The 72,089-nt window shown below is 43.5% G+C and overlaps 2 protein-coding genes across 3 annotated transcripts; both read left to right on the top strand.

Moving 5' to 3' along the window:
- Nucleotides 1-33,775: 33,775 nt before the first annotated feature.
- LOC123394989 (ATP-dependent zinc metalloprotease FTSH 4, mitochondrial-like) lies at nucleotides 33,776-37,316 on the top strand. 2 transcript variants are annotated; one of them, XM_045089898.1, is made up of 6 exons: nucleotides 33,776-33,958; nucleotides 34,616-34,703; nucleotides 34,865-35,017; nucleotides 35,101-35,453; nucleotides 35,551-36,027; nucleotides 36,105-37,316. In XM_045089898.1, exons 3-6 carry the CDS (start codon nucleotides 34,990-34,992, stop codon nucleotides 37,029-37,031), a joined length of 1,785 nt encoding a protein of 594 aa, XP_044945833.1. In that variant the 5' UTR covers nucleotides 33,776-33,958; nucleotides 34,616-34,703; nucleotides 34,865-34,989; the 3' UTR covers nucleotides 37,032-37,316. The 2 variants fall into 2 exon arrangements, with proteins under 2 accessions (XP_044945833.1, XP_044945834.1); XM_045089899.1 differs by lacking the exon at nucleotides 33,776-33,958 and adding an exon at nucleotides 34,259-34,382 and having other exon boundaries at nucleotides 34,616-35,017; nucleotides 36,105-37,031.
- A 3,237-nt stretch (nucleotides 37,317-40,553) lies between these two features.
- On the top strand, nucleotides 40,554-43,754 carry LOC123397378 (ATP-dependent zinc metalloprotease FTSH 5, mitochondrial-like). The gene is made up of 5 exons (XM_045091945.1): nucleotides 40,554-40,637; nucleotides 41,118-41,211; nucleotides 41,600-41,919; nucleotides 42,030-42,506; nucleotides 42,577-43,754. The coding sequence occupies exons 1-5, from the start codon at nucleotides 40,554-40,556 to the stop codon at nucleotides 43,711-43,713; spliced, it is 2,112 nt and encodes a 703-aa protein (XP_044947880.1). The 3' UTR covers nucleotides 43,714-43,754.
- The last annotated feature ends 28,335 nt before the right edge of the window (nucleotides 43,755-72,089 follow it).

A 72,089-nucleotide genomic window follows, 5' to 3' on the forward strand; every position in this document is an offset into this window, starting at 1 on the left:
ACTACATAACACTTCACCATATTTGGGCCTAGAGGAAGGCATTGGGTAGTAGTAAGTAGATGATGGGTTGCTGGAGTAACAAAAGCTTAAACCCCAGTCTATGCGTTGCTTCGTGAGGGGCTGATTTGGATCCACTAGTTTAATGCTATGGTTAAACGTTGTCTTAATTCTTCTTTTGTAGTTGCGGATGCTTGTGAGAGAGGTTAATCATAAGTGGGATGCTTGTCCAAGTAAGGGCAGTACCCAAGCGCCGGTCCACCCACATATCAAACTATCAAAGCAACGAACGCGAATCATATGAACATGATGAAACTAGCATGACAGAAATTCCCGTGTGTCCTCGAGAGTGTTTTTCCTCCTATAAGACTTTGTTCAGGCTTGTCTCTTGCTACAAAAGGGATTGGGCCACTTGCTGCACCGTTGCTACTACTTGTTACTTGTTACTTTTTTCTTGCTACGTTTCACCTCGCTAGACCATCACTTGCTACGTTTCAGTGCTTGCAGTTATTACCTTGCTGAAATCCTTTTATGAGAGCCTTCTGCTCCTCGTTGGGTTCGACACTCTTACTTATCGAAAGGACTACGATTTATCCCCTATACTTGTGGGTCATCAAGACTCTTTTCTGGCGCCGTTGCCGGGGAGTGAAGCACCTTTGGTAAGTGGAAATTGGTAAGGAAGCATTATTATACTGTGCTGAAATTTATTGTCACTTGTCACTATGGAAACTGTTCCTTTGAGGAGTTTGTTCGGGGTATATTCACCACGAGCGGAAGAACGAGGAGTTGTTCCTCGACCTGAGGTACCTACTGAAAATATCTTTTATGAAATTCCTTTGGGTATGCTTGAGAAACTGCTGGCTAATCCTTTTACAGGAAATGGATCTTCACATCCAGACTTGCATGTAATCTATGTAGATGAAGTTTGTGGTTTATTTAAGCTTGCAGGTTTGCCCGAGGATGAGGTAAAGAATAAAGTCTTTCCTTTATCTTTGAAGGATAAGGCGTTGACATGGTATAGGCTATGTGATGATACTGGATCATGGGACTACAATCGGTTGAAATTGGAATTTCATCAAAAGTTTTATCCTATGCATTTAGTACATCGTGATCGGAACTTTATTTATAACTTTTGGCCTCATGATAGGGAAAGCATAAATCAGGCTTGGGGGAGGCATAAACCAATGCTATATTCATGCCCCAATCATGAGCTCTCGAGAGAAATCATCACTCAAAACTTTTATGCTCGGCTTTCTCATGAAGATCGCACCATGCTTGACACTTCTTGTACCGGTTCTTTTATGAAGAAGGATATTGATCACAAGTGGAATTTATTGGAAAGAATCAAACGCAACTCTGAAGATTGGGAGCTGGAGGAAGGTAAGGAGTCAGGTATGAATTTCCAGTTTGATTGCGTTAAATCTTTCGTTGAGACAAACACTTTTAGAGATTTTAGCGCTAAGTATGGACTTGACTCTAAGATAGTAGCTTCTCTATGTGAATATTTTGCTGGTCATGTTGATCTTCCCAAAGAGAAGTGGTTTAAATATCATCCTCCTGTAGAAAGCAACATAGCCAAAACCAATCTAGTTGAGGAGAAAGTCATTGCTTTTAGTGATCCTGTTGTTCCTTGTGCTTACACTGAGAAACCACCATACCCTGCTAGGATAAAGGATTGTTCTAAAGCTCCAACTGTGATACGTAGGGGTTACATTAGACCACTTGCACCCCCTGAGGAGATTAGAGTTGAACCTAGTGTTGCTATTATCAAAGATCTCTTAGCCGAAGACATAGATGGGCATGTTATCAAATTCTGTGAGGACTCTGCTAGAATTGCTAAACCTCACGTGAAAGACAAATACGGACCTGTAGTTGGCCTGCCCGTTGTTTCTGTCAAGATAGGAGATCACTGCTACCATGGTTTATGTGATATGGGAGCTAGTGTTAGTGCAATACCCTGTTCTCTATATGATGAAATCAAAGATGAGATTGCACCTGCTGAGTTAGAACCCATTGATGCCACTATTACGCTAGCTAATAGAGACACTATCTGCCCTCTGGGAATTGTGAGAGACGTAGAAGTCCTGTGTGGTAAGACGAAGTATCCTACTGACTTCCTCGTCCTTGGTACTGCACAAGATAGCTTTTGTCCCATCATATTTGGTAGACCCTTTCTCAACAATGTTAATGCTCACATTGATTGCATTAAGCAGACCGTCATCGTTAGTTTCGAGGGTGTGTCTCATGAATTTAACTTCTCGAAGTTTGGAAGACAACCCCATGAAAGAGAGTCGTCTGGTAGTGATGAAATTATTGCTCTTGCCTCTATTGCCGTACCTCCTACGGATCCTTTAGAGCAGTATCTCCTCGAGCATGAAAATGATATGCATATGGAGGAGATAGATGAGATAGATAAAGTTGTCTTAGAACAATATCCTATTCTCTAGAATAATTTGCCTGTTGAACTGCTTGGGGATATTCCCCTATCAAAGGGTGATCCTGTGTTCGAGCTTAAACAGTTGCCTGATACTCTTAAGTATGCCTATCTTGATGAGAAGGAGATATATCGTGTTATTATTAGTGCTCTCCTCTTAGAGAACGAAGAGAAAAAGTTATTAAAAACTCTGAGGAAGCACCGTGCTGCTATTGGATATACTCTTGATGATCTTAAGGGTATTAGTCCCACTCTATGTCAGCACAAGATTAAAACTGATCCTGAATTCAAACCAGTTGCTGATCATCAAAGGAGATTAAATCCTAAGATGAAAGAGGTCGTTAGAAAAGAAATATTAAAGCTTCTGGAAGCAGGAATCATTTATCATGTTGCTCATAGTGATTGGGTAAGTCCAGTACATTGCGTACCTAAGAAGGGAGGTATCACCGTCGTTCCTAATGATAAGGATGAACTAATCCCACAAAGGATTATTACCGGCTATAGGATGGTGATAGACTTCCGGAAACTGAACAAGGCAACCAGGAAAGATCATTATCCTTAGTCGTTTATAGACCAAATGCTGGAAAGGCTATCAAAACACACACACTTCTGCTTTCTAGACGGTTATTCAGGTTTCTCGCAAATACCCGTTGCACAATCTAATCAAGAGAAAACCACTTTCACCTGCCCCTTTGGTACCTTTGCATATAGACGTATGCCTTTTGGCCTATGCAATGCACCTGCCACCTTTCAAAGATGTATGATGGCTATATTCTCTGACTTCTGTGAAAAGATTGTTGGGGTTTTCATGGATGCTTGTCCATTTACGGGTCTTCCTTTGATGATTGCCTCAGCAACCTTGATCGAGTCTTACAGAGATGCGAAGATACCAACCTCGTCTTGAACTGGGAGAAGTGCCACTTTATGGTTAATGAAGGCATCGTCTTAGGACACAAAATTTCTGAAAGAGGCATTGAAGTTGATAAGGCTAAGGTTGATGCAATTGAGAAAATGCCTTGCCCCACAGATATCAGAGGTATACGAAGTTTCCTAGGTCATGCTGGTTTCTATAGAAGGTTCATTAAAGACTTCTCTAAGATTTCTAGACCCCTTACCAACCTCTTGCAGAAGGATGTTCCTTTTGTTTTTGATGAGGATTGTGAGTAAGCTTTCAAAATACTTAAGAAGGGCTTGATAACCGCACCTATTGTTCAACCACCTGATTGGAACTTGCCCTTTGAAATCATGTGCGATGTTAGTGATTATGCTGTTGGTGCTGTTCTAGGACAAAGAGTTGATAAGAAGTTGAATGTTGTTCACTACGCTAGTAAAACTCTAGACAGTGCCCAAAGAAACTATGCCACTACGGAAAAGGAGTTTTTAAGAGTCGTGTTTGCATGTGAAAAGTTCAAATCTATAGTTGACTCCAAAGTCACTATTCACTCTGATCATGCTGCTATTAAGTACCTCATGGAGAAGAAGGACGCTAAGCCTAGGCTGATCAGATGGGTTCTCCTGCTATAGGAATTTGATTTGCATGTTGTTGACCGAAAGGGTGCTGATAACCCTGTAGCAGATAACTTGTCTAGGCTAGAGAATGTCCTTGATGACCCACTACCTATTGATGACAGCTTTCCTGATGAGCAACTGAATGTCATCCGCACTTCACATAGTGCATCGTGGTATGCCGATTATGCAAACTATATCATAGCCAAATACATACCACCCAGATTCATCTATCAGCAAAAGAAGAAATTCTTATTTGATTTGAGACACTACTTTTGGGATGATCCTCACCTTTATAAGGAAGGAGTAGATGGTGTTATTAGACATTGTGTGCCTGAACATGAACAGGGACAGATCGTGCAGAAGTGTCATTCTGAAGCCTACGGAGGACACCACGCTGGAGACAGAACTGCCCACAAGGTATTGTAATCAGGTTTCTATTGGCCCACTCTCTTCAAGGATACCCGTAAGTTTGTCTTGTCTTGTGACGAATGTCAAAGAATAGGGAACATCAGTAAGCGTCAGGAAATGCCTATGAACTATTCACTTGTCATTGAACCATTTGATGTCTGGGCTTTGATTATATGGGACCCTTCCCGAGTTCCAATGGGTAGACTCACATCTTAGTTGCTGTGGATTACGTTACTAAGTGGGTAGAAGCTATCCCCACTAAAAATGCTGATCACCACACCTCTATTAAGATGCTTAAAGAAGTCATTTACCCAAGATTTGGAGTCCCTAGATATTTAATGACCGATGGCGGATCACACTTCATTCATGGTGTTTTCCGCAAGATGCTCGCTAAGTATGATGTCAACCATAGAGTTGCATCTCCTTATCATCCTCAGTCTAGTGGTCAAGTGGAGTTGAGTAATAGGGAGATCAAATTGATCCTACAAAAGACCGTCAATAGATCTCGAAAGAATTGGTCTAGCAAACTTGACGATGCACTATGGGCTTATAGGACTGCCTATAAGAATCCCATGGGCATGTCACCGTATAAAATGGTTTAGGAAAGGCCTGCCATTTTCCTCTTGAGCTGGAACACAAAGCTTATTGGGCAATCAAAGAACTCAACTTTGATTTCAAACTTGCCGGTGAGAAGCGGTTGTTTGATATTAGCTCGTTAGATGAATGGAGGGTCCAGGCATATGAGAATGCCAAGTTGTTCAAGGAAAAGGTTAAGAGATGGCACGACAAACGAATACAGAAACGAGAGTTCAATGTAGGTGATTATGTCTTGCTATACAATTCTCGTTTGAGATCCTTTGCATGCAAGCTTCTCTCTAAATGGAAGGTCCTTATGTTATCGAGGAAGTATATCGTTCCAGTGCCATCAAAATCAATAACACGGAAGGAAATTTTCCTAGAGTGGTAAATGGGCAAAGAATCAAGCATTACATCTCTGGTACTCCCATAAATGTTGAGACCAATATCATCAATGTCATAACTCCAGAGGAATACATAAGGGATGTTTATCAGCCTGTTTCAAACCCTGAAAACGAAGAGGTGTCTGTTTCGGTAAGAAATTGGAATCCGATGCTTTTCCAATAGGAAATTTCCTCCGTTTTGGAATTTTTGGAAAATTAGAAAAATAAAAAGCAGTCCGGAGAGCGCACGAGGCGGCCACAAGCTTGGCCACCGCCACCCCCTGGTGGCGGAGAGAGGGCTTGTGGGCACCTCGTGTGCCTCCCGGACTCCGTTTTCTTGCGGAGCACTCCTTCTGGTCCAGAAAAAATCAATATATATTCGCCCGAAGGTTTTGATCTCCGTTTCTCGCAGTTTTCCTCTGTTTTCGTTTCGAGCTTGTTGTCTGCCGCAGATTTAGAGCAAAGATGTCTCAGGAATCTGTTGGGGAGAATGATCTTCACCAAGTCCATGAAGAAGTAGATGCTGATCTGAAAAGAGTAGAAGTCACGGAACCAAGGGACCATGCTAAGGAGAAAACCCAAGCTAGGGAGGAAGTTCAACCTATGTTCAACATTGAAGACGTTGAAGGAGTAGATTTTCTCCAACCCTTCCTCCACGTGATGTCTCCATCCTTGATTGAACTCTTGAGGTTTTGCGAAACAACTCGTGCTCGTGATATTTCCCTTTCTCGTGAAGTTGTTTTGCTGGAAAACCATGTTACAGATCTCAAAGGTATAAATCAAAGATTGATAGCTCTCTTGGAATCAAAGGCAACAACTCCACCACCATCACCACCAACGGAAGACAACTAAGCATTGGTATGGGCAATCCCCTTGGCTTCTGCCAAGCTTGGGGGAGTTGCCCTGGTATCGTATCACCTTTATATCTTTTGCTTTTACCTTTGTTTTAGTTATTTCCTTTTCAGTTTTTATTTCTTCTCTTAGAGGAATAAGTCTTTAGTGTTTAGTTTGAGTCTTTTGCTTTGTATCTCCCCCGATGTATTCGAGCTTGTGAGTTATATAATAAAGAGTATCTTAGTCAAAGGCTTTGCTTTGTGCCATGATCAAAGTATGAAAAGAACGATAGCATGAAAGATCATGAGACGATCTTATGGAAAGTGATAGCTTCACATATGACACGTATGATGATTGAAACTTGTTGAGAATAAATCAACATAGACCTCAGTCATTGTTGCAATTAATAAAAAGTAATAAGGAAAGAGAGGTTCACATATAAATATATCATCTTAGACACTTTTTACAATTGTGAGCACTCACCAAACTATTACATGCTTAGGAGTAGATGTTGGACAAGGAAGACAACATAATGAATTGTGTTTGCTTGGTTCCAAACAATATTATATGTTTAGAGATCCCTTAGCATGTGACGATTGCTTCCACCTCATATTAGCCAAAACTCCCGCACCAAGTAGAGATACTACTTGTGCATCCATAAACCTTCAACCCGGTTTTGCCATGAGAGTCCACCATACCTACCTATGGATTGAATAAGATCCTTCAAGTAAGTTGTCATCGGTGCAAACAATAAAAATTGCTCTCTAATATGTATGACCTATTAGTGTGTGGAAAATAAGCTTTGTACGAACCTGTGATGAGGAAGACATAAAAGCGACAGACTGCATAATAAAGTTCTTTATCAGAGGAGGCAATATAAAGTGACGTTCCTCTGCACTAAGAGGATACACATTCAAACCTCAAAGCGCATGACAACCTCTGCTTCCCTCTGCGAAGGGCCTATCTTGTACCTTTACTTTTTACCCTTGTAAGAGTCATGGTGATCTTCACCAATTCCCTATTTTTGCCTTTGTCTTTGCTACCGTCACACGCTTGGGAAAGATCTATATTCATATATCAACTTGGAGTTGAGTACTTGCTTTATTATTGTTGACTTTACCCTTGAGGTAAATTGTTGGGAGGCAAAACTATAAGCCCCTATCATCCTCTGTGTCCAGCTGAAACTTTGACACCATGAGTACCACGTGAGTTGTAACAATTGTAGAAAACAAAAGAGATGATTGAGTATGTGGGTTTGCCTTACAAGCTCTTATTTGACTCTTTCTAATGTTGTGATAAATAGCAATTGCTTCAATGACTATGGACTATTGTTGGTTACTTCTCGGTAAGGTTTTTGCTTCATGCTTTGCTTTGTGAAGGAATTGTTACTTTCCCATAAGAATCTTTATGATGTATTGTTGTTCTATGTGTGATCATGATGCCCTCATGTCCGTATTATGTTTTATCGACACCTTCGTCCCTCAACATGTGGACATGTTTATGGAACTTGGTTTTCGCTTGAGGACAAGCGAGGTCTAAGCTTGAGGGAGTTGATACGTCCATTTTGCATCATGCTTTCATGTTGATATTTATTGCTTTATGGGCTGTTATATTACTTTGTGGTACCATATTTATGCCTTTTCTCTCTTATTTTGCAAGGTTTATTTGAAGAGGGAGAATTCAGGCAGCTGGACTTCTGGACTGGAAAAGGAGCAAATCCTACTCCACTATTATTCACATCTCCAAATGCCCTGAAAAGTTACGCGAATTTTTTTGGGATTATATAAAAAATACTAGGTGAAAGAAGTACTGGAGGGGGGCCACGAGGGCGCCACAAGCCCTGCCACCGCCCCCTACCCCCCTGGTGGCGGAGGGCAAGCTTGTGGGCTCCCTGACGGCCCACTAGCTCCCCTCTTTTGCTATATGAAGGGTTTCGTTCCAGAAAAAAATCAATCGGGAGCTTTTTCGTGGTTTCTCCACCGCCACGAGGCGGAACTTGAGCATATCCAATCTAGAGCTCCGGCAGGACGATCCTACCGGGGAAACTTCCCTCCTGAAGGGGGGAATCGTCGCCATCATCATCACCAACACTCCTCTCGTCGGAGGGGAGGCATCTTCATGAACATCTTCATCATCACCATCTCCTCTCCAATCCCTAGTTCATCTCTTGTAACCAATCTTCGTCTCGCGACTCCGATTGGTACTTGTAAGGTTACTAGTAGTGTTGATTACTCTTTGTAGTTGATGTAGTTGGATTACTTGATGGAAGAGTTTATGTTCAGATCCTTGATGCTATTCATTACACCTCTGATCATGATTATGATTATGCTTTGTGAGTAGTTACTTTTGTTCCTGAGGACATGGGATAAGTCATGCTGATAATAGTCATGTGAATGTGATGTTCGTTCGGTATTTTGATATGTTGTATGTTGTTTTTTCCTCTAGTGGTGTTATATGAACGTCGACTACATAACACTTCACCATATTTGGGCCTAGAGGAAGGCATTGGGGAGTAGTAAGTAGATGATGGGTTGCTGGAGTTACACAAGCTAAACCCCAGTCTATGCGTTGCTTCGTGAGGGGCTGATTTGGATCCACTAGTTTAATGCTATGGTTAGACGTTGTCTTAATTCTTCTTTTGTAGTTGCGGATGCTTGCGAGAGAGGTTAATCATAAGTGGGATGCTTGTCCAAGTAAGGGCAGTACCCAAGCGCCGGTCCACCCACATATCAAACTATCAAAGTAACCAACGCGAATCTTATGAACATGATGAAACTAGCATGACAGAAATTCCCGTGTGTCCTCGGGAGCGTTTTTCCTTTTATAAGACTTTGTTCAGGCTTGTAACTTGCTACAAAAGGGATTGGGACACTTGCTGCACCGTTGCTACTACTTGTTACTTGTTAGTTTTTGCTTGCTATGTTTCACCTCGCTACACCATCACTTGTTACCTCTACTTTCAGTGCTTGCAGTTATTACCTTACTGAAATCCATTTATCAGAGCCTTCTGCTCCTCGTTGGGTTCGACACTCTTACTTATCGAAGGGACTACGATTGATCCCCTATACTTGTGGGTCATCAGGGGGGCAGAGGCCTCAGGACTGCTTCCGGTGTGGATCGTTGGAGCATTTCTTCCACCAGTGTTGCGCACCATAGGAGGTGGTTGATGCGTACAAGGCTCAGAAGGCGCATGAGACGTACCTCGCCTTGGTTCAGGAGGAATCACCACTGGAGCCCCCAGCGGCACCCGTGATGATCCCTATGCCTCCTCCCGTGCCCATAATGGCGACTTCAGATGTGCCCATAGCGGCAGCCTTAGCCGTCTCTAAAGACTCCGACGTTGCCATGGAGGTTGAGAACATGGTCGTCCCTACGGTGCCGCCACTGGATGTTGATGCTGATACCAAGATGATGTCTATCGAGGATGGGATCACTTGTTTGGTGATTTAGGCTAAAGTCAGTGGCTACTTTGCCGAGTCTGCTTAGCCTACCTCGTTAGTTATCATGATTCCATGATTTGATACATGCATTCGGATAAATTTGATTTGGTTGTAAGCTCTATGAGAGCACAAACTTATTTTTTATTTTGTGACGCTTGGATGACATTTATATCATTCATTTATTTCATTATTTATACATGATAGTATGTTATGTTCTGAAATGTGTGCATTTATTATTAATATATCTTCTTCCTCATTTTATTAATTAGATGTCATATTTTAGAACGCGTGTGGCGCCCGAATGAAGGAAACGTGCCTTGACCATAGCGTCACCACTTATACCATTTTACGAGAAACTAAGTACTTTGGGTCTATTAAAAAAATCTCCGGGAAGTATTATGACAATCGCTGGATCCGGTTCGAACATAGTTGGCTCCGGACAAGCTACTAGCATACTTCCTATGGGAACAACTTTGATCATTCACGATTCGTTGTTGTACTCGGAGTCGACTCGTACTCTTTTGAGCTTTAAAGACATCTGTACTAATGGTTTCCATATTGAGACCGATGATGACAACGGAGAGGAGTGCCTCCTCATCACAAAGTGGGATGCAAATGGTAAACATGTTATCGAAAGGCTTCCTTCGTTTGACACACGGCTATACTACACCAAGATAGTAGCACCGCAAGTGTACACTACCCTTAAGACTGTTATTAGAAGCTCTGAACGTTTTTGCCTCTGGCATGATAGGTTAGGCTACCCCAGACTTAGGATGATGAGAAATATTATTAACAACTCGCATGGTCATAATAAGGTGAAAAACTTCTCGAATCCCGATGATTTCGTATGCTCCGCATGCACAATGGGTAAGTTAGTCATTAGGCCATCGCCTCTCAAGGTAAGGGACGAAATCCCCACGTTCTTGGAACGTATCCAAGGGGACATATGCAGTCCAATTCAGCCCCTCACGGGGCCATTTGGGTACTTCATGGTGCTCATTGATGCTTCCTCTAAATGGTCCAATGTTTGCCCGCTGTCAACACAGAACCATGCGTTTGCAAGGTTGATCTCTTAGATCGTAAAAATGAGGAATAATTTCCCAAATCATCTTATAATGTCTATTCAAATGGATAACGTCGAAGAATTGACTTCAAAGGCGTTCAATGATTATTGCATGGCAATGGGAATCAAAGTTGAGCATTCGGTACCGCATGTTCATACAGAAAATGGACTTTCTTACGCATTGATTAAAAGAATTAGATTCATTTCCCGACCGCTCCTTCAGGGTTGTAATTTACCAACTACATGTTGGGGCCACGTAGTGTTACACACGGCCAATCTCATCAACTTCAGACCGTCGGCCTACAACATCCACTCTCCTTTTCAGCTTGCTCAAGGGTCGGCACCGAAAATTTCCCACCTTCGTAGGTTCGGTTGCCAGGTATATGTACCAATACCACCACCCCAGCGATTAGAAATGGGCTCGCTCCGTAAGTCGGGGATATACGTTGGTTATGAGATTGTGTCCATAATCACGTATCTAGACCCATGACAGGTGACTGTCACACGACTCGTTTTGCCGATTGCATTTTTGACGAGGATTTTTTTGCCAACTTTTGGGGGAGAGAATCAACCCCTTGATGCTAAAAGTCGAGAAATCACGTGGCATGGCACGGGAATCCATGCTCATGACCCACACACTCCTGAGACTAAGAGAGAAGTTCAAAAGATAATAGATTTGCATTCATTAGCAAATGAACTGCCTAACCACTTTAGTGACTTAAAGACTCTGAAAAAATCGAATGTGCATGCACGCAATGCACCGGAAAGGGTCCAAATACCAAAGAAAAATGACAGTATACCCGCTCCCATCCAAAGGCCTAAAAGGACGAGAGATCCGGCTTCTCAAATCCCAAGTACTCGGGGACGCGTGACGAAAAAGGATAAGAGAGATTTATTACTGTCTGTCACCAAAATGCCCAAAGTGAAAAGGGGAGCCATTTGAGACCTGGCACAAGTACGTAAAATTCAATGCATGAAATTTCGGACTTAAACTTTCCCATAGGGGAAACACCCAATAGAGATGTGTGCACACACATCAGCCTGGGAAATCTAGAGAAACTTGCTCCGAGAATGGGAAATGTGGTAGAGTAAGTGTTAGTGCGAGATGCGCTCCATGACGAAATGGCCATAGATTATATTTATACGGGGGAGTCTCTGAACCGAGCAACGTTGATTGTTGATACATCTCCAACGTATCTATAATTTTTGATGGTTTCATAATATTATGTTGTCAAACTTTAGATGTTTTGCATGCCTTTTATTTATTTTTTAGGACTAACTTATTAATCCAGTGCCAAGTGCCAGTTCTTGTTTTTTTCCATGTTTTTGACCCCTTTCAGAGGAGATTTTTTTTCTGGAACGGAAGAAGATCGGAGAGCTTGGGGGCCAAGCCAGAAGAGCCCCAGGGGCCCCACAAACCCCCACCCCGCGGCCAAGGAGGCCGCGCCATGCAGGCTTGTGGGCCCCTTGGAGGTCCCCTGACCTAGATCTTGCGCCTATAAATTCTCAAATATTCCCAAAAAAATCAGGGGAGCATCGTAATCACTTTTCCGCCGCCGCAAGCTTCTGTCTCCGCAAGATCCCATATGGGGCACGTCCTAGTGCCCTGCCGGAGGGGGGATTCAGACACGGAAAGCTTCTCCATCAACACCATGACCTCTCCGATGATGCATGAGTAGTTCACCATAGACCTACAGGTCCATAGCTAGTAACTAGATGGCTTCTTCTCTCTGTTGGATCTTCAATACAAAGTTCTCCATGATCTTCATGGAGATCTATCCGATGTAATCTTCTTTTGCGGTGTGTTTGTCGAGATCCGATGAATTGTGGATTTATGATCAGATTATCCATGAATCTTATTTGAGTTTCTTGTGATCTCTCTTATGCATGATTTCATATCCTTGTAATTATCTTCGAGTTGTGGGTTTTGTTTGGCCAACTAGATCTATCATTCTTGCAATGGGAGAAGTGCTTGGTTTTGGGTTCATACCGTGCGGTGACCTCACCCAGTGACAGAAGGGATAGCGAGGCACGTATCGTGTTGTTGCCATCAAGGGTAAAAAGATGGGGTTTTCATCATTGGTTTGAGATTATCCCTCTACATCATGTCATCTTGCTTAAAGCGTTACTCTGTTCGTCATGAACTCAATACACTAGATGCATGCTGGATATCGGTCGATGTGTGGAGTAATAGTAGTAGATGCAGAAAGTATCGGTCTACTTGTCTTGGACGTGATGCTTATATGCTAGATCATTGCCTTAGATATCGTCATGACTTTGCGTGGTTCAATCAATTGCTCGACAGTAATTTGTTCACCCACCGTAATACTTGCTATTTTGAGAGAAGCCTCTAGTGAACACTATGGCCCCCAGGGTCTACTCCAGACCATATTTTCAGCCTTACACTTTTTACTTCGTTGCACTTTCCGCCTTCAGATCTCACTTTGCAAACAATCTTGAAGGGATTGACAACCCCTTTGAAGCGTTGGGTGCAAGCTTGTTTGTGTTTGCGCAGGTACTCTGGACTTGACGAGACCCTCCTTCTGGATCGGTACCTTGGTTCTCAAACTGAGGGAAATACTTACTGCTCCTATGCTGCATCACCGTTTCCTCTTCAAGGGAAAAACCAACGCAAGCCTAATCTCCGTCAACGTGTCAATTTCTGGCGATGTTGTTTGAGAAGTAGCAGAAGGATTTCTGGCGCCGTTGCCGGGGAGGAAGATAAAGTCAAGAACTCATCCAAGTAAGTGTCGCAAACTCATCTCTTGCATTTACTTTGTTTGCCAGTTGCCTCTCGTTTTCCTCACCCCCACTTCACCAATTTGCCTTTTTTGTTCGCCTTTTCGTTCGCCCTTTTTCTCGCCCGCTTTTTGTTTGCTTGTGTGCTTGCTTGCTTGCTGAAGTCACCATGAACGAAAACACCAAACTTTGTGACTTCTCGAATACTAATAATAATGATTTTATTAGTACTCCGATTGCTCCCACCACTAGTGCAGAGTCATACGAAATCAATGCCGCTTTGCTGAATCTTGTTATGAAAGAGCAATTCTCTGGCCTTCCTAGTGAAGATGCCGCATCCCATCTCAATACCTTCATTGAGCTTTGTGATATGCAAAAGAAAAAATATGTGGATGTTGACGTGATTAAATTGAAGCTTTTTTCCTTTCTCGTTGCAAGATCGCGCAAAAACTTGGTTTTCTTCTTTGCCCAAAAATAGTATCGATTCTTGGGATAAGTGCAAAGATGCTTATATATCCAAGTATTTTCCGCCGGCTAAAATCATCTCTCTCCGTAATGATATCATGAATTTCAAGCAACATGATCATGAGCATGTTGCACAAGCTTGGGAGAGAATGAAATTAATGATTAGAAATTGTCCCGTTCATGGCTTGAGCCTTTGGATGATTATTCAAATCTTTTACGCTGGCTTGAATTTCGCTTCTAGAAATATTTTGGACTTCACCTCAGGTGGAACGTTCATGGAAATCACCTTAGGAGAAGCGACAAAGCTCTTAGACAACATCATGACAAACTATTCTCAATGGCACACTGCAAGGTCACCTACTAGTAAGAAGGTACACGCTATAGAAGAAATTAACTCGTTGAGTGCTAAGATGGATGAGTTAATGAATTTGGTTGCTCGTAGAAGTGCTCCTTTGGATCCTAATGATATGCCTTTGTCTTCTTTGATTGAGAGTAGCAACGCTAGCTTGGACGTTAATTTTGTTGGTACGAATAACTTTGGCAACAACAATGCTTTTAGAGGAAAAAACTATGTTCCTAGGCCTTTTCCTAGTAACTCCTCTAATAATTTTGGCAACTCCTACAACATTACTCATGGAAATTACAATAGATTACCCTCTAATCTAGAGAGTAATATCAAAGAGTTCATCAACTCTCAAAAGATTTTCAATGCGTCCATAGAGGAAAAACTACTCAAAATTGACGATTTGGCTAAGAGCGTTGATAGGATTTCTTGTGATGTTGATGCTTTGAAACTTAGATGTGCTCCTCCCAAAATCAACATGGATGAAACTTTGAAAGCTATGCGTGTTTCCATGATTGAGAGCCAAGAAAGAACCGCCCAAATTCGTGCTAGACATGAGGGCTTAAAAAGGCGTGTTCTCGTGATGAGAATCACGAAGATCTTAAAGTGCTTGGTGTGACTCCCATTGAATCTTTGTTTTCTTGTGTCAAACCTAATGATTATGGGGCTGAATATGAATCCACTTTGGTTGAAAAGTGCCCCAATGATTCGGAGTCCATCTATCTTGATGCTAAAAGCTTTAAAAGTGGAGTAGAAGACATTAAAACTTTGAGTAGTAATGAAATTACTACCATGGATTTCAAGGAATTCAATTATGATAGTTGCTACTTGATTGAATGCATTTCTTTGATGCAATCCATGTTGAACTCTCCACACGCTTATAGCCAAAACAAAGCCTTTACCGATCATATCGTCGAAGCTATGATAAAAGCTCTCGTGATCGAAGAGAAACTTGAATTGGAAGTCTCTATTCCTAGAAAGCTTCATGATGAGTGGGAACCTGCCATCAAAATCAAAATCAAAAACTATGAGTGCAATGCTTTGTGTGATTTGGGTGCTAGTGTTTCTACGATTCCAAAGTCTTTATGTGATGTTCTGGGTTTTAATGAGATTGAAGAGTGTTCTCTTAATTCACATCTTGCTGATTCTACTGTCAAGAAACCCATGGGAATGATCAATGATCTTCTTATTATTGCAAATAGGAACTATGTACCCGTGGATTTCATTGTGCTTGACATTGATTGCAATCCTACATGCCCTATTATTCTTGGTAGACCTTTCCTAAGGACTATTGGTGCCATCATCGATATGAAGGAAGTGAATATTAGATTTCAATTTCCTTTAAGGGTATGGAACACTTTCCTAGAAAGAAAATAAGATTGACTTTTGAATCCATGATGAGGGCCACTTATGGTTTGAGCACCAAAGACGACGATACGTGATTCTATCGCTTCTATCCCTAGCTTAGGGCGTTAAACAATAGCGCTTGTTGGGAGGCAACCCAATGAATTTATCTTTTTCTTTCTGTTTTGTTGCGTCCACACTTTCATAATTCTGTTGTGATTTTGTTTTTTTGTGTTTCTTTTTGTGTTTGAGCCAAGCAAAGCCTTTATGACCAGTCTTGGTAATGGTCGTTTGATCCTGCTGGAGAAAGACAGAAAATTTTCATTCACGAGGTGATTTTTCATTTTTATGCAGAAAGAGATTTTGAGTTGATTCTTTTTGCTGCTGATTGATATGCATTTTCCCCAGACCGTCATAATTTTTCAGATTTTTTGAGGTACCAGAAGTATACGAAGTATACAGATTGCTACAGACTAGTCTGTTTTTGTCAGATTCTGTTTTTGTTGGGTTGGTTGCTTGTTTTGATGAAACTATGTTTAGTATCGGGGGGGGGGGGGGTACTAGCCATGGAAAAGTTAGAATACAGTAGCCCATCATAAATATAGATGGAATTCAAGTTTGCTACAGTACCAAAAGAAGTGGTAGTTTGTTTTCTTGTACTAATGTTATCACAAGTTTGTGTTTAAGTTTTGTGTTGTGACGTTTTCAAGTTTTGGGTGATGTTTTCATGGACAAAGAGATAAGGAGTGAAAAGAGCTCAAGCTTGGGGATGCCCAAGGCACCCCAAGCCAAATTCAAGGACACCCAAAAGCTTAAGCTTGGGGATGCCCGGGAAGGCATCCCCTCTTTCGTCTTCAATCCATCGGTAACATTACTTGGAGCTATATTTTTATTCACCACATGATATGTGTTTTGCTTGGAGCGTCTTGTATCATAGGAGTCTTTTCTTTTTGTTGTGTCACAATCATCCTTGCTGCACACCTTTTTGAGAGAGAGAGACATTCACTCATCGTGATTTTGCTAGAATGCTCATAGTGCTTCACTTATATCTTTTGAGCTAGATACTTTTGCTCTAGTGCTTCACTTATATATTTTGAGCTAGATACTTTTGCTCTTGTGCTTCACTTATATCTTTAGAGCACGGCGGTGTGTGATTTGGTAATTGGCTTATGCTATGAAAGTAGTCCCATGTGCTAGGTACCCAAAGTGGATGCAAAAACCTCCACCTTCATGTGCATTGAGTAGAAAGAAAAGTTTCGATTCCTCTCAATTAGTTTTGAGACATGGATTCGGGAATATTAAAAGCTATGTTAGTAGGATGTTGTGAATCTAGAAATACTTTGTTTCGATTACTAAAAAAAACTTTCGCAACAAGTATGTGAGTTCTTTATGACTAATGTTGAGTCCATGGTATAGATGCACTTTCACCTTCCACCATTGCTAGCCTCTCTAGTGCCGCGCAATTCTCGCCGGTGCACAAACCCACCAAATTCCTTCCTCAAAACAGCCACCATACCTACCTACTATGGCATTTTCATAGCCATTCCGAGATATATTGCCATGCAACTACCACCGTTCTGTCTCATGACTTGTGCCGTCACTCTCATATTGCCATTGCATGATCATACTAGATCGTTGCACATCCCGGTACACTGCCGGAGGCATTTCCTATGGAGTCATCATCATTGTGATATTTGAGCTTTGAGTAACTAAAAGTGCGATGATCATCATTATTAGAGCATTGTCCCATGTGAGGAAATAAAAAAAGAGGCCAAAGAGCCCAAAAACAAAAAAAAGAAAAGAAAAAAAAGGCCTAAGAGCCCAAATAAAAAATAAAAAGAGAGAGAAGGGACAATGCTACTATCTTTTTCCACACTTGTGCTTCATGTTAGCACCATGTTCTTCATTATTGAGAGCTTCTTGTTTTGTCACTACCATATGCTAGTGGGAATATTTTATATAACTTGGCTTGTATATTCCAATGATGGGCTTCCTCAAAATTGCCCTAGGTCTTCGTGAGCAAGCAAGTTGGATGCACACCCACTAGTTTTCCTTTTTAGCTTTCACATACTTATAGCTCTAGTGCATTTCTTGTATGGAAATCCCTACTCATTCACATTGATATCTATTAATGGGCATCTTCATAGCCTATTGATATGCCGAGTCAATGTGACCATCTCCTCCTTTTTTGTCGCACAACCACCACCACACTCTATTCCACCTATAGTGCTATATACATGGCTCGCGCTCATGTATTGCGTGATAGTTATAAAAAGTTTGAGAAAGTAAGAGTGCGAAAACAATTACTTGGCTAATTCCGGGGTTGTGCATGATTTACATTAGTTGTGTGAGGATGATGGAGCATAGACAGACTATATGATTTCGTAGGGATAACTTTCTCTGGCCTTGTTATTTTGAAAGTTCATGATTACTTTGCTAGTTTGCTTGAAGTATTACTATTTTCATGTCAATAGCAAACTATTGTTTTGAATCATACGGATCTGAACATTCATGCCACGTGAAAGAAGTTGCAAAGGACAACTATGCTAGGTAGCATTCCACATCAAAAATTCGTTCTTTATCACTTCCCTACTCGAGGACGAGCAGGAGTTAAGCTTGGGGATGCTTGATACGTCTCCAACGTATCTATAATTTTTGATGGTTTCATGCTATTATCTTGTCAAACTTTGGATGTTTTGCATGCCTTTTATTTATTTTTTGGGACTAACTTATTAATCCAGTGCCAAGTGGCAGTTCCTGTTTTTTCATGTTTTTTACCCCTTTCACAGGAGATTTTGAAAAGGAGTCCAAAAAGGAAGAAAATCCCCGAAAATATTTTTTCTGGAACGGAAGAAGATTGGAGAGCTTGGGGGCCAAGCCAGAAGAGCCCCAGCGGCCCCATAGGCCCCCACCCCGCGGCCAGGGGGCGTGCCATGCAGGCTTGTGGGCCCCCTGGAGGTCCCCTAACCTAGATCTTGCGCCTATAAATTCCAAAATATTCCCAAAAAAATCAGGGGAGCATCGTAATCACTTTTCCGCCGTTGCAAGCTTCTGTCTCCGCAAGATCCCATCTGAGGCACATCCTGGTGCCCTGTCGGAGGGGGGATTCAGACACGGAAGGCTTCTCCATCAACACCATGACCTCTCCGATGATGCGTGACTAGTTCACCATAGACCTACGGGTCCATAGCTAGTAACTAGATGGCTTCTTCTCTCTCTTGGATCTTCAATACAAAGTTCTCCATGATCTTCATGGAGGTCTATCCGATGTAATCTTCTTTTGCCGTGTGTTTGTCGAGATCCGATGAATTGTGGATTTATGATCAGATTATCTATGAATCTTATTTGAGCTTCTTCTGATCTCTCTTATGCATGATTTCATATCCTTGTAATTCTCTTCGAGTTGTGGTTTTTGTTTGGCCAACTAGATCTATGATTCTTGCAATGGGAGAAGTGCTTGGTTTTGGGTTCATACTGTGCGGTGACCTCACCCAGTGACAGAAGGGGTAGCGTGGCACGTATCGTGTTGTTGCCATCAAGGGTAAAAAGATGGGGTTTTCATCATTGGTTTGAGATTATCCCTCTACATCATGCCATCTTGCTTAAAGCGTTACTCTGTTCATCATGAACTCAGATACACTAGATGCATGCTGGATAGCGGTCGATGTGTGGAGTAATAGTAGTAGATGCAGAAAGTATCGGTCTACTTGTCTCGGACGTGATGCCTATATGCTAGATCATTGCCTTAGATATCGTCATGACTTTGCGCGGTTCTATCAATTGCTCGACAGTAATTTGTTCACCGACCATAATACTTGCTATTTTGAGAGAAGTCTCTAGTGAACACTATGGCCCCCAGGGTCTACTCCACACCATATTTTCAGCCTTACACTTTTTACTTCATTGCACTTTCCGCCTTCAGATCTCACTTTGCAAACAATCTTGAAGGGATTGACAACCCCTTTGAAGCGTTGGGTGCAAGCTTGTTTGTGTTTGCGCAGGTACTCTGGACTTGATGAGACCCTCCTTCTGGATCGATACCTTGGTTCTCAAACTGAGGGAAATAATTACTGCTCGTGTGCTGCATCACCCTTTCCTCTTCAAGGGAAAAACCAACGCAAGCCTAATCTCCGTCAACGTGTCAATTTCTGGTGTTGTTGTTTGAGAAGTAGCAATTGTCGACATTAACTTTGCTACGTAAATTACGTCAATCATAGATCTTGACGCTGAGCCTAATATGCTCGTTGATTGCAAGAAAAGGTCAGGTTGGAAAGATTGGTAGAAGGCAATTACTGCCGAATTATTACCTCTCAACAAAAGGAAGGTGTTTGGACTAGTCTGTCGAACTCCTCCCCACATTCGCCCTGTTGGCCATGGGTGGGTTTTTGTTCGAAAGAGAGATGAAAATAATAAGGTAGTATGGTACAAAGCAAGGCTCGTTGCTCAAGGGTTCACGCAACGACCTGGTGTCGATTTTGAAGAGACCTATTCCCCGGTCATGGATGGAGTTACCTTTAGATACTTCATCTCAATGGCAGCAAACATGGGCTTGAAAATGAAATTAATGGATGTTATCACTGCTTACCTATATGGTGACTTGGATTCGAACATATACATGAAGGTTCCTGAAGGTATCCCTGTTCCGAACCATGACAGAGCAAACATGAGTCTATACAGTGTTCAACTTCAAAAGGCATTGTACGGACTTAGACAGTCTGGTAGAATGTGGTATAATTGCCTAAGCGATTTCCTATCATGAGCATCCAGTTGCGGTTCTCGAGGCGACTGGGCGCAAGACCCGCAACAAATCAATCAAATTTCTCAAGGTGCAGTGGTCACATCATTTCGATAATGAGGCAACTTGGGAATGCGAGGATCACCTCCGTTCCGAATTCCCAGAGTTCTTTCAGTCCTAGATCTCGGGGCGAGATCTTTTTGTAGTGTGGGAGAGTTTGTAATGCCCCAGAGTGTAACTTGCCATATTTGGAACCTTCATGTATGTGGGTCCATCATGTCATTGCCATGTGAGATATATGCATGTGTTATTTCATGTGATATTACTTTGTCTCCCCTTTGCATTCATGCATCCATTCCATTCATGCCTTCTTGTGTTTGTTGTAGTTGTGGTTCCATGGATGTGATATGTGATGTGATGTGCATGTGATGTTGAAGTGGTGCATTTGTAAGTGGGGTTTCATCCATGCTAGTTTTCAAATAGGTTTCAAAACCCCCCTTTTCTATTTCTCAAAGCTCAAGTTTTACTTGCTCTATCCCTGATTCAAAAATGTTTATGTTTTAGAGTGAATTGTGGTGGATGTGGTGCTAGGTTTAATGTGATTTTAAACTATGTTGGAGTGGGGTGTATATTCACAAAACAAATTATTTAAATTCTGTTTTGTAAATATTTAAATGCTCCAAAAATTCCCTTTCCATTTTATTTTAATAGGTCATAATTCCCTTATGACCAAGGGCATTTTTGTTTTATTTTAGGGTCAACAGTGTTGCATGTGTAATTATTTTTGTCTCTGTTTTGTTTTAAATAGAAAAACCCCAGTGGGTTTTTCTTTTCTTACCAAGCGCCTTCGAGTGGGCATCCTTCCCTCGCTGGCCCAACTAACTCCTCGCGCGGCAACCCTCTCCTGTAGACGCTGTCTCCCTCCTCCCACCTTTCACTCAGTTTCGTCAGAGAGAGAGCGGGGCAGAGGTCGACGCCGTTGCTCACGGACGTCGAGGCGGCCTCCCTCGCCCCCCTATTTAACCCTTGGCGTCCAGGCAGTGGGCTAGGGTTCCTCCAAGCGCCGCCACTCCTTTCCTCTTCCTCCTCCCTCTCCCTAGATCAACAGTAGGCGGGACAAGCTCCTCCTCCGCCATGGCCTATCCGTGAAGAGCTCGTCGCCGTCGTTGTCGTGCACCTCGTTCCTCTCCAAGCGTTCTAGGAGCACGCGGGACCTCAAGGGAGTCCATTCCCGCAGCTAGCCGTCGACGATCGCCCATGCTTCCCCTACTTCGACGACGGCCTTCTTCCGCTCTGACGACCACCTCTGCATCGGCTACTTCCACGACTTCCTCTTCTTCCTCTCTGACAGGCACGGTCTCCGCGACCAGTGGGTGAGCACAAGCTCCCTTCCCCCCTTCCCCTGTCGGCAAATTGCGTGTAGGGCGTAACATCGCCGCCGTACATCTCTCTGTCGCCGGCGCCGCCGCGTGCTCGTGGAGCAGTAGATGTAGGGCTTCTCTCGTCGAGTTTAGTGTAGAAATGGAATCGTGGGAGGTCCTTCTCCCTTCCAGTAACGAGCCGTTGGCCAATTCATAGCGTAGCGCCGCCGGTGAGCCTCCCCTGTTCCGACCACCGTCGGGCAGTAGTAGATCCAGAGAGGGTTTCTCAAAAGAGCAGAGCCCCCCCCTCTGTTAACATCTGAACGCGCAGTGCAGCGGTAGCAGAGGGTTTTGCAGATCGCCAGGTTGTGGGTTCGAAACCCCGTGGCGCCCCCTTTTTGTTGATTTGTTTCGGGCACAGTAGCAGCAGAGGCAAGCTTACCCTGTTCCCTTCCTTAGTTCTGTCGAGCCGAGGCCAGTAGTGCAGTGGTTTGCTGTTGTGTGTTAAACCAGCAGCTTGATGGTTTGACCCCCCAAGCCACCCTTTTATTTTCTTGTTATTTTGTTTTGCTGTTTTGTTTTGTTTGTTAGTTGTGTTGCTTGGGCAGCAAAATGTTTTGTTGCCTAAGTTATCTAAACCAGTAGGTTTCACCTTGGTTTAGTTAGTATGTGTGTGTAGGAGTTAGTGATGTATGTGTATGTGTGTAGGAGGGTGGTGATGCTAAGTTATCTAAACCAGTAGGTTTCACCTTGGTTTAGTTAGTATGTGTGTGTAGGAGTTAGTGATGTATGTGTATGTGTGTAGGAGGGTGGTGATGCTAATGTATGTGTTTGTTTGGAGACTAGCATGTGTAGGTGTGTGTGGATGAGCACTTGTGTATGCTTGATGTATGTGTATGTGTGGTGGTGTGCTAAAGCACATGAACATGAGGTCTACCCCTCATGTGCACCATTGGAGTGGTGAGTGTGTGCAAGTTCATGTGTAGGTGATGAACTAGTGAGTGACACATGTGATATGGCACTATTTGCATCTCTGTGATTCCATGTTGTTTTTCCTTTCAACTTTGTGCCTAGTTGTTCTATGCAAGTACCTAGGTATTATATATGTTTTTGGGGTAGAATCTTCCTAGGAATCCATTGGTGAAATCAGATTTCCATTTTGGACACTTTCTGGAAATGTCATTTTTCTGTTTTGAACTATGTTTAGAGCTTGGTGCCATGTGATGTGATGAGCCTAAGAGGATGATTCCTTGATGTGGCAGTAGTGGGTGAACCCCTCTACAGCATGGTGGTTTTGTTTTATGCTTAGGAGTTTGTATGTGCAAGTTGTTTCTTGTCAAAGTAGGCATGTGGCTGAAATTGTCAGTTTAGTGAAAATCTGTGATTTTCACTAAGTCTGAGAAACCGGTGTTATTTTCTTCCCTTGTAGCTGTGGTTGCAAAAGTTCATATGTTGGGAATCAGCCCTTGCAATCAACTAGAGAGTTTTAGCTTTTGTGTTTGTCTATCTTTCGGTTAAATTTCATTCATTTTCACTTCCTGTAGATATTGTTTTGGAGGTTGTCAAAATGCTTCGGAGCATAAACAGCTGGTGAGAATCTGAGATTTTCACTAAGTCCCTGAAATCTGTTATTTTTGTCCAAGTTAGCACCTGTAGATCTTTCTGTGTGTAACTCCTTTTGTATTATATTCTTGCTCACCCTTGTAGAGCTTTTGAATAGCTTTTGCCACATATCTTGTTTGGCACATTTAGGTGGCTGTAGGTGCTTTGCATGTTGCTCTCAAACTGCTATGTTGTTGTTTAGGACAGATTGCATAGTTTTGTTGTTTTGATGCTTGTGAGTGCATAGTTGGTGGTGTGGTGAGTTTCTTTGCACCACCCCACCTATATTTGTTTGTTTGATAATGTGGAAACCTGGGAATACCAGAAGTATTCCATTGAAGAGTGCTTGTGGTAGATTTGATCCGTAGGACTCCATTTCTTGTTTCGTAGTTTCCGGTTGATCCGTAGCTCCGTTCTCAACGTTCTTTATATGTTTTTGCATCGTTTTCTCGTGATGCATCTGTACATGTCATATTCATGCATGTCAAGATAGCTTAGAGAGAAGTTATGTCCAGAAGTTGTCTTTTCTTCTCACGTGTATGCAAGTGACTAGAATAGAGATGCATGCTACATTCTCATCTCATGCATCATGTGTTTGTTGCATCATGTTGTGTTGTTGTTCATTGGCTGTTGTTTTTATATTGGGTAGAACCGGGATCAGAGAGCGAGTACGTGGATTCGGGAGAGTACGTGTAGGACGAACAAGAGCAGTTCCAAGCTGAAGACATCAAGGGCAAGATGACCATGACCTTGATACCGTCTCTAGCTTTGTTATGCCTAGATTCACGTTTCCTTCGTCATATGCTCGCTGCCTACCACTTGATATAAATGCCTTCTGATATTGCCATGAAACCCAAACACTTTCCCCTCCTAGCTAATATTGACTGGCTAAGTAGGCTTGCTCAGCTTCTAATGATAGCGTTGCTATTTGCAGGTGCCAATTGTATCATGTGATAACATGAGTTTTGATATCATTATGTTAAATTCTACTATTTAATTAATGCACCTATATACTTGGTAAATGATGGAAGGCCTAGCTTTTGCCGGGTGATTTATTCTGTTATTGCCGCCTTAGTTTCCGGCTACAGGTGTTTGACTCCATAACTGATCGCTCCTAACACGTTCAGGGTTGTTATGGGGACCCCCTTGATAAATCGTGTAGTGTTAAGACTTGTCCGGTAGGACCCAACATTGGTTTTAATCTACTAATCACCTAATAATAATTTGCATAGGAAATAGCTACCCCGAGGATTTAATCAACAACCCGGGCCAGTGCTCGTCATGAGTGTTGGTCCAACCTAGAGCAGCTTATTACGCTCCCCGGGGCAACTCCGTGTTTTGGCGTGGTAACCATCGCTCATCCGTCGTGTCCTGAGACTGAGATACGCGGCTCTTATCGGGGTCGTCGACACGACGGGAGGTCATGCTAGTCTTGTCTTACCTTAGCGATATACCTTGCGTATAGGAATCCCGGTGAAGCTTTGGTTCTCCCTAGAGTTGAGGTTTTCCTCTAAGGAATCCGACGAGATCACGAGATTCGTGATAGAGGATTACTTTGCGGCCCGTGACCGTTTGTGATGGACTAGTTCGAGCACCCCTGCAGGGTTTAATCTTTCCGAAAGCCGTGCCCGCGGTTATGTGGCAACTTGGAATATTTGTTAACATCCGGTTATAGATAACTCGAACTTAATTTAATAAAATTGCCAACCGTGTGCGTAACAGTGACTGTCCCCTTCGAAGACCTCTCTTCGATCGGGAACACGGTGGGGTTATGTTTGACGTAGGTAGGTGATCAGGATCACTTAGTGATCATCTAGTCTTCAACCGCTCACGTAGACCACCACATCTATATCTTTGTTCTTCGTAAGTTAGCCACCATAAATGCTTAGAATGCTGCAACCTAAACACTGAACCTTCCTCACCTAATAACTTGACTAGTTTCGGTACTGAGGTCATAGATTGCTGAGTCCCTGTGGCTCACATATTACTTCAACACCCAACAGGTACATGTACGCCCAACACAGGTGATCCCGATGGCACGCAGCTGGCGTAGCAGTACGATGAGGAGAACGACCTCCTGTACGTGAACTATCCAGAAGACTGAGGCCGTGGTCGTGATCGTGGGCAAGCATACGGGATAACATAGCCGTTTCTTATGTTATGTAGCGGAACTACCTTGTCTGAATAAATGTGTGGATGTAACTCTGATATTATCTATGGAGATGGCAAACGATTCCCTATTTGTCATTCTTAAATTATGTATGTGCTATGTTTATCTTGCTTGCGAAATGCTTAGATGCGCTTCTTTCCATTTTGGGGCCTCGTTCCCTAAATCGGAAAGGACCACATCTTAGTCTGTACATGAACCTACCAAGAGACATTGTAAAGGTATCAAGGTCGTCTTCCGTTACCTCAGGGGACCAAAGATCTTGGCCTATTTTATAAAAGGAATCAAGGCCTATTTCTTATAGGCTATGCCGATGCTAGGTATCTGTCGGACCCGCATGATTTCAAATCACAGACTGGATATGTTTTCCTTTGTGGTGGAACTGCATTCTCCTGGAGATCAACCAAGCAAACACTTGTGTCGACCTCTACGAACCACTTGGAAATCATGAAACTATTTCAAGCGTCAAAGGAATGTGTATCGCTTCCGCGGATGATCAGCCACATTCAGCACACGTGTGGGTTGAATACCGTACAAACCCCTATCATTATCTATGAAGATAATGTTGCTTGTGTTGCACAAGTTCAAATGAGTTATTGTGAAGATTACCCTCACCAAAGCATATTAGTCCCAAGTTTTTCTATGCACAAGAACTGCAACAATTGAACGAGGTGAGAATTTTGCATACTAAGTAGTGTGACAATCTTGCTGATATGTTCACTAAATCATTACCAACATCATCCTTTGAGAGGTGTGCGCATGGAAACGGTATGGTGAGACTTAGAGAGATGCAAGGTTCAGGGGGGAAACTTCACAAACTCATCGCTAAAATCTCGATCCCGATGATTGAGTACTCAACCGGGTGGTTGAGTGGATTGTACTCTTTTTCACTGAGTGAGTTCTTTTGATGCTTCTCACCTAAGGTTTTTGACGAGACAACTCGTGCAATACAACAACGTATACTATGTGCTCTTTCTCCAAAAAAATTCTGCTTGGTTTTTTGAAGTTTTGAGACATGGATATACGGATAATTATCCAAGAGGGAGTGTTGGGAAACCTGGGCCCAGCCCATCGGCGTGGTAGAGACGGATGGCTTCCGTACGAGGCACGAAGCGAGTCCCTATCGTTTCCCCTCTTCTCATTAAGTGGGTTCTTATCCCTTTACCCCCTACCACTATGTAGAAAGAGGAGGAGCAACAATTATAACAAAGACCATCATTAATAAAGATTGTTTCCTGTCTACTTCCTGTGTTCTTCTACTTCTTGTCAGGACCGGTCCTGAGAATTGGGGGGCTGGGGCAAAACAAGAACATGGGGCCCTGTGGAAACGTGATTCAATACACATATTATATATGAATTATCCCTTGTTTGTTATTAAGATTACCCTAATTTCTTGGTTCATAAATACAGGTAGTAAAAACAAGTTTCTTGTCTATATTACATTATGTAGGAGATGAGTTAAATATGAGATCATTGTGACTCGCATTATTATCAATTTCTTGGTTCATAAATACCCGTAGTAAAAACAAGTTTCTCGTCTATATTACATTATGTAGGAGATGAGTTAAATATGAGATCATTGTGACTCGCATTATTATCAATTGTGTTGATGTCAACATTGTCTTATGTAGGATTCTCCTATCATGGATTGATTAGTTTGTTCCTTCATAGCGACTATCACCGATCCATCGTGGATGAGGTGATTGTTCTCATAAGACTAATCGATGGATTCTTTCTCAAAATCTATCAACTCATCTACTCCCTGCATTTCTAAATATAAGTCTTTTTTACAGATTTCACTATGGAACTACATACAGAGAAAAATAAATGAGTCTACACTCTAAAGTATGTCTATATACATCCGTATGTAGTCCAATAATGAAATCTCTAAAATGACACATATTTAGGAGCGGAGGGTGTATATGTTTTCTCTTATCAGCATCAACCGCCCTTTTCTAGTTGGCATGGTAGTGCTGAAAAAACATTCAGGTAATTGGATACGAGCACAAAGTTACTAGATCAATCCAATAAAATTTCTATCAAATATCCCTAAAACATTACTTCCTCAGATAATACCACGTCACTTGTTATGGATTGGAACTTTGGAAGGAGTATTGATTCGCAAAATCGTACCTTAACTGAAATCGGCATCTCGCTTCTTGACGTTGCCGCTGCGTAAGAATCAACGATTGGGCATGTCCGCCTCTCCGGCTGGAGTTGCAGGCGGCGGCGATCAGGCATCACACGAATCCATCAGCTACCTAGGTAATGCAGCCGCGTTAGATCCAAATCGCGAAATTACGAGAAGATTTTTCAGTTTTATTTTTCTACTTGGTGTGACCGTGCCTCCGGTCCTGATCAAACCATCATTCTTCTCTTCGGCCATAATAATGCCTCCAACGGTCCAGCCTCCTCCCTTGTTAATTTTTCTAGGGCCGATGCCTACATACGCGAGGCACTGACCTTTATTTTCATGTGAACCTGAGCAAGGCAATGCGAGTTTCTTTTTAGTACCTGCAACACGCTGAACTAATTAAGTACGTGGTGGGGGCCCTAGTCGAACTGGGGGCCGGGGCGACCCCCCCCCCCCCTTACGGTCGGTCCTCCTTTTTGTGTGATTGTCTACGACGTTGTTCCGCTCCGTAATCTTGGACCGGATTCGCCGGCAAGAGTTGCGGAACAACCACCATCCTTGTGTTCCTTCCGTCATCGTGTGCAGCCGTGCATGCCTGCAATGCCTCCATTCAGTGCATTAGACATCTAAGAAGGTGCAACGCAACCTAGGGGCTTAAAGATTGGGCTATGAGGATAATTGAATAATGGAAGAAGCCAATCACATCATTCCTTTCTGAACTAAAGACGTGCTATTAATTGGAAAGGTTAAAGTCTTGGTGTTTAGCTGCCACATGTAGCCAATGACATCCTCAAATCTCAATCAGTCGTGCCTCGCAAATTGCATGCATTGGTATCTCTAATTAATAGATGACGTCTAATTAATATGCATACAACTATTTCGTGTCTTAGGATTTTGAGATTATTTGTTTTTTATTAGATGCCTAATGCATCGGAACGGAGGAGTATAATGATTTGCATTTGTTTGAGGGCATGTGCATCTTGATCTCTTTTGGATTCAACAAGAAATTAAAGAAAAAATATATTGACATCCAACCGTCTAGGATCGTCAGTTTATGTGATGTAAGATTGCTTATTCTAAGTGGCTGCTCACCATATCTTTTACATTACTGATTCTCGAATCACCGGGCCAGGTAATCCAAGTTTATTGTGATACCTTTTTCATTAACATTAATGTCTCAGTTGATGTGAATAAAAGATATTCACTTTGGAGTTATTGGGGAGAAGTATGCAACAAACATGTTCTTTTCTCACGGTCGCACAATCTGTATCCAAAAGCTATTGCATCAAGCCTAGTTTCTATATCTGACAAAAGATAGTACACCATCATATACCTCGAATAAATAATTACACTTAAGCAACTAGTAACTTCTGACTGATCCCTGTTTTCATCTTCTCGTCTGTAAAAGTACACATGTTTCGTTCATCACAATTTTTGCAATTGAATAACAGCGTGTCAGCTACTTTGTTAAAGATTGTCGTCAAAACATATTATTTTGCTTCGAAATGTCGTTTTTCTCAACATTACATATTTGCGATTTCCTCATGGTATTTCGCGTGCAACTTTGCTCCATAACTAAGGTTGTATATTTTTAAGCATTTTGTATTTGTTGTTGTTCTTAGGAGTTGACAAATGGAAGACTTTCTTGACCATATAACCATTCATAGTAAATTGAAGGGACCCATAGAATGATAAATTTGAAATGGAATAAGGGAATTTATTTGTACTCTCAATAGAAAAGCTAACTGTATTGACAAGTTCATAAGCTTTTGCGATGTACCTCCTGTTTTATGCCTTCTTCTCCTTGCATCCTCTCACATACTTACCCTGTCATGGTTTAAACTTACCCTGTCATGGTTTAAAAGGTGTGTATGAACGATCTCTGGGACCAAGGTAAATCTTGATTAACTCTAATATTTTTGCAACAGCTCATATAATAACCGCACGACGTCTAATTATTCAAAAATATAATGCATAGTAACTCACACAACCACTAAACAATAAGCGCATACAGTCTACTAGTACTCGTAATTAACCAAGCAGTAAATGTCACGCGTCTTAATCCTTTTCTATTTTGAAAATACACGTAAACGGAACCGCTTCTTCTAAACCGTGACGGAGGGAGTATGTAATATGACCCTGTTTGTTTAAAAAGTCCTAGGACTTTTTTTAGTCTTAACTAAAAAGTCTCTAGTCCCTACCTGTTTGGTTCCACGGACTAAACATGGATTAGAGGTTATTAAATGACATGTTAAAAGACCATGTTACCCCTATTAATGGGCTAGAGGTTATTAAATGACATGCTAAAAGCAGGGACATTGTTGGAAAAAGTCCTAAAAAGACTCTCTGTTAGGGACTTTTTTTTAATCTCAAATGCCCACTTTTAGTCCCTAAAAGTCCTTCATGTTTGGTTTAGATGGGGCTAAAAGAGACTTTTTTTAGTCTCTACACCAAAAGTCCCTGTAAACAAACACCCCTATATATATTGTCTTTTAAGTAGTGTGGTATTCTAATGAAACGTGAAATTAATTTTTAGTATGTACTGCTAGTACATATAATGATGTGGAAACTGCTATATTTTTTGGAACCAAATATCTCAGATTTTTAAAATCCTTTTTCTTAAAAGTATTTAAAATAGAGTTTCTCTACAAAATCATGGCATTCTAATCTTTACCTAATAATAAAGAGGCTATCGCTTCCGTCGGAAAACCCACCGACGTGATTTTACAAAAAAAACCTTACTGTTTATGACATTAAACTCGTAGCACATATTAAATGTTTTTTAAAATACTCATATCTTTTAAACCGTAACTCCAAATTTAACATATTATATATGGAATTTGATTAGAAAAATATGTAGAATTTAAATATGATATTATTTTATCTGTTAAACGTTTAATAAAAATACTATCCAGGGTGCAATCTTAATAAATAAGTCATTATTCGTCTTTCTTTCATACCGGTACTCATCCGGGTTGGGGATGAACACGTCAACAAAATCAGAAATAGAGATGAAACTGAAGGTCACTTAATTGATTCTTTATACGTATTAAATCTACATGCAAGCCATGTTAAAATAGAAGACCTGTGAAATTTTGAACTGCATTTTTGTAGGATAAGACCATCTTTATTTGTATCGTAACTATAAATTCTCCAATTATAGACATTTTTTATAAATTAAGAGCGTGTTCCGTGTGGTATTTCTTTCTCCCGTTGCAACGCATGGGCCCTTTTGCTAGTATCTACCTAATAATAAAGCGGCTATTGCTTTTGTCGGAAAACCCGTCGTGGTTGTTTTGCAAAAGAGCCCCTGCTGTTTTGGCTATTCAACCCGCACTCCAGACGTAAGTTATTCATACAGTAATAAAAAATCGAATCGCTCCTAAGGAGCCGGACGGACGCAACGCCCCGTCGCCCCAACCCACCGCGTCCGCCGCCTGATAGAAACAGAGGTGGTGATCTCTGCTGGCCGGCATCCAGATCCCCGGCGACTGCGAGGTGGCGACGGACATGGTGTTGGTCGCCAGCAGGGAGTAAGCGGAGGCGCGACATGCGGGGCTCCCGCTCCTCTCTGTGTGCGTGTGGCAATGCAAGAAAACGGCGGAATCTCGTGCAGCCATCCGAGGTGGACTGGATCCGCCGCGAGAGGTGGGGCTTGGAGCTTGCGGATGGAGGCAGCGCGAACGTCGAGCACCCGCAAAGGCATGCTGGAGAGCACATAGCGTGGCAAGAAAAGATTGTATGGGAGGACAATCGGCATGAAGGCGGAGCGAGTGGCGCCGGCCGATCTCCGCCTCGACGTATGCTGCGCAACTGCACGAGATGGACACATGCGGTCGTGCAACCTCTGGTGAGTAGATGGCGAGGTCATGTGGTCTGCCAGGTGAGATTGGGGAGGAGTGGGAAGTCTTCACCGGCGGCAACATGTGGCGGAACAGGTGATGCCGATCTGACCTGCTCTCTCTCTTTTGTTTATCTGCAAGTAGCACAAAGAAGCACAAAGTCATTTGCCTCTTAAAAAACCAGTATGAACTAACCAATCTCTCTCCCTCTTTTGAACTAGCACTGAGGAGCACGACTCCAGCGGTTGTACTGACCACGGAGGAATTCATCTACCATCTTTTGTGTTGTTATCTAAAAGAGGTACAACTTGATGAAATTCATGCCAAGTATTGATGTAGAGCTTGGGTGTTTGAGCCACTAAACTTATTATTGATGTAAAACTCGAATTAAACTTATTATTTCTAAGATCCCTATGTTGCAGAAAGGAGAATCAAGATCATTAATTATATGTTGGATCAGATTGTTGATATTCTATTCTGTGGTTCTTTTCTTTTGTCACATTATATTATGCAGATTTTCATGGTACACAGATTGTCATTGCGTAGCATCAACTATTCACCACTACTACTACTACTTAGATATTGATCTGCATCCTTACCCTTTTATGATACATGTTTCAAAATAATAATTAATAATTATAGCTGAATTGTAAAGGTAAAGGGAATAAGTTTGTCTATTTTAAATGGCTTGTGTTCTGCACGTGTTAGTAGGCACTTGGCGCAAGCAGAGCACACACAAACGTCCTTCTAATTTTTTTTTAAATTATGCCTCACAAGTAGCTGGCAGCAGTTACAATCGATGATGGTAGCATCATTATCAACTATCAAGTACATTTAATCTCAGTTAGTCATAAGCTTAACATTTTGTAAGTACTCTGCAATCTGCACGGTGGCGATGTACACGATCACAAAAAAATCTTAATATCTCACAAATTTGCAGATTTTCTTTCAAATACTTGTAGGGTTGATTTTCACAGAATTTGTTGCACACACGGCCAAACACACCTAGATTGCACCTTTAGTACCATAAGTATCAATTAATCTCAGTTACTCGGATGCTTAATATGTTGTGATGATGATGCAGATTGAAGGAGGTCATCGCTATGGACAATGGAAACATTCTTGTGATTGAGGATAATAAGTTGACGGCAAGATGGCTCGCACTCACCACCATTAGAGAGGAGGAAACTATAGTCGTGAAGACTGCTTTGCTATCGTAACAGTTGATGATGCAGTGCAGGCTATGCTTAAGAGAGAAAGTAATGGAGGTCCCTTCAGACTGCTTTGGGGTGTTGTTGCTGGTTGTTCATTGTCGCTATTTATTACTGTTATGTGCTAGATGTTGAGCAGAGAGATAGTGAGACTTACTGAGTTTCGTTGTGACTGATTCAATTTGTTTCACTGATTCTGCACATGTCATGTGAGCTGCAGGCGTGTAGTTCATTTCTACTTTATTTTGGTTCTCACTGCAGTTGACGCTTTTGATTTGCTCGTTCTATGTGTTTGTATTTCAATTGTAAAGTAGTTCACATAGAGTTGCTGCTCAAGAAAAGAGGGATGCCCATCATCGGTAAGAAGCATATTATGTTTTTTTGTTGCTCTGAACTGTGGCTCAGTTCGCATGTGTGGTATGATTTAGTTCTACAATCCTTATGAGTTCATCTGCAGTTGTGGTACGCCCCGTTGTTAAGCTATTCGACCGATTCATGGGCCACACGATGCGCGGGTGGGCTTCTTGCTTCTGTGTGTGGTCTGGGTGGACTTCTCTCTACCTATCGGAGTTATGGACCAAGTGACACGCAGGTGGGCTCCCTAGGAAAAGTTGATAAATATAGGTGTGATTCTACCTTCTCGAGTTTGTGAGGCGTCATTTTTAGTGCAACCTAAAAACAACTACACGGCAAAATCTATAAGAGAATATATCTCCTCCCATTCACCGTATATATCAAGAGAAAAATCTATAAGAAAAATATATCTCCCACACTAGACGGCAAAAACAACTTCAAAATGAGTGTTATTTTTAGCTCATGAGTAGCGACCATCATATCCAGCTCAACAAATTAGTTTTAAAGTATTATACTTCAGCTTGCCATGATCCGGTTTAATAATAAACGTGTCATGTGGTGGCTGAGATAAATACCTTGTAATTGACCATGTTCGGATATATTGTGAGCATGTCAACACCGTGATTATAGTCGGTAAGGGTGAAAAGGAGGATAAGTAACAACACATGTGAGGCGTTATGCTGAGATAGCATGGACCTATGAAGGAGTCTTGAGTCATGCTTATTGTTGTAGGAGTATATTTTTTTTTTCTTTGGTTGCAACCGCACGGGCAATTTTCCTAGTGGAAAAAAAGATACGTTTTGTTTGGTCGGCTGCTCCCCACCCCCATCAGTCATTGCAGGAGCGAGCTCCCCAACGGCGGCCACCTGCACCGGCCACCCCCACCCTGGTTCCTCGCCCGGCCACCTGCACGGCGCCAGGGCCGCGATGCATCGATCCGGCGCGCGGTTCCCTGCTCGCAGCCGGTGGAGAGAGCGCGCGGAGCACTGCCCGTAACGGCCGGCCTCACAGTCACAGGTGAGCTCCGCCTCCGGATCCCGCTCCGGCTCCGGCCCCGGCTCCGGTTCATGCCCTTCTTCCCCAGATACGGCGCGTGTTTTCGAACCAAATCCTCAGTTACCCGTTGAACCGGTTTGGGTTCAGAGTCGGATCCGGTTGATTGGAATGTGCGGATTCTTTGCGTGGATCCGGCGTCATTCGAACTCTCTCCTCAAGCCGCATTCGATTCGAGTCCGCCGGCTACAGAGTTCGTTGCCGTTGCCGTTGCCGTTGCCGTGCAGGTTTGTGCGTAGAATACTGCGCGTCCCTAGGAATTAACAGCAGCAATGCGAGGGAGACAAAAAGCAGACACCTTTGGAGCCTTCTCTTCTCATATCTCCAGCAGCACGTCCTGCCCTGTCCTGTCCTGTCCGCCATGGCCGGCATGCTCGCGCTCTCCAGGGTATTTCGCCATCTGTCTTCCTATCTGATTCCGTTGCGCTGCCATTTCGTTATGATTTGGCTCTGCTCTTTGGGTTCAGGAGGTTGTTCCTCTGTCCAACGGAATACTAAGCTGCAAGGCACTGCCTGCCTGTCCTGCGTTTCAGATCGATGCCACTCATGTTAATTCATGGGTTAAGATTGATGTTGCCGTTGTTTACGCCGTGCTGATTCCTGCGTGTATTTGTCTCGCAGGCTGCCAAGCATGTTGTGGCTGTGGCCGGGGCGACCCGTTCATTTCCTGCATTCAGGGCACCTGCTGCAAATATACATTCTGGAGCAGGTATCTTATATGCCTTCTATGCTTCTCTTTTCACCACACACATGAACTACGTGCCCAGTAACCTGTTACTATTCTTATTACTCTGCATTCCGCGCCTTTCTGGTTAGTTGTTTCCATTGAGGTTGTAAGCCTCTGCTTGGTTTGGTGTTTAATCAATGCAGGCAGTGTGCTTAGGAATATACAGCAGAGGTACTTATCAAGCTTTGTTGGTCAGAGGGCACGGTGCGTGCACTCTGGCGCCGCTTCTCTTTCTAAAGAGATTCATAGAACTGATCCAGAAAGAGTTATGCAGAATTTCAAAATGCTAAATCGAGGTAGCTGCCATTTCATAAGCCACAGTTACTAATTTAGGAGTAGGCTGACCTTTTTACCCACGTCTTTTCTGTTCACTATGCAGGAATTTCAAGTGCAGCAAGGGAGGAAGGACATGTTCTCAGTACAGCCAGTGCACCCTTTTATTTAGTAGAGAAAGGCCTACTTAAAAAGCAGCTTCTGCGTACCTGTGGAGGCCTCGTAGTTTCTGGCTTTACGATCTATGGCATTAAGGTTTTGATTGACAGTTATGTTAAAGCTGTCAAAGATAGTTACACAAAGTTTGTGGCTGATAGTGTCGACGACGCAGAACTTGGTGAATCCGATGATTTGGAAGAAGAGGCCCCAGATTTAAGCACAAAATTCAGTGATGTAAAGGGGGTTGATGAAGCCAAAGCTGACCTTGAGGACATAGTTCACTACCTACGAGATCCTGACGTGAGTGTGGCATTACCATCGACCTGCGTGCAGGTGTTTTAATCAAACAATTATTTCTCGATGCCGAGTTGCTGACCTAGTTTTACATTCTTTGCAGCATTTCACACGCCTTGGTGGCAAGCTTCCAAAGGGTGTTTTGCTTATGGGCCCACCCGGCACAGGGAAGACCATGTTGGCAAGGGCTGTGGCCGGGGAAGCCGGTGTCCCTTTCTGCGCGTGCAGCGGCAGTGATTTCGAGGAGGTGTATGTAGGTCTTGGGGCTAAGAGAGTGAGGGAGCTCTTTCAGTCAGCAAAGATGCTGTCTCCTTGCATAATATTCATCGATGAAATTGATGCGATTGGTGGGCACAGACACGCAGGAGGTTCAACGTCGCAGAGGCAGACCCTGAATCAGCTGCTTGTTGAGATGGATGGCTTCAAGCAGAATGAAGGGATAATTGTGGTTGCAGCGACCAACTTCCCCGAGTCATTAGATATGGCCCTTGTCAGGCCTGGCCGTTTTGACCGTCAGGTCCAAGTCCCTCTTCCAGATGTTAAGGGACGACGGCAGATTCTCGAGGTATACATGTCAAAGGTATGTACATAAGGCTTATTTTTGGCGGTCTCTTGAGGTAAGGCTTTGACCTTAACTCCATGAGTTCTTCCATGCAGGTGTGTACAGCCAAGGGTGTGGATGCGATGACCATTGCGAGGGGGACGCCTGGGTTCTCAGGTGCACACCTTGCAAGCCTAGTGAACGATGCCGCCCTCAAGGCTTCCATGGATGGGGAAAATGCTGTTGGAATGGATCACTTTGAGTATGCCAAGGACAGGATCATCATGGGCAGTGAGCGCAAGTCGATGTTGATATCTGATCAAGCCAGGAAGATGATTGCATACCACGAGGGTGGGCACGCCCTTGTTGCTATCCTCACGGACGGTGCTGACCCTGTCCACAAGGCCACCATCATGCCTAGGGGCAATACCCTCGGCATGTTGTCGCAGCTGCCAGGGGAAGACAGCGAGCTCGAAGTCTCAAGGAAACAGATGCTGGCATATCTAGATGTCTGCATGGGAGGGCGGGTGGCCCAGGAGCTTATATTTGGAGAAGCAGGGGTCGGCACAGGTGCATTGTCTGATCTAAGACAGGCGACTCAGCTGGCGACAAAGATGGTCACCAGGTATGGTATGAGCAAGCGGGTTGGCCTTGTTACATATAGCAATGACGACAATGTCGGCGGTGGCAAGATGAAGAACATGAGCGGGCGAACTTCAGAAGTGGTTGATGAGGAGGTGAAAGCATTGTTGGACAACGCTTACAAGAACGCCAAAACGCTTCTCACAAAGCACAACAAGGAGCTCCATGCGCTAGCAAATGCCCTCCTGGAGCATGAAACTCTCAGTGTTGACGCGATCAAGAAACTAGTTTCGACAGCACGACAAGGTGATGGTCCTAGCAGTAGCCAGCAAAATCAGCGGACACCTTCTCCTGGTGACGAGATCTCAAAACTAGTATCGACAGAACAACAAGTAGATGGCCATAATAATAGCCAACAGGATCAGGTAATACCTTCTCCCACCGGTGACGAGATGGCCTAGCCTTGGAGACGCTTACAAGAAGAAATAGTTGTTTGCCTGATAGATACTCCCTCTGTAAACTAATATAAGTTTACAAAGGGAGTACTACAGAGCGATGTGTATTTTCATTTGACATTTGTTTCTCAAGTCTGAAGAGAATGCGGCGTGTTTTCTACTTTTGCATACTGTATTCTGAACCAGCAAAACCTCCAGTCTTGTGTCTCAAACATGAATATGCCCCAACATTTCTATTGGGCACCGCGTGTAAATACAATTTCATACTACATTTTTTCCCCAGCTGCAAAACATAATGAAAATGAACATTAGCCATTAGGTGCTTCCATAAACGTATCTTGTGTGCCAGTGTTTAACTGCAAGTGTGATGAGTTAGCCTCTGATCATTCTCACCATTGATTACCTTTGACTCATTGGATACCTCTGATTCTTCTAAATGTCAATCGACCTGAATCATTCTCACCATGCAAAGAATCCAGAACTTTGTGCAAAATGTTTTCAGTGGCTCCACATGCCAGCGCGGGTGGTCCGCAGTCTTGGCTTCGACGGTGGTTATGGTGGCGCCGAATAAAAGATATTCAAATCCTTTTCCAACGAGGTGATTTGTGTTGTGGTTCGATTTAAACCAATCTGTTCAAGCAATGATGATGAGGCAGCGGCGCCATCCCCGTGGTGGACCTGTGTCCTCGGGCTCCGTTGTTTCTAGCGCCAACGCAGAGCTTGGGAGTTAGTCCCAGAGCGGATGCAGAATGTGGTATGTGTTGTGGTTGGGTTCAAACCAATCTGTTCAAGCAATGATGTGGCAGCAGCGGCATCCCCGTGGTGCACCTGTGTCCTCGGGCTCCGTTGTTTCTAGCGCCAACGCAGAGCTTGGGAGTTAGTCCTGGAGCGGATGCAGAATGTGGTCTGCATCGACAACATATGGAAGATGGTGGATTGTATGTTGGGTTCGTGGTTTATGATAGGCATGTATGGTTTTCTCCTCCAACGTGTTAGTCGTGCAGGGGCGCCAGATCTGGAGTTTGATGGCGTGTCCAAGGTGTTGCCCTTGGTTTGATTCGTTCAACGACAATGGCTCCGTCTCTGTTGGCGAGCCAACTTGAAGGTCTGTGAAACTGCATATTAGCGATGGAGCCACGCCGAGCTTGGGTGTGGTGGCGTTCCATTTTTTTCCTAAGGTGGCTGCTATGGTGGTGCCAGAGGTAGGTGACGGGCGTTTTAGTCAAGCTCAGAGGTTCTTTGGCCTTGGACCTGTGTCCTCGGGCTCCGTTGTTTCCAGGGCCAACACGGAGCTTGAGAGTTAGTCTCGGAGCGGATGCAGAATGTGGTCTGCATCAAGAGCACATGGAAGATGGTGGATTGTGTGTTGGGCTCGTGGTTTGTGGCAAGCAGGTATGTTTTTCTCCTCCGACGTGTTAGTCGTGCAGGGGTGCCGGATCTGGAGTTGGATGGCATGTCCAAGGTGTTGCCCTTGGTTTGATTCGTTCAACGACAATGGCTTCGTCTCTGTTGGCAAGCCAACTTGAAGGTCTGTGAAGCTGCATATTAGTGATGGTGCCGTGTCGAGCTCGGGTGTGGTGGTGCTCCATCATTTTTTTTCTTGAGGTGGCTGCTATGGTGGTGCCAGAGGTAGGTGACGAGCATTTTAGTCAAGCTCAGAGGTTCTTTGGTCTTGGACCTTTGTCCTCGGGCTCCGTTGTTTCCAGGGCCAACGCGGAGCTTGGGAGTTAGTCCTGGAGCGGATGCAGAATGTGGTCTGCATCAAGAGCACATGGAAGATGGTGGATTGTGTGTTGGGTTCGTGGTTTTTGGCAGGCAGGTATAATTTTCTCCTCCGACGTCTTAATCGTGCAGGGGTTTCAGATCTGGAGTTTGATGACGTGTCCAAGTTGTTGTTCCAGGTTTGATTCGTTCAACGACAATGGCTTCGTCTCTTTTGGCGAGCCAACTTGAAGGTCCGTGAAGATGCATATTAGCGATGGAGCTGCGTTGAGCTCGGATGTGATGGTGCTCCAGCATTTTTTCCTGAGGTGGCTGCTATGGTGGTGCTAGAGGTTGATGACGGGCGTTTTAGTCAAGCTCAAAGGTTCTTTGGTCTTGTTTGTATTTTTACTTCTTGGTCGATGGTCCTATGTGTAAAGACAAGTGTTTTGTTGTTTCTTCAGTTTTGACAGGTTGATATGTACGTAACTTATATATTTTTAGTAAAATCCTATTTTATGGTAATACATGTCTCATCTATATCATAAAGATCAAAGTATAAGTCACGTAAGGACCGACATGACAAAACTGAAAAGATACCAGAACATCTTTGAACTTAACACCAACGTCCGTCACCTGCCTCCGGCACCACCAAAGCTGTCACTGAAAAAATGACGGATCACCTCCTTATCCAAGCTCGACGCGGCTCCATCGCTGGTATGCAACTTTGTGGACCTTCAAGGTGGCTCACTAAAAGTGAAGTCCTTGCCGTTGTACGAGTCAAACCGGGGCAACACCCCCACACGTCACCGAAGTCTAGATCTAGTACCCCACTGTGACTAAGACATCGAAGGAGGAAACCATACATGCCATCCACAAACCATGAGCCAGCACACGCTCCGTCTCCCAGATATCGTCGATGCAAATCATAATCTGCATCCGCTCTTGGACTACCTTGCAAGCTCCGCGTCAATGCTGGAGCAAACTCCATTGCAACGGCGGAGCCCGAGGACACAGGTCCACCACAAGGATGCCACCACTATGACGCTATATATCCCTGCTTGACCAGACTGGTTTCCAAATCCATCCCAACCATAGGATCGATGGTCTTGTGAGGAAAGGATTCGAAGAATCTTTATTCAACGTCGCCCAAGCCAAGGCGATGAACATCCTAAAAACGTAGACTAAAAAAAAAACTAAAAACGAGCCACACGTGTGGATCCGGCGACTCACCCCACCATCAACAACGGAGATCGCCAGTGGAGAGGAGCAGTCGGAGGACGGCACTGAAAGATTGACCCCTCTTGACGATGACTAGGTATCTAGCCTCCAGGGACATAAGAAAAACGAGTGAATGCAATCATCGTGATAGATCTTTATAATATATAAATGAGACACATATTATCATGAAAAAGAGCATATAAAACCGTATTTTGTCATCATCGCAGAAAAAAACCGTATTTTACACATCCCTAAGAAAATCCGAGGAGCCAAAAAAATCCCCATTCGGGTGTTCTGCTCTGAAGATGTTCGAGTTGTGTCATCGGCTCCCCATCCGCACGGGGCCGAGGACGCGATGCGCGCGGGGGACGGGGAGCGGCGGGGCGCTGCTTGTGACGGCCGGCCTCACAGTCACAGTCACAGGTGAGCTCCGGCCCATCTCCTCTGTTTTCCAATCAAAGCCCTGGTTGTCCATCCATCGAAACTCATTTGGGGTCGGTCGAGAGTTAGTAGATTTCCCGCGTTCCTCTCCATGGATTTAGTCGGTTGATGAATCCGGTTGGAAACTTTCCCGCTTGAAGGAAGCTGTTTTCAAGACGAGTCCGGATGCAGAGTTGGGTGCCGTCGCCGTGCGGGTCTGTGCCGCGTACTGGAGCCGGACACATCGACGCAGTTAAATACGGCGCGGATGTGTATACAGAGAAAAACCGTACCTGAAATCGCCGAGCAACTCGAGCGCCTCTCGTCATCTGCAGCAGGGTATCCTGGGTATGCATAGGATTATTGATTCTTATCATCTCGTACGGAATTTTTCTTCCGGATTTTTGGGCTTGGCTTTGTTCGCTTAGAAGATTTCTCTCTGTCTTTCTCAGTTTGCTTGCGTTGCTCTTACATTATGACGATGATGATTTCGCTTTGTTCATTGGGCTCAGGAGGTTGTTCCTGTCCAAAGGAACACGAATCTTTTCTTTTTTACATGTTATTATTTACTTGATGCTTATCGATGCTGAAACTGCAACTGCAAGGCACTGTCTGCCTGCGTTTCAGATTTATGAGTAGGGCTGCCGAGTAAATTTCGAGCCACTTCAATTAGGGTTGCGATTGCTGTTGCTTGCCGCTGTTGAATGCAATTACACCCTATCCGGCTGGGTTAATTTTCATGTGTCACAGGCTGCAAACAATCTTGTAGCCGCGGCGCGGCGGTGGCGGGCGCCTTCAGTTCCTGCCTTCAGGCTCCTCGCTGCAAATACACCGTTTCCAGCAGGTACCTTATTATATGACTGTTATGATTCTCTCCCCACCACACATATGAACTACAGCATTGATTGTTGCCATTGAGGTGGTAGTAAGTTTCTGCTTGGTGTTTGATCAGTGCAGGTGGTGTGCTTAATTAGAAATCCACAGACGAGGTACCGGTCGAGCTTTTTGTTGGTGGGTGTGCGCTTCGGCGCCGCTTCTTCTTTCTAGGGAGATTCATAGGAGTAATCCGGAAAGAGCTATGAACAACTTCATCAAATGGCTACAGCAAGGTAGCCGCCTTTTCGTTCGTCACGTTTACTAGTTAGGAGTAGCTAGGTTGAGGTTTCATACGTAAACGACGGTTGGCTTGACAACTTTTGCGCGCACGGACGGATTCTATTCTCTATATGCAGGAATTTCAAGTGCACCAAGGGTGGAAGGGCCTGCTCTTGGTACAGCTAGTGCACCCTTCTACATAATAGAGAACGGCCTATTTGAAAAGCACCTTCTGCTTACCTGTCGAAGCTTTATAGTTACTGTCTTCACACTATATGGCATAAAAGTTTTGGTTACTAGTATTGATAAGGCTGCGGCTGAGAGTTCCGGCGACAAAGAATTCACTGGTTCGAAACAAGTGGCTACGGATTTAGGCACCAAATTAAGCGACGTACATGGGGTTGACGAAGCCAAAGCTGACCTTGAGGACATAGTTCACTACCTACGAGATCCTAAGGTGAGTATGCATGGCATTACCATCGAGACCTGCGTGCAGCTGTTTTAATTCAACGATTCTTTTTCTTTCTCGATGCCGATCGAGTTGACCTAGATTTACATGCTTTGCAGCATTTCACTCGCCTTGGTGGCAAGCTTCCAAAGGGTCTTTTGCTTGTGGGCCCACCCGGCACAGGGAAGACCATGTTGGCAAGAGCTGTGGCCGGGGAAGCCGGCGTCCCTTTCTTCGCTTGCAGTGGCAGTGATTTTGAGGAGGTGTATGTGGGCCTTGGGGCTAAGAGAGTGCGGGAGCTCTTTCGTGCAGCAAAGAAGCGATCTCCTTGCATAGTATTCATCGATGAGATCGATGCCGTTGCTGGGCGCAGAAACGCGTTAGACCCGTCGTGGGCGAGGCAGACCATGAACCAGCTGCTTTCTGAGATGGATGGCTTCAAGCAGAATGACGGGGTCATCGTGATCGCTGCGACCAACTGCCCAGAGTCGCTAGATCAAGCCATCGTCAGGCCTGGGCGTCTTGATCGTCAGATCCATGTTCCTACTCCAGATGTTGAGGGCCGACGTAAGATCCTGGAGGCTTACATGTCAAAGGTACCTTGCATATTTTTTGCCGTTTCTGATGTCAGGCTGTCACCTTTTCTCAATGAATTCTTCAATGCAGGTGTGTAAAGCTGAGGGTGTGGATGTGATGACCATTGCGAGGGGGACGCGTGGGTTCTCAGGTGCAGATCTTGCAAATCTAGTGAATGACGCCGCTCTCAAGGCTTCCAGGGATGGTGCAGATGCTGTTGGGATGGATCACCTTGAGTACGCCAAGGAGAAGATCCTCATGGGCAGTGAGCGCAAGTCGATGGTGATATCTGATCAATCCAGGAAGATGACTGCGTACCACGAGGGTGGGCACACCCTTGTTGCTATCCTCACGGACGGTGCTGACCCTGTCGACAAAGCCACCATTAATCCCAGGGGAAATGCTCTCGGCATGGTGACGCAACTGCCGGGGGAAGACAGCGAGCTGGAACTCTCAAGGAAGCAGATGCTCGCATCACTGGATGTACTCATGGGAGGGCGGGTTGCTGAGGAGCTTATATTTGGAGAATCCGGGGTCACCACTGGTGCCTCATCTGACCTAAGCAAGGCAACTCAATTGGCGAAAGACATGGTCACCAGGTATGGTATGAGCAAGTTGGTAGGCCTTGTTTCCTATGCCAACAACGGTGATGGTGGCGATGGCAAGATGACGGCCCTGGTTGCTGAGGAGGTGAAAGCATTATTGGACAACGCTTACAAGAATGCCAAAGCGATTCTCACGGAGCACGAGGAGGAGTTACATGCGCTAGCCAATGCCCTCTTGGAGCATGGAACTCTCACTCGTGACGCTATCGTGAAACTAGTATTGACAGGACAGGAACCAGATGATCGTAACATTAGCCAGCAGAATCAGGAAACACCTTCATTAACTGTTGGCGACATCACAAATCTAGCATCGACAGAAGAACAAGTAGATGATCTTGACAATTGTCAGCAGGATCAGGGAACATCTTCTCCCATTGGTGATGAGAGTACCAAACTAGTATCGACAGACAAACAAGCAGATGGTCATATCAATAGCCAGCAGGATCAGGCATCACCTTCTCTCACCGGTGACGAGACCAAGAAACTTGTTTCGACACAACAGCAAGAAGTAGGCGATGCTAACAATGGTCAGGGGAAGACCTTCTTCTCCCTAGCCGCGGAGGCGCTTCCAAAAGTAGCTTTGCTCCTGGTACTTGTGTTGCACGAATGTGAAATCATGTAGCGCCTGGATTTCTCTGACTAGTGTTTCTCAAGTGTGTTGATAATGGGACGTATTTTAATTCGTTGTTTTGCATACTGCGTTCTGAACCAGTAAAATCTCGTGCTTTGGGCCTCAAACATGAATGTACCCCAAGATTTCTATCAGAACTGAGCTGTGAATGGACACGAAGATGTGTAAATCCAATTTCATACTGATAATTGATGCTTCCATAAACGTATCATGTGGGCTATAACCTATTGTCTGCCTGTAAAAGAAGAAGACATGACCTTGTCTCTGATCCTTTATTTTTGTTTTCCATTGGTTGCATTTGATTCTCAATGTGAATCGATAAGTCAATATCACTCTCCTGAACTTTGGTCTGGGTAACACGACGGTTGTGGTGGAGGGTTTAACCACTGTCACCGTTGAAACTTGCAGCCCCGTGCAAGATAGTTAATCAACCACCAGGGGAAGGGGGGGGGGGTATTACATTCTTCTGCAAAGCTAGTTCTTCTTCGAAGAAAAACAGAGCATAACTAAATCAGAATGGTATGAAGGATAACTAAATTACACTCAGGAGATCCGATCATTGTGCAGTCTGACTCCTCGACGACACTTGCATCCCTAATGAACGACAACATGGATCGTTCACCTTATGGTCATTTAGTTGCTGAAATTAAATTTTTGATGGAAGATAGAGAGTTCATTTCCCAGAAAATGTGCCATGAGCAAAATAAGGTAGTACATCATTTGGCTGCTTATAGTCGTACTGAGTGTAGTACTGCTGTATGGCTGCACCATTGTCCTCCTTGTATTGAGGCTCTTGTCCACTTGACTGTAACCCTATCATTATGGAATAAATCTCCTTTTTACCCTGCAAAAAAACACACAAAGAGACTTAAACAATTCAGTACAACGAAACTGAATACAAAGCTAAGCACTAAGCAAAACAGCGGAACAGATAAGTAGTATTCAGCAAAGTCTCTAGAGAGGGATGTAACCAATTTCTTGACCAGTTGGCATGGTGAAGAGACAAGATGTGTGGCCCCAGTTCAAGTTGCTATCAGAACACTATGTCTGGCTGGAGGGGTTGAGCCGAAACTCAAAGGGCCAATAGCTCCTGTGCGACGTCTTTCCTGGGAATTGAATGGAATGAGACGTTGTTCGACAGAATGGCTCGGCAGCGACACTTTTGAGCGAGTAAATAGCTCCTGTGCGACATGGCCCTTAAGCTGAACTAATATCCTCATTAGCTGTTATGGGTTGGACCCACAACGTATCCACGTAAGCGCGGGACCCACCACTTGTCCAGTAAGCGCGGGACCTACCTCGTCGCGGCTAGAAGCGATTCCGCCCGTGCCCGTCCGTCCGCCGCCACCCATTGCTTTCCCCTTTCCCCATTCTTCTTCTTCCTCGGGTCTCCGGCGACCTAGTGCAGATGTCCACCTCCTCCGCCACGCAATCAAACTGGCGTCAGTATGGTCCAGTGATGCTCACAAGGTGCCCTAACTGCCCACGCCCAGAGCCTCTCAAACGGTTGGTGACTAAGACGGATGAGAATGGCAATCTTGGGCGGGAGTTTGTGAAATGCTTGAGCAAACCAATGGCAGGAAGGGATGGCAAGGTTAGATCTCGGTTCTAAGCCCGTTCTTTCGCTGTTGTTTGCTTTGATTTCTCCATATTTTGTTTTTTCTCCTCGAATTTGAGATTTAGGGTTCATTTTGTGGTTTGCAGATCCTGAAGAAATGCACACATTTCGAGTGGATTGATGAATATGTTCAGAGGATTAAATCTGAGGGCTACATTGATTCTAGCTTGGCCGCAACCTGGGAGCTCAATTTGGGCGGGGTGCCGCAGATGGAGAATTGGGGGAGCTCGGACAGAGGGACGGGCAGAGTTGTGCCGATGGCGAGGTACTTGGAGTTTGAACTGACCGATGAACTGAAGAAGATAAAGAAAAATCAAAGGGAGATGATCGATTTGCAGAAGCAAGCAAATATCATGGCAGTGTTTTTTTATTGCTGTGTCATTGCTCTGTTTATGTTTTACTTGCTATTCATCGTCATTAGAGGGGGCATTTAGGTCTGTCCAGTGTAGATGATGTGATCTGTGCGCTATGACAAGTTCATGTATCTTAAATGAATCAGCAGTTTGGAACACAAATTATTCAATTTTCATGTTGTGTTTCCTCTGTTTTTTGTTCTTCAGTTAACAGAGTACACACCCAAATTTAGTTTGCAGTAAAAAAAACAAAATTGGGCTGCCGAGTGCGAGACCAAACAAAGTTCAGTTTCAGTACAAAAAAATTATTCGTGGGCTGGCGAATAGATGTTGGGCCCAAAATAAAAAGGACGGATTATAACCAGGCCTAAAGGTGTAATTTACAAAAGGTACTAGTGATTTCAATAGGAATAACCAGGCCCAAAATTATTTGACTGGTCATGTATGATTTTCAATAGGAAATAAAAACGACAGATTATATACAACAATCCAAGTTCATTTATCTTAACAGGGTTGAACATCTAATCTGATCTGTATTATTTACAAACATGGCCTAAGCGGCCTGCAAGATACAAGTGTAAAATCTACAGAGCTAGTACTACACGGGGCAACTACACGTGAGGAACGTCGGGCACGTCTTCTGACTGCTCCTTTTCTGCCCCTTACTTGCTGCAGAATCGCCTGTGATGCGTGGAACAGTGGCTGGAACGGGTCCGGCTGGAACATGTTCTGGCTGCTTCTTTTCTGGCCCGCCCCTTGGTCGCTGCGGCTGCGCTCCATTGGCCCCCCTCCATTGCTACCTTGCTGCTCCTGGGTCAACCAAACGAGAGATTAGTTCCTGGTGAATGGTGACAAGATAAACACAGAACCATGAATGGTGACAAGAAAGGATCAGCCCAATACCTGGTGCACTGCGTCACTGATAAATATATAAACTGACAGATAAACACATAGATGTGCACAACATAGATAAGATATAAACACGGGCATCACATAAACTGGCACAACATTACGTAGGGCACAACAGTACGGGCGATTACAATAAACTTACAGATACGATAGTGTTTAACATTACAGATACGATAGATAAGAAAGAAACTACGATAAACCCGGCATGGAGGGGCGACGGGCGCGCGTCTTCACTCCTCGGGCGCCCTCACTCGTCATCGTCGTCGGCCGGCAGGTTGTAGGGGAGGGTGTGCATGGCGTGCTTGTTGGGCCAGATGTTGTCGAGGTCGGTGAAGATGTTGTAGGTGGTGAAGCAGATGAACTCGCACCCCCCAAACCAGACACGGCCGAGGAGGTGATATGCGTCGTAGGGGTTGCGGAAGCGCACGATCATGCCAGTTCCTCCCATGCGAGACTCGTCGATGGTGAACATCTGGGGAGTTCCCACAAGGAGGTGGCAATAGAGGGCGTGAAGGAAGAGCCCCGCGAACTCCCGTCCACCCCGCCAGCGCGACATGGCCCAGACCCGGAGCTGGTTCTCCACGACGAGCCCAGCGGGGTACATCCTTTCCGGCCTGGTGCCGGGCGCTTGGAACGTCGGGCCGTGGAACTCCATGCCGGGGCTTGCGGTTGCTTGGATGTGATGCGGGGGGGGGGGGGGGCTGGGGAGAAGGAGGGCAAGAAGGAAGATGAAGATGTGCACGGGGCAGAGGAGGGTTAAATAGCAGGTTTTGGGGTGCGTCGGTTCGTCGATTCAGTTGCAGCAATTAATGGATGCCGCCCATTTGCGTTTGCCTATTGGATCAAAGGGTGCGTTGCCGATTCACACACTGCGTCGAGCACGCCCGCCGTTCAGACTTTTGTCGGTGCACCGCGTCGAGCACGCCCCTCATATTCAGAGCCCATTCAGACTGCGGTCCTCGATGCGCTGCTAATGGCTCTGATGCGACGCATGCATGCATGCAGAAAAACCGACGCGTGTCATGCAACAAAGAAGCACACAAAGTCAGAGGCGCGTACGCCACATCCATGCACCGATTCATTTCCAATCGTCGGATCTTCACCGAACTGACTAGATCCAACGGACAGGCCCTCACTCGGGCCCTCGATCCAAACCTCCGCTCGCCAGCCAATCAGCAGACGCGGATCACGGGCGGATCACAAACGCGGATCGACGTCAGATCCAACCGCTCACTCAGCAATGATCGACGGCTATAAACATGGCGGGGTTTCGGATGGGGTTTCCGGGGTTATGGGGTTTAGGGTTGCAGTGAGCTAGGGTTGAGCACAAAAAATTCAAAAAAATATGAAACTTTCTCCCACTGTCTACTGATGCAACTACGTTGCTATAAAAAAATTGATTCATGTTATATCCATGTTTAAATGAAAAAAGATTCACACAATTCATGTTATTGATGGAACGATCTAGGGTAGAGCATAAGTAATTCAAAAAAAATTCAAAAAATACAAAACCAGCGCACATTGTATACTTATTCAACTGAGTTTCTATAAAAAAAATGGAAACTTGTTATATGAAAAGTTTAAAACCAAAATTCACACGTTCACGATATCGACGAAATGAGCTAGGGTTGAACATAATTAATTCAAAAAAAAATCAAAAATATATAAAACCAGCACACATTGTCATTTTACATCACATACTTAGCAAACAAAAATATAAACTTTGATTTTGAGTCGGTCAACGTTTTTGTAAAAAAGTTGACTATTTTTCAAATGAGCACAAATAATTCAAAAAAACTCAAAAAAAAATCAAAACTTGTGCCCATAGTCCTATTATGTTGCATAGCAATCAAAAAAAAATATAAACATGGTTTATATACAATTGCAGGAAAATGGCTTCAAAAAGATGAGATTTTGTTACAATGTACAATGTACTATGGAGGGGTTTATGATGGGTTTTTCGGGGTTTAGGGTTGGAGTAAGCTAGGGTTGAGTACAAAAAATTCAAAAAAATATGAAACTTTCTCGCACTGTCTACTGATGCAACTACGTTGCTATAAAAAATTGATTCATGTTATATCCATGTTTAAATGAAAAAGATTCACACAATTCATGTTATTGATGGAATGATCTAGGGTAGAGCATAAGTAATTCAAAAAAAATTCAAAGAATACAAAACCAGCGCACATTGTGTACTTATCCAACTGAGTTGTTATAAAAAATGGAAACTTGTTATATGCAAAGTTTTAAACCAAAATTCACACGTTCACGATATCGACGAAATGAGCTAGGGTTGAACATAATTAATTCAAAAAAATAAAAAAAAATATAAAACCAGCACAAATTGTCATTTTACATCACATACTTAGCAAACAAAAATATAAACTTTGATTTTGAGTCGGTCAACGTTTTTGTGAAAAAGTTGACTATTTTTCAAATGAGCACAAATAATTCAAAAAAACTCAAAAAAATCAAAACTTGTGCCCATAGTCCTATTATGTTGCATAGCAACCAAATATATATATATAAACATGGTTTATATACATTTGCAGGAAAATGCCTTTAAGAAGATGACGTTTACCCTACCTTGTGAGGTCGTTTGTCACACATTTTTCATGACTATGGCTCTAACTTAACAAAAGAGCTCAGAATGATGACATAACAACCATATTTGAGTTGTTGTGGTAGCATTAAAACATCATACCCGAGTCAAAAGTTCAACTTACTCCAAATTTGAATTTAAAACGAAATTTTTATTTTTCATCAAATTTGAAATTCAGTTTGAAAAAATAATAATCAAACAAGTTTTGATGGAAACATGTGGGTACATAGTGCCCAATAAATTTTATTACATGCCACAAATTTCAAATGATCAACAGTTCTATCTCTTCCGACCACGCCGTGTACCCTTCTTCGCCTTGGCATTTCTTCTTTTTGGTTGTACTGCACACACAAGTTCACTGATCATCTTGGTTTTCTTCACTGGACTCGATGCTATCGCCTCATGAAACTCGATAGCAGCTTCAGTTTCGACAGTTTCGACAGTGTGCACAGCTTCAGTTTCAGTTTCGACAGTGTGCACAATTTCAGTTTCGACAGTGTGCACAGCTTCAGTTTCAGTTTCGACAGTGTGCACAACTTCAGTTTCGACAGTGTGCACAGCTTCAGTTTCGACAGTTTCGACAGTTTCGACAGTGCGCACAGCTTCAATTTCGTCACTTGCAGCACCAAACTGTTCCATCCACTGACTTGTTTGCCTTCTGCTGCCACTCACTCTTGCTCATTTTGTTGGTCAACACTGTTCAACAACAATAGGCTGACTTGGAAGCTTCCTCCTGAAAACAACAAAGCATGCCACATATTTATAATTTAAACAAAATCAGAATATGAACAAACACAAATAAACAAGCACATACTTTCTCGGATTAGGAGGAGAGAAAATGCATAGTCTGGATCCCTCTCTGTGCCCAAGTATTTGGCACCTTTTGCATCTGTTTTTGTTACCCTTTTGAGCCCTTTTTGGCTTTTCATCTTTCTTGTCCTTCTTGACCTTCTTACTACTCCCACCTTTTTCAAACCATGCTTTGAATCTACTCTGTTTAGGTCTGCCTGCCTTTCTTTTTGTTAGAGGAGGACACATGGAATATTCAAGCGGCACTTCTGGCCACTGTTCCTGATCTGTAAGAGGTGGAATTGGAGTTGCATATGCAGCTCTGAATTTTGCTACCTAATAATACTCATGCAGATATGGATGCATATTTATCTTTGGTTGGCCGGCTAAGAATAGAATGGCATGATCACATGGTTTATCAGTGGCTTGCCATTCGAGGCAACTGCAATCATGCAATTCAGTGTTAACAACATGCCTCCTTCCAGTCTTGTTATCTCTAACTTCAGCACCCCATAGTGATGATTTTTCAACAGACAAATGTGTAAGACCTCTGCTTCTGTTGACCTCCTGTTGCACCACCGCTGGAAGTTTATCACCTTGCAGACAATCAGCAATCTTTTTTCTCAATTCCCACAGCCGCATGAGCATGATCCTGATTTGATCAACCATGTCATGCACAGGCAAATCTTTTAGCTGTTTCACCTTGTTGTTGAAACTTTCTGCCAAATTGTTGTTGATATGGTCACACTTGATGGCAGTGTTGAATCCTGACCTGTACCATAATAAAGAATGGTAGGTGTTCAACCATGTACCAAACTCCTCACATGTTGCCATTACCTTACTAAGATGATATGAATGTGTCTGTTTAGTGTAAGATCTTGCTGCTGGCCACATTCTCCCAAATTCATCTCCTCTGAATTTTTTGATCAAATTCATCCACAAATGGTCGAAGTACTCCTTTTGCTCAGCATGTGGGAACACATTTTTAACTGCATTTTCCAGACCTTTGCATGCATCTGTGTGTATTGCCAAAGGTGACACTGGCCCTAAGCATCTTTTCAACTGCATCATGAACCATGTCCATGAAGCCTCTGTCTCTGACTGAAACAAGCCAATAGCAACTGGAAACATCCAGTTATGGCCATCTAGAGCATTACATGCTGCCAACTGACCATTCCACTTGCGTGTCAAAAATGATGAGTCTATGCTCAAATATGGACGACATCCTGCTTTGAAGCCATCGATGCAAGGCTTTAAAGCCATAAAATTTTTGGAGAAATAAACCTTGCCATCCTCTGATACCTCAGTATCTATCTCGACAACACTGCCAGGTGACCTTTTCTCCACCTCTGCTTTGAAATTGAAAAGCAGCCTAAATGTGTTTGCCCAATCACCATACACATTCTTCATTGCCCTTTGTTTAGCCTTCCACACTGTGGTATAATGCAGTTTAATGGGGTACAACTTTTCCAAGTCTACTTGGAGTCTTTTTGCAGTAGTGTTGGGTGTTTTGGCCAAAATTGAAGTTATCTTTTCTGCAACCCAAATCTGTGATATCATGCTTGATTTTTTCTGTGAACTTGTGAGACAAGTATGTTTATTAGGGATTTGGTTAACCCTGACAGTACTTCCATCAGGATGCAGTCTATGTTTATTAGGGATTTGGTTAACCCTGACAGTACTTCCATCAGGATGCAGTCTAGCAGATATGTACCACTTGCGAGCCCTCCTACCACTACCATCAAAACCTCTGCACTTAGCATAAAACTTCTTTCTATCAGTCCAAACTGTCTTGGCATCAAACTGATGTCTGACTGCATAAGTCTTGAAAGACAACCTGCACTCATCCATGTTTGGCCACAACTTCCCCACTCGAATGACAGGCTTTTCCTTGTCATACACATGCACTAGCTCTTCATCATGTGCATCATCTACATCATCTGCAACATCTTTCATCAACTGTTCATCTACATCACTCAATTCTTTGTCATCATTATCACTTGTATTAGCTTCATCCCTCTCCTCCTCATCTCTGTCATCGACTGGAATGCCAAATAGTTTGGCCATCTCAGTGTCAGCAATTGGTGCAATGACCAAATCAGTAGGCTCCTCCAACTCAACTGCATTCCAATCAACAACATTAACATTTCCCTCTTCTACATGTGCATTAGCCCCATCGGCTATTACTGTTAGATCCATAATAATGGGAACGATATGCTTCTGCGAAGCCCAATCATCATCTGCCTTCTGCATAGCCAAGTGTGACGGCACATAACCTACCTTCGAGTCAATATTCAGATCAACGAGCTCAGCAAAAAATTCAGCCCTGAGGCTTGCCCAGCCCTCTTGCCTATCGATTTCAACAACAATATCTTCACCATCTTCAATTCTGACATACTCTCCTTTGAAATCATCATACCGCAATAGTGAAACCTCTTGCTCTGGACCCCAAAGCACAGTTTCCCCAATTTTCTGCACCAATTTCCTCACTGCCTTCTCTTCCATTGACTGTATCTCATTTGGATCAATATCTGCACAATCAACCTCCCATTTCACAATTGTGTCTCTCTGGATGTTCTCAATGCTACCATCAACTAATTTTGCCGTCGATGGAAAGAAATTGATTGCAAATTCAAATGTCTCAGCAGCATTCCCTCTGTTATAGGCGGGCGGGCAGCGTGAGACAGAGCAAAGATTGCCTTCAATCGCACTCACAAAATGGGCGGAAGGGAGGCGCATTACCTGTTCGAAGCTGAATCTGGCAGCTCCTTCTCGACCTGACCACGGGCTCCTCTCACCGCGCCGCCCCCTCTCACCTTCTATCGATTTCACCAAGCAAAACAGAGAGCTCAGATCTACAAGGCGGAGGGGATTGGGACTAGAGTATCGAATTCGCTAATTAAACTAGACATGGGATAATTTCGCAGGAGAACCAAATTAAGAACCAAATTAACAAGAGTACGCAGTGTGTACTACTCCCTCTCCCTCTGTAGCTAAATACGTGTAATCTAGTTCTCCCCAACTACAAGTATTTAGGTACAGAATAGGTATAATTTTTTAAAGCCAAACTTTTAGTCCTCTCCATGCGTGAAACATGCGTGTGGGTGAACTGATATACGCCCACACACCAGCCCTTCTGCGTGCGTGAAACAGACGTGTGGGTGAACTGATAAACACCCACACACGAGCCCCTTCCTACGTGACATAGAAAACTCACGAAAACTTGTCAAGATTCATGCCGATCATTGTGTGTGGGCGAGTTGTAAAACGTGCACACGTGTGGACGTTATCTTTTCCGTATATTCTTTGCAGGATGTATATTTGATATTGTAGATATAGAACATTATATATATAAACTTGGCCAAAGCAGATGAAACTTGACTGGTCTAAACGTTCTTATATTTTCTTACAGAGGAAGTACAACTTATATATATATATATACCTGGAAATCAGCTGTGTTCCTTGGGGCTGTTGTATTGGTGGTGTTTCAACGTAACCACGTATAGTCATATCCAGCTTAGTTTGAGAAACCACACATGTACCTGTACGTGTGCATTGACAGTACACTGGTCAGCACTTAGGTGACAAATTAAGTTGCGGTTTCGGTCATACGTACCGTACACGTCAGGCGTTGCTGTATCACCTCCTTCCGATGGATCGAGAGCCAAATCAGGCCGCGAGTCGCACTGATCATTGACGTGGCGTTTCGTCCTTGTTCATGGAGCGAAATCAGGGCATGGCTCTGATTCCAGTTGCCGCAGACCCAGAGCATATAGGATACGCTTCCTCCTTATTCGTGCATGTGCTAATCGAACACGAGCGATGGACAAGTAGCCCAGGACAGGATACGCCATCATTAACATATCTCCAAGTACCCCTACGTTACCACATCATTATCATTGGATTTGTCATGAAATATTTTTTGCATTTCATTTGTTTATACAATAGTACAATTGTAAATGCTGATATGTTTTGCTATAAATATTCGGTCCAACATATAGCTAACTAACACACCTTAGAGCATCTCTCTGATGAGTGGCCTAAAGTATGAATACGTAAAAAACAGTTCTAGGTGTGGAGATAGAAGATTTTAGATAGCCAAAAGAATTGTGCTATTTGTTCCTGTGTACAAAGGCCAGGGTTCTACTATTTCGTTTGTTTTGTCAGGTTGGTATGTACATGACTTGTACTACGATTATTATCATACAAATGAAACATATATTAATTACCATGCAAAAAAATATAGATAGCCAAAAAAATCCGTTTTTTACAACAGACCTAAAACTAGATACCAAATTTTTCCAAAGCAGAGACGTATGAGCTGCCCCCGCATCGCTCCCCTTGGGCAACTCAGTTTGCAACCTAGCTCTTCGCCACTGCCACGTACGCTTCCCTTCATGCATGCTATGCTTCTCACCGTCACCTGATCGAGTAAACCGGCCATGAAGCCTGCTCGGCCCCCGAGGACGACGGGGCTCCTGCTCCGGTGCTCATCTTCCTTCAAAGTCCTCTCTTTCTTCTCATGATCCCTTCTCCACTCCAGTGAGTCACCAGACGGCATCCTTGTCGGTGGTGCACTTTCATCCCCTGCTTCACGGGAGCTCATGGCCCTGGAAGGTCGTGGCTGTGGCTAGGGGGCTGCGGCCGCTTCCACCTCCATGCATGTCCGGTGGTCGGAGTGCCACAAAGGTCAGCAACATGTGCTCAAGGTGTAGGGTGGGGGTCGACGGGGATGGGTGCTCCCTATCTATCTAGATCAGGTCTCCGCAAAACGATTTTGGGTTCGTCGTTTGCCGCCGCAGGTGGTGGCGGGACCGGCGCGGGGTCCACCTTTGCTCATGGTGTGCCATGGGCCTGGAAAGGAGGGGTTTTCTATCCGCCGCGGGTGAGTGGTGTGTGCGTGCCTGCATGAAACTGGGTGGCCCTAGTTTGTGTTGTGCTCCAGCAATGGTGGCTTCCACATCGTTCTCTCCAAGTTTGGTATGGTGGTGGTGGGCGAGTTCATTGTGGTTGGCAGATGCTCACGATACCTTAGAGTGGCACGGGCCATGCTCCACGTGAAAGCACAGTGCTCCCGCTAGGGTGGCGACGTCCTTGGTTGTCGCGTCTCTCTTGGGTGTGTCATTCTGACCCCTCTCATCGCGTCAGGGCTCCGAGTGAAAGCTCTTGACGGTCTCTTTGGTCTCGATGGTAGCGGCCCCTGCATCATGTCCCTCTTGACGGCTTCATCCTGGAGCCTAGGTTCCTTTTGGTCACGTCACGTCTTCATCGGCTGACAAGTTTATATCCTAACTCGAAGCCTCTTTGGCTTTGGCGTGGGGCAATCTCCCTCGCGGCCTACATTATACACGGGTCCTCTCCTGCACCACTCTTGATCCCACTATCCATCGTATGGATCGACGCCCAACTTCTCAGAGCAAGAGCTAGGTGGCCCTCTACGGCAATAGCTTGGTAGGAGCAGTACAACGAAGTCCCGCGATTTTACATCTAGGCGTGTTTCTTTTCTAGTCAGTAGTCTCGGTTGTTTTTTGGTGGGGTGTGACTACTCATGTAGTCATGTTTTTCCTTTGGTATGTTTTGTAAAAGGAACTCATCATCATGTTGTATCGGTTCATCTTTGTTTCTTAATATATAGAGCGGGGCAAAACCATTTTTTTGCTTAATTTTCTAAACTAAATGAAACATGATGATCGTGCAGTGGGAGGCTGGGAGGCGGATCTGACTGTCGGAGGACGAGAGAACATAGTCAAATTTACAAAAAATAATTCCATGATGCACCCAATAATCAATATTTGGTATTGTGAATGTTTATGTTTTTTTTCCTATAAACATGGTAAAATTTTATGAAACCTGACTTCAGATTAATCTTATATGTGAAATAAAAAAAAACGGACAAAGCATTCTCTGTTTCAGTTTCTTTATATTTCAGTTCCCGCTATCACTCTTCGCTCGAGAGAACATGAGCTACTTATCTGCAACTTTTTTTTGGAGCGTATGCTGAACTGCAACTTTGTCAATAGAGCGGACCACAGGGTGGAGACCTAGTCACCTTTTTGGTGCATTTTGGTTGATTTTGCTCTGTGGCTTACTACCAGAAACCTCGCTGCTGTTACTAGATTTCCTTCTTATTTTTGGCTTCTATGGGAGGATCTATGCAGTCTCCATTCTCATCAGAATATGAAAAGAAATTACCCGCAAAAGAAGAATATGAAGAAAAATCCTTTCAGAAGCTGGTCTAATGGAAAATGCATCGAAATGTATGGACATCATATGATATGTGTATACCGATTTTTGTTCTAATGCCAATATTTTTTTTCATGAAGTACTTATTTGATTAAAGGTGATTTTTAGTGCATTGTTCCCACACTATTGGGAACTTGTGAAAACAAGACGATGATGTAGACCATTAGTGTTACCGAATATTTAAACTATGATGCATGTATTGTTTCACTCTTTTCATTTGAAGCATACACTTGATTGTACCGAGTAATTTTCTTATTTTAATTTTCGGAAATTTGGTCATATATAGCTGAGTAGTTCAGCTGATTACTTCCTAGATCGAAAACCTTTGCATTTTCTTTTAGTTGTCTGGCGGGTTGTCTTCCACTTTGTTTACTGCAAAAAAATATGCCTTTGAATGCCCCTGGATGGATTATTATAGTCGCCTATTAACGTTAGAAGTTGGAGATTCACTTCCTTCAGATTTGGTACAAAAACTATATGCAAATTTTCTTGTGTTTTTTTTTTTGATCTTTCAAACTGTAACCGGGGTTTGGATTGTGATTTTCCCCCAAAGTTGCTTAAGTAGGGGATAAGGTGGTTGGAGTTGCTAGCTCTAAGAGATTACCAAAATTGGGTAGGATACATTTGGTGAGTACTCCTTCCGTCCCATGTTAATTAACGCTAAAATGATGTATCTAGACGTATTTCAGTGCTATATACATCTGTTTGAGCGTCAATTGATATGTAACGATGTTCTTGACAACCTCTCGCATACATGCCATCTACAAAATAATCTTGCCTAGAATAACTCAAAACGCGTACTCACCGTTTAGCATATTACCGTCTCTTTCTAGAAACGTGGAGACTGATCTGTAGTAGATGATGATGACGGAGCAGATCATCAAGATTATTAACCAAGCATAAGCTAGTCCACAAACGAGCACATCGGACTTGGTTAAGCCATAACGACGTTTCTTTATAAACAGGGGCCTGAAACATGTCAATAAGATGGAAGCATTCACGAAAAAAGGCAAAGAGATTAAGCGTCGTGCCAAAATCAAGATATATTAATATTGATTGGATGATATCTCACGAAGAACGAAGAAGGTAGAGTGGGGACTTTATGAAAATTTTCTCTCGATTAGCCAGCGATAGCAACAATTTCTGTCGATGCAATTCCGGTAACATGAATTCCGCACTACACGCCGGCAACCCCAGCTTCACGCTGCAAGTTGACACAAAATTAGCTGTTTTTTTCTTTTTTTGGGAAAGAATTAAATAGCTAGATAGCAGTTCCCTTTGATCGATGGATTCGGTGTTTTGTTATGGGGGAACAAGTTAATCTCGTGGCTAAACAAAACAAGGAATTGAGAGAGAAAGCAATACGTACCTCATCTGTGAATAATCGTCTTTGACCTCCTTGTAACGAAAACCAGCTGAAAACATGGCGCCGGCGGGCTGGGGAAGAAGGGGCGTACGTACGGAGTGAATGGAGGGAAAAGGAACGGAAGGTTGACTAGCTAGAGCAAGGCCGGCAAAAGGAAAAGGTAACGAGACCGGACGTTAATTACTTTTACGTGAATGCAGCTTAACTTTTGCTTAATTACATTCAAGCCTTCTCCCTGAAAAAGTTACGTTCAGGCCCATGTTCCCCAGCAGCAATCCTTGCCGTTACTTTACTATACTATCACTCGGCAACAAACACTACATCCAATGCTCCATCCGGCACTTACTAGCTAGGCTATGTGATCAAGACTTGACACTAGAGACACCAATTTCGTTATGACCAAGGCCGGCCGCCACTTGGCAACAACACTACATCCAGTACTTCACCCGTCACTAGCTAGGCTATATTGATCAAGAGTTAGCACTAGAGACACAAGTATTTTCGTTATGACGACCAAGTGTATTGTAAACCATCTCTTAATTTGATCGATCTCTCCACACTAGTACAAAATACCTCAATGCAAAGGGTTTCTGGAGCTGTCGCCACGAACCGATTGCTCATGCATGTGATGTGGTGCAATGTGTCCCACGAGCTGTTCACTCATTGCACACGGTTTGGGCGCCTCCGATCATGTGCATGGTGGATCCTCAACGCACATAGTTTCTTCTTAACCGTGTGCAATGCGATCAAGATTGCACAACGGTGATAATTGTGTGGGAAATCACCTCTAAAATCAGCAACAACAAAAAATCATAGCTAGTCACAACATATATATCACAGATTTTCAACAGAATTCAGTATATGTTACATCATGGATTATGCACTAGGAACATCACAAGATCGGTACTAACATATACCATAGGAAATATTTGAATTTTCATCTCATAATTCATCATATGACCACACATACATTAGTTCAGTAGTACACAAACTACAAATGCAGGGAGACAAGGCTTAAGGATTTCAAAATCCCATATTCTCCGGCATGACATGTGTGACAAGGAACTAGGCAAATTTGACATCCAACACAACCGCCATACTTCAATTGTTCATGGTCCACCTATGCCAAACTTTGTACAAACACTACTGTAGAAAATGTCAGCCATGCTAAAAAAGGGGCCCTGAGTAATTGTCAGCAATATGTGTCATGGACCACAAAATGTATGTCAGCTTTAACAAGGTCTCTTTTCATGTGAGCATGTTACTTATGAAGGACCCAATGGAGTGGATACATTAGCATTGTTGGGTCATCATTTCCCCCGCCATATATGGACTTATAATCAGAATTTATGGATCAGAGGACCATCAACTATGAATTTCTTAGTGATGACGGCCTTGGACTATTGCCTGTTAGTGATATGAGACTCAAATAGCCTCGAAAGCCACACCCGGTGATAATCCTAACCCACATACACTATTAAAAGCCACTTCGAACCCTAACCCCTACCACTCCTACGCTCCATCCTCTCCCATTGTGCTGGCGGCCGCCGGCCCTCCCCATTCATGTCTTCCTCCTCCATTGGATGTCTGGCAACAAAGCAACATACGATGGCTGAGATGTGAAGGATGATGAGGCATGTGGCGGAATCACTCCGCTCCCATCAGTTATGCTACTCTACCCTGCATTGTGTCATCTTCCATGAGCGTGTCGCCCTAAAGCTCCACCGCCGCCCACCCACAAAGTCGGTCTACCTTGACATGGCTCCAAAAGTAGAGCCAAACTAATATCATAATAATAACAGGATATGGTATTTAATTACATAGTGGCCATTAGATTATTTCCATTTGAATTTAATTGATTTTTCTTAGAGTTAATAAATTAATCTTTTTCAGAAAAATACAAAAACTCAATTTTACTATTCGTCTATTTCCCTTCTACATCCATCCATCCACACATCCATAAGATGAACTTTTAGGTCAACCTATATTTACTTTTTACCAAGGTATGTCAAAGGTTGTTTAAAAAATGTGAAGCTCAACTTTATCATTCCTCTCTTTCCCTTCTACATACATCCATCCACAAATAAGTCGACCTTTTAACACAACCTATATTTTGTTTTTACCAAGGTATATAAAAGGATGGTTTAGAAAATGTGATATCATATGTCATTCTTGCGTCTAAAAAATCACATAAAGTCGTGCAACCTTTTCATCTGTATAAATATATGGAACAAATTCCAAAATGAGTTTCTACTCTATTCATGCAATAGGGTGATTCTTCAAATTTGACCACTTGGTAAATCCTTCAAACATCACCAAAACCACTTTTCACCTCTACATGTCACCAATATCACGGACTCACCATTTCCAACCATTTTATTTTGGAAATTTCACTAATACGTTCCATTACATAAGGTAAATTGGTGAAAACCTTAAAACCTTCCTATACTTGATCTCCTCCATACCACAGAGTAGAGGCATTGAATAGTGGATCCTGGCCCCACTAGACTAACTCCACTCCTTGTCTTTCTTGTTTGGTCACGCCCATGCCATCATGGTATGCCCATGGGGTCAAAGTTCACGTTCTACGCCGGCACTTGATCTCCATGAACCTCCAGACCACACCATTTGCGTTCATCCTACTCTCTCCGGCCAGGGAGGAGCTCACACGCCTATCATTCCTAGGGCGACATGGGAAATGCAGGTAGCCACTGCCTACCTTGTCTCCCACAAGAGTTTTTGACCCACTTTTCCCCAAAGGGCTTCACCCTAATTTATAGATAAAGCATTGACCCAACATACAAACAAAAATACAAGAACAAAACGAAAAAAGAAACAACAACTATAAAAGATACAAGAAGAGCATCTAAAATGATTCGAATGCACCAAGAGCAACCTTGAGCAATGAAGCACTTGGTGCAAGGAGAACCTGCCATCGATGCGGCGAAGACAAGGAGTAGCCGCCGCTCGAGGAAGACCACACTCCAACAACTCCAATGATGCCGACCATTATTGTTCTATCATCTGACTCTGCCTTCTAAGAGGTCCCTCCTGCCGTATCGTCCTGGATTGGAGGATACCAGGCAAACTTGCTCACCCTCCAGCACGCATGACTTGGACCAACACGTTGTCGGGGAGAGGACGGCAGACACGTCAACCTTACCTTGCAAAGCAATACCCCATACATTGCCAGCGCCTCCGGAGGGGATCAAACCCACCACAAGACGCCAAGAGGGAACACACCACTACAGATATCCCCCATTCATGTCATAATTAAGAGGATGCAAATGAGCAAAGCCCACACCGGTACATGGCGGCGTTGGGGTCGTCTCGTGTGGTTATCTTAGTGTTGGGTGTGCAGGTGCAGCAGTGACATTGTTGCAATGATATAGTGCCCTAGCTGTAGTCAACAGGTGACATCAAGCAACCGTCAACTCCATGCCGCAGCTCTGTGGTGTCCATCCTCACGTATCTTGGCAGCTGGAGACCCCTTGCACGTGGTTCCAAGGGCCTGGCAGTCGGTTGCGCAACGGTGACTCCTCGTCTCATGCCGATGCGAATCTGGGGCCGTGGAGTTCCCTAGATGCACGGGCGTGCAGGTTTGTCTTAGCTATACCACTTCCATGTTATTTCTTATATATACAGGCACATTTTGTTTTCTGTAGAGGATCTAGCAAGCAACAAACTATTGTCCGTAACTCTCGAGGCCATGAAGAAGAAACATTGGGAAATCTATGTAGGAAGAGCAACTTGTTGGTTAAAGCGTGCGTTCATGCCAAACACGGTTGCATTATTTTATGTGTGCACACTACTATCATTTTACCCAGCCTAATAAAGGAGGATGCAAGTGTGTGCCCTTGTAATCATGTAGGGACCTGGAAGAAATATTGCACATTTCTGCGGTCGCGCCTACAAAACACATTTCCACTGACCAGTGGGACAGTACACAGTAGGAGAACGCAAAGAGGCTGAGGAGGCTCCGGTTTAGCCGGCCGAGGAATAGAGGAATACTCTCTCGGCCGCTTCGCTCGTCGCTGCAGAGCAGATCAACATGGAGGCTTCTGATTCGGACCGGCCACGGCTGGAGCTGGAGAGAGACGATGACAGTGCCGAAAAAGCACAGAGGTATACTTTCCATTTGATTTTGGGGTCTAAATTACACTGATCGCATGCAGCGGCGCAAGGTCGATTTGCCTCTGTGTATAGCTTTCAGTATGACTATGTACAACCTCCCTTCCTAAAAAAAGTATAGTATATATATAGCTTCCAGTAACCCCCAACCGACCAGTACATGTATCAGTCGGAATAATGTCCTGACAAACTAGTTACAGCAATTCTAGAAGATCAGTGTGAATATTTTCTTTAACATGCTAGAAAACACTTGAACTCAGCGCTCATTCAACCGTATTATTTTGCACAGAATTATTACAATCGCATAGTTCAGTGCATCAGTTCATGTAGAGCCGGCCGGAGTCTTCCCTTTTTTTGAAAAAAAAATGGTAGTCACATTCACAAATTATGGGCCCCTTCGGTTCAAACAAACTTCCACAGAAAATTTTGACAACTCCAGTCCTTCAGAATTTTTATTTTAAGTTCTTGCTTTTTTGGTAGGGCAAGAAATTGTATGATAAAAATTCGTCTATATATGGTCTACTTTTCATCATTGCATACGCCTAATCCTTTGAAACATTTTATATATTTTTCTTGCGATCGATGCAACAAACAACATATGATAAACCTTTCAGTGCTTTCATTTCATGTAGGATTCAACTTATCATAGCAGTGTATGATACTATAATGTGACAGTGCTCTTGTGAGCCAGCTCGTGCACCCTTTGCTACAGTAAAGTTCAAAAACATATTACGAAAATTCAAAAAATCTGATATTTTTTGGTAATAAATCTGATGTGTGTTTCAAGCGTGTGCAAGTTTTCGCGATGGGATGACACTCATGGAGGTCTCGGCAAAAGAAAAAATCAATGCTCCAAATGCTTCCAAAAACAGTTTATTTGGAGCATCCATGTTATTCTTTTTTCCCAGACACCCACGAATGTCATCCCAACGCAACAATTTGCACGCACGTGAAACACGCATCAATGTTGGTCGCAAAAAAATCAGTTTTTATTTTTATTTTTAGTATTTTTTTTGGATTTACTGATGCAAAGGGTGCATGTAGTATGTTTTACAATAATGCAACTGTGCTTGGCATGACTGTGTATAGTTAGCCTGTAATAGTCTATATGTTTTATACATTACAACTCTCTATATCTGCATAAGAATGCAACATCTTAAAGCATATGAACTATTACTATACATAATTACCATGACATCTTTTCACTTTTAACATTCAACCATGATAACATAACCTGGCCACTAGCTACCATGATATTTCTCAGTCAAAACATGACAACATGTGATCTTACTCTCAAGCCAAGGTTGAGACGAACTCATAGATAAAGACATGTCGCTAATCAGGTAAATGGTTTGTGAGATATGTTATTTTAAAAATTGAGATGTAGAAACTAATGTGATGACCTCAACATTAGTTGAAAGATTTTTCCATGCACACTGAACATGCTCTGTCTATGGGGCAAAATCTTATTGAAGTAGCCTCATCACCCTGAAATTACCTAGGAACATTTTTGGATCAATTGATAAATCATTATATAAGTGAGGATTTTCTATTTATTTTCCTTGTATACCTGATGTGGACTTGTACATGACAGCGGGGATCTTCCATGGCTAAGGATGCCGCTCATAGACTGGAGGCAAGTTCGCATACTCTGGTGTTCCACGTGCATTTGAGTTCTGCAATTTGTTTTGGTTTGGTTCGTGAACCATTGCAACCACATTGCTGCTGGCCCAATATCAGATTGTGATTTTGTTTCCGCAACACTTTTGGGGGAGATAAGCGGAGGTGAGTTGACCCAATTGGTTTCAATTTTTATGATTATGTTATATATTACTGATTATCTTCTATTTCAAAATATCCAATCACTAGTCTGTTTTTCTAACATGCAAGCATGTTGCATGTAACATGCAAGCATGCCACCCAAGCATGCAACATGCATGCATGTAAAGAGGCCCACCACAACACACAACCATACATAGGAAAAGGCTCACCTCAACATACAAACATGCATGAGAATTTTTATTCTGTTATGCTTACTATATTTAATAAGTATTTACCAACTATATAATAATGAAAACCATTGAATCATATATCATATCATTACTCGTAATATTCATAATCCGTATAATCAAATCTCATTAAAATATATTGAAAAACATTCCCACAACAACGTATGAGGTATCTTCTAGTTTGGATTAATTACGCTAGCTCTATAGGATGATTGTCTAATAACTGTTTCTTAAAGGCAATTAACAATTAACTATTGATTGTATTTACTATCTTGATATATAATTGCAGGCCGCAGTATGGTTGTTTACCCTTCATGGAAAATGACAGTAGGTAAGTCGACTTAATTGGATCCGTTATATTCTTGATGATCATTTTACAAAGAAGACTTTCATCTGATTTGAAATTAATAAAGCCCTAAACGGCCAACATTTGATTAGTAAATGGATTTTTTTATGATTACTCCCTCTATCTCAAAATATAAGACGTTTGTGTCAAAAAGCCTCTGATATTTTGATAGGGAGGGAGCATATATATAGTAAACTAATTAAGCTAGTCCCTCCGATGGGTGCATAGGGTCATCGATTGGACTACTTAAATGTAAAAGCATTTCATTGACCAACGGATAAATTCTATGGACATATACTTTTCATTACATATAATACTTACTTCCTCTGTTCCTAAACAGAAGTTTTCTTAGAGATTCCACTACGGAATACATATGAATTAAGTAGATGAAGTTGCCTTTGCCATGAGGTTTATGATGAGAGTGGAGGCCGGGAAGGACATAACATTAGTGTGTGTGATGGTAAGGTGGAGCCCCTCATCCTCTGCGAGCAACGTGACAAGGGCCCCCTTCCCATCCTCGCAGCGGATCCTCACCATCACGTTGCTCTCCAATATCCTTGCATTGATCTCCCGCAGCGAGGCCTTTGTTGTCGGAGTTGGAGCTACTGCTCACGGCGGCGATGATGGGGCACCATCATCGACATTGGAGATGCACGGCCTCTTGATGAGCACCACTGGATCGGTAGTCCTATCATCACGGTCTTCGAATGCCTTGAGCTTCTCCTTCTGCTCCTTGACGTACCTCACGGCGTCGGACAGAATGGTCTCCCTGTCCATCTGAGAGGGTTAACTAATTAGTTAGTTAAGTCTGTATCAACCGATAACTCAGCAGTGAGCTGAACTGCTGAAGTAAGTAACTAAATAATGGGGAAACTTCTTGAGACCGGGGATGATAGTGGAGAGCTCGATGAAGTGGCGGTTGAGCTTCTTCCGGCGCTATTCACACGTTTTGCTTTGTATGTAGTCCGTAGTAGAATTTTTAAAAAGAATTATATTTAAGAACGAATGGAGTATTTGCTTAGTTAAATTGCTGACACCGACTGGAGGGAGTATAAAAGAATAGTAACAATTGATTGCATTGTTGATTGTGTATGTGCATGCAGGCCGAAATTGTTTCGTCAGCAAGAGTACTCGCGTCGATGGAGACATTATCCAGAATCCCCACATTTATTACTTGGACACTTGCTCGAGCTATTCCATGACGGGGGACCTGAACCTCCTGCTGGACGTCCACCCTGCTCGACTCGTTACCGTTTCTTCAGCCACAGGACACACAATGTCGTCCTATCTGTGCGGCCGGGTAACTGGGACTGTGAACCTTTCCGGGGTCCGCTACTTCCCCGGAGCCCCCAACCTCATCTCCGCCGGCCATCTCCGGCGACTCGGGTGCACTTCTACCATTGACGAATGGGGCTGTAGAGTCACCAACAGGTGCGGAAGAGTCATTGGCAAAGGCCGTGTACTGGATAACAACATGGCGGTACTAGATATGCTGGGAGGCTACTCGCTTGGCTCTTGTTCCCGTTGCACCTGGCCTTGGAGCCACATCTTCTAGCCGATCAAGCATCTCTCATGCTCTACTCCAGCTAGCTTTGATTTGTACCCTGCTGCACTATATGGAACTGTAATCAATTAATACTAGTACTGCTGGGAATATTTTTCCAAAGGAAGCTTTTTATTCATCTCATGGTCTCGGTCTCTCGGTCTCGGGCACGGTACACCGTGAATATATATACTAGTACTACCGGGACTATATGTGTTTATGCTCCCTTAATTAATGTTCTATTTTAAGCTAATAAAATCCAAAATTTATTAAAAGAAAATGTGTCAGAGATGTACTATCACCAAAGAGAATGGGAGAGTCGTTGGTAATGGTCGTCAAGTCGATAACAACATGACGGTACAATTAATCTCCCTGGCGACAGATACGAGAACTCGCCTACCCTAGGACTCCCCAAACACCGGGTCGTGAACCGCTCCGGCCGCAGCAGCCATCAGCCCCGCCGTTGAAGCTACGGTAAGGCTGGTTGTAATGGCTAGTATCATATACTAGTATCATGCATATGATACTAGTGTATGATACCACATTCGTAATGCATAGTATCATATGTTACTATCATAGAATAGTTCATTTATTGTCATGCAAGACACATAGTAGCACATTATTTAATATGATACAGTATCATAATATGATACTCAACCATCTCTTTCTTTATTTAATTCTATGCCACATCATCGAAATAGTTTGCATGCATGATACTAACTATGATACTCTCATTACGGGCAGCCTAAGAACCTATGACTGATCGGAGGAGAGCAAGCTACACACGCTGCCTACGACCAGAGGGGGAGGACGAAAAAACATTAATATGTGGTGAAGTCTTAAGGAAAGTATTCTTTTGATGCAAATCGAAAGATTCAATAAACATTACAAACAAAAAGCATAAATCTATACCTAATAATAAAGCGGCTATTGCTTCCGTTGGAAAACCCACCACTGCATTTTTATAAAAAAATCCCTTGTAATTTTTGTTATTCAACCCGCGCTCCATCATTTATCTGCAACGCAAAAGGAAAAAACGATTCACTGCAAAAATTACACCCGTACGCATCGCCTCCTCCCGTCGACCCCGGGCCACCCTGGCCTGTGCCAAGGTCGCCGCTACACCACTCGCCGTCGCGGCCGACCTCAACCGCCACGGCTGCCGATCTCAACCCACCCGCCTCCGCGGTTGTACCTCTCCCCGCTCACTGCCCCCGTTGCGGCGCTCGAGCGCATCGCATCGACCCTGGTCCACCCTGGCCCGTGCCCAGGCCGCTGCCACACCACTCGCCGCCGCGGCCGACCGCTTTGCGTCCGCTTTAAAACGCGTCCGCTTTGCGTCCGCGTCGACCCCTTTTTGGCTCAAATTTGGGACTGGAATGCGTCGGTACGGACACGAAGCGGACGCGCGCGCCCTTTCTGTGTCCGCATGTGGCCGGCGTGACCTACTTGTTACACAGCTACCCACCTACCTCTACCTGCTTATTTAATTTGTTGGCCCACCTCCACCCACCTTTCTTCCATTATTATATTGCCACAATGCTACTGCTCACTTGCTTTCCTTGGACGCATGTGCTGATCCATTTAAAAAAACGGACACGGACAGGCCGGCGGATGACCCAAACGGACGAAAAGCGAACAAAATCACCATCCGTATGGGTCGGCCCGTTGGAGTTGCCCTAACACTGCCATAGTTTCTTCGAGTCATATGAGCGAACCCCCTTGCCCAAAGTTTTAGTCATCTGTAATTGGCTTGGTGCTAATTTACCACTTTTCTGTCGGACGAGTTTGGAGCTGTTTTGCTATAGATAACTCAAATTCAGTATAGCCTATAGCAGCACATAACATGAATTTACTTTGATCAGGCGTACAATCTCTTATTCTGGATACTTTGATCTGGTCACAGAGATTTGTTTTTGAAGTGATATCTGTATTGAATTTCATGATTACATATAGCCTATAGCAGCATTACTTGAATCTGAATAGTTTAGGCTAGCACAATTTTCTGATATGGATATGTGTAGCTGTAACATCGTTTCTGTGCTCAGCCTATGGACTGGATAATCCATACAATACAGATCCATTTTATTTCTATAGAGTGAGCCTTATGTGTGTGTATGGTATGCACAGGTTGGATCAGCCCAAGTTTGTTGGTGGATCTTCGTCTTATTTAGGATATTTGCAACTGATGTGCAAGTTCTTGTAACCTAATCATCTAACCTTTATCTACCGGCAGCTGACTACAAACTTTGTTATAGGGACAACAATGTAACTTCTTCCATAGAAACAATTGAAATTATCCCAAGCCAGCTACAGTAGTTTTGTGTATGTATATGTATGTGCGTAGTGCACGTGTATGGTATTTTTATTTTTTTGAGACAAACGTGTATGACTTTACTGCAGAATACACCCATGTCCAATATTCTGTCCATGCATATCCATATCCATGTAGCAGTAAAGTCATCAACCATAACAATATCTAAATTGTTTGCAACAATAATAACAAAAAAATTGTCAATTGAAACAGTACACAATAAAAATATTAAGTACTCCACACATAATAATCACTAATGACAAAACACAATATGGCCAGTACTTAATGGCCACTAGAAAGTAGGAAAAAACATATGACATAAGTCACTATCCCATGGGTCGTGTGTGTCCAATAGGGTATCCATGGTGCAAGTTCTGAATCCATGCTCGATCCTCATACGATGCAATATCTGGTGGTGCGCTGCATCTTGAATCCACTCATGGATGGTTCAATCTTGTGTGTCGGGCATGGGCCGAACAGTGCCAAATAGTGATGTCACTATTCATGGCTGAAATTTATCTTTTTCATAGCTCACATCTCATAATGTATTTCAATTTCAAATTTTGTATGACAATAAAAACATCACCCTTTCAACATCCCATATATTTTGTAGATTTTGCCAAAACTCTAAAATATGGTTTTCACAAAGTTCTTATTAAATATTGGTTTTCGTGTGGTATTCTCCCTTAAAGCAAAAGCTTCCACGTTGTGGGCATCAACTATTGATAATGGAGCCCATGAGAAGGACACGATTAAATTGAGGTCGAGCTCATGTGAGCTCGGGTGAATAGTAATTTCTTTTTCGATTTTTTGATTGCTTCTAGAGTTTCAACACCAGATGACATTCGTGGAAAATGTGGCAAAAAAAATAAATATTCAGGACTCCAGAAGTGTTATTTTCAAAAGTATTTTGAAACATCCGTTGCATTTTCTTTGCCGCGTGTTCCACGAATGTCATTTCCCAACGAAACTTGACTTTCCAAGCAATGAAATTTTTGTCAATGTGTGCTACCGCAAAAGAATTTTTTGAAAACTTATTTTTTTTAAATCGATTTTACTATTCACCCGAGCTCACCCCATGAGAAAGTTATTTGCCACAACAAGGTCACCCACTTCATCTTGAATAATAATACCACAAGATCGTGTACACGCCACCCTCGTCGCACATAGAAGAAGCATGAGCGTTCGATTTAACCATACCGGCTGGTGGCTTCATCCAGGCTTCTAGTGTTGTCGGTTTTGCTACAGTGCTTTAATGTGATGACATCAATAATGCATATATCTATACCTACTAATAAAAAATGATATTTTTATTTGTCCGTCACTATAAATTCACTTAGTACAAAACTAAGTCTTGGGAATTTCTAGCTCACGGAGTTGCGTGTGCAACCATGCAATTGGCCTCCCCCTAGGTTATGCTTACAAACTGCAATCTCTGCTTGCCCAGGTTAAGTCCCTCCTCCTTGCAACGCCCCCATGATGGTGGCCTCCCATAAAAGCACTCAACACCACTGCAGAGCCGGTTCTACATCCCATTGTTTTCTTCCGTTGAAATACACGGGTAATTTTCCTAGTTAAGCTAAAGCGGTAAAGCGAAAATATGTTTTCTCCCCTGTTGAGCTCTTTTTTCAGTAGGCTCAGCATTTTTCTTGCGAGCGGGCTGGATAAAACGGCTATATAGCATGCGCGCGACCGAAAGTAGCGCTTTAGCATATGCACGATAATCCGGCGCGCGGTAAACAAGCGTCAACGCGCTGGGGAAAACTGCATCGTGCGCTAGGTATATGGTGTGCCAGCTCCAAAGCGCTGGACAACGAACAACTGCACGCGAGCGAGCAACCGTCCCCCTGAATTCTCCGGCCGCGCCTGCCTTCGCCCGCCTCGCGCCGCTGCCTGCGAAATTTCTGCAATGGACGGCTAGGTGACATCCCCGCAACCCCTCCGTACACCCACGACCCCTCTACCGCCGCCGCCGCCAGCCGCGAACCCTTGCGTGGGGTTAACCTTTGGTTTCGCCGCTTCGCCTCCAAAATTTTGAAGTGCTTTTATTGCTTCTGACATTTGTATCAATGCACTGCAAAACTAGCATGTCAACTAAGCACTAGGGTTATATTAATATAATCTTATTTTCGTCTAGTTTTCGACATAGAAATTGCTTGCACTATATTTTTCATAATTAGCCACACCAATATTATATTTTACTGCTCCCATTGCATAATCAAAACTAGTTCTAAAATTTTCCACACAAAAATTCATCTTTACTGCTCCCATTGCATAATCGGAGATAATTTTAAAATTTGCCACACATAATTAATTTGTCATGCATTCTCTGATTAATTTCAACCCTGACGTGTCATTCTCACCGACATCATCGTCTATCCATCGATACTAGTGATCTTATTCTTGTGTGGCCTTGTCTTTCATCGATTTCCAGTACACGCCAGATTAATAAGTTAAAAATAGAACCATCTCCTTCCGATAATTCGCTAGATACTCCTAATTCTTGCACTAGCTAGTCATTTGACTAAGCATATGTACAGAGAAAAAGTAAAGCCTAGTTATTTCTCGAAGGATATTAATCAAAAAGATGCATGGCTGATCTGATGGAGTATTACTTTGAAACTACTTGGCTCGATGCTTGTCCATGCCGTTGCACATGGATTAACTGAGCCGCTGCCGGTGCCACCCTAGAGTTGGAAGAAGGGAGGTGTCAGGGAGGCCTGCAGAGGAGGAGGTTGCTGCGGTGGCGCGGTTACCCTTAAACTGGAGGTCATGGAATTTGAGGAGGTGCGGTCCCAGCGTGATGCGTCGTATCTGTAGTCCATCATCGATCGCATTTGTCATCGCGCATAGGCCCACACGAGAGCACGTATGTATAGGCCCGTCGCAACTAATTTAGCTCATAGTCGTAGCTAAGGCCTAATTACACAAGAACATACGTATCTAGGGTCCCCTATGTTTCGGGGGGGGGGGGCAGGGTGGCCGCCCCTCCACCCCCCCCCCCCCCCCGTCAGGGCCGTCCCTGACTCGTGGAGGAGGAGGAGGGAGATGGAAATGATCTTGAAATGACTATTGTCGTGATCATTGATGAGAACTTTCGATGACCTAGACTACAATCACAGTTTGAACTACTTGTATACCAACTGGATAGAATATGAAGGATTACTTTGTATCCAGAGAAGTATTTTCGATGGCAACTTCGGATGCATGGAAGTCTCTTCAACACCATTGCAAAAGTTGTTGAGGAGCATGATCCTTGGTTTAAACTGAGGAGTGCATCAGGATAAATATGTGTAATCATGTTGATAAAGTGGGTCACAACGATTTTTGAGTGCTTGCCTATGAGTGTTCGACTCACGCCATTAATGGCTATGTCTGCATTGGGGAAGGTAGAATCGTGCAGGTTGTTTGGAGATACACACAAGCATGATTGAGATATAAGGAGAGGAGTTCTTTGAGGGAACCATAACCATAGCAATTGCATGGGCACTTTGGAAGCATGGATTCTATAGCTATCATGATGATCTAAATGTGCTTTCGAGATCATCACTGTTCGGAAAGGCTTGTTACTGAAGATGCTCCACCATGCAACTATGTTGTTATATGACCACCAGTATACGATGAGCTTGTTGGGGAACGTCGCATGGGAAATAAAAAATTTCTACGTGCACGAAGACCTATCATGGTGATGTCCATCTACGAGAGGGGATTTCCGATCTACGTACCCTTCTAGATCGCATAGCAGAAGCGTTAGTGAACGCGGTTGATGTAGTGGAACGTCCTCACATCCCTCGATCCGCCCCGCGAACCGTCCCATGATCAAGTGCCGAACGGACGGCACCTCCGCGTTCAGCACACGTACAGCTCGACGATGATCTCGGCCTTCTTGATCCAGCAAGAGAGACGGAGAAGTAGATGAGTTCTCCGGCAGCGTGACGGCGCTCCGGAGGTTGGTGGTGATCTAATCTCAGCAGGGCTCCGCCCGAGCTCCGCAGAAACGCGATCTAGAGGTAAAACCGTGGAGGTATGTGGTCGGGCTGCCTTGGAAAAGTTGTCTCAAATTAGCACTAATAGCTCCATATATATAGGAGGAGGGAGGGGAGGCTTTCCTTGAGGCTCAAGGAGCCCCAAGGGCTGCGCACCA

This window comes from Hordeum vulgare, chromosome 5H (genome assembly GCF_904849725.1).
Source record: "Hordeum vulgare subsp. vulgare chromosome 5H, MorexV3_pseudomolecules_assembly, whole genome shotgun sequence".
Classification (NCBI taxonomy): domain Eukaryota; kingdom Viridiplantae; phylum Streptophyta; class Magnoliopsida; order Poales; family Poaceae; genus Hordeum; species Hordeum vulgare.

Excerpts from the sequence above, each read along its gene's own strand:
- LOC123394989 (XM_045089898.1), top strand. The coding sequence starts at position 34,990 with ATGCAGAATTTCAAAATGCTAAATCGAG. Across the intron at positions 35,018-35,100 it reads TTTCAAAATGCTAAATCGAG|GAATTTCAAGTGCAGCAAGG; the intron begins GTAGCTGCCATT and ends TTCACTATGCAG. Across the intron at positions 36,028-36,104 it reads TCGAGGTATACATGTCAAAG|GTGTGTACAGCCAAGGGTGT; the intron begins GTATGTACATAA and ends TCTTCCATGCAG.
- LOC123397378 (XM_045091945.1), top strand. The coding sequence starts at position 40,554 with ATGCAGAGTTGGGTGCCGTCGCCGTGCGGGTCTGTGCCGCGTACTGGA. Across the intron at positions 40,638-41,117 it reads CAGTTAAATACGGCGCGGAT|GCTGCAAACAATCTTGTAGC; the intron begins GTGTATACAGAG and ends CATGTGTCACAG. Across the intron at positions 41,920-42,029 it reads ACTACCTACGAGATCCTAAG|CATTTCACTCGCCTTGGTGG; the intron begins GTGAGTATGCAT and ends CATGCTTTGCAG.